The sequence below is a fragment of the Prunus avium genome, chromosome 5, assembly GCF_965620075.1.
Source record: "Prunus avium chromosome 5, drPruAviu1.hap1.1, whole genome shotgun sequence".
NCBI classification, from domain to species: domain Eukaryota; kingdom Viridiplantae; phylum Streptophyta; class Magnoliopsida; order Rosales; family Rosaceae; genus Prunus; species Prunus avium.
Genome location: NC_142288.1, coordinates 10331609 through 10403697, shown reverse-complemented (window position 1 = coordinate 10403697; position 72089 = coordinate 10331609). Strand labels below are relative to the sequence as shown.

The window sequence follows — 72089 nt, the reverse complement described above, 5'->3', positions numbered from 1 at the left end:
TCGAATTTTATCCCCTTTGAAAAGGGACATCAGGCTCGACAGGATAATTAGCATGGGCTCGTAGAGCTAGTGCATTTTATAGGCTCATCTCAATTCTTAGCGTGACGGATTATTTATTTGGCATGACACATGGATTGTGGCTCGTGCGAGCGTGTATGACGAACTCTTGCGTGCTCCAAACCGAGTCTTTTCTTAATAAGGTGTTGTACTGGGCTGGGAATTTATTCGGGCCCAACTGTGGATTTTTTGGGCCTCAACATTGGGTATGGAGCTGCATATGACTCGAAGATTCTCCTTCACATACAAAATTTGCATTTATTTTTGTTAATTACATCATGAATTGGTGCCTGATGTTTTTATTGGTTTCTGTTGATATGTTTTTATCCATCCCAATGGCCACCTGAGCTAAATTGGTTGTTGCTCTGTGAGGTTTTTATAAATTGGTGCCTGTTGTGGTATATGCATGTGAAGCAAAAGCTTTATCTTGAGGTTTATTTTGATTTTTGTTAATTCTTTGTCATTATTGTTCGGATTGTGTTTGTAATTTTGTAAGCCATAAGGCATAATTATCACTTATTTCGGTTTGTAAGCTATAAGGCATGAGTTTTAACTATTTGGATTTGGTTGATTTGGATATTGAATATGTTGAGGGATATTGATTTGGTGGATTTGGATATTGATTTGGTTGATTAGGATTTGGATATTGAATTTGTTGAATATTTGAATCTGTAACTTAGGCATCACATATTTTGGTGAATGAATAGGTCGTTGAATATTGAATTGGTTCATTTTTGAGTTGTGTTATTTTGCTACCAAAATGGTACCGTACTATACCGATATCGATACCGATTTGGTATGGTATGGTACGGTACCAATTTTGGCAAACTATAATTCCATACTGAACCATACCGGTTTTAATTTCCGGTATCGGTAGCGGTACGAGTCCAATACCGTACCATGCCCACCCCTAATTTGGAGTGAATTTTAGGGTTGGATATGAATTTTGAGATGGCCTAAGCCAAATAACTCCATGACCCACAGTTGTGCCACGTATGCAGCCAAAGGTCAGAAATGATGCATTTGCCCTGCCATGTAAGCACACTTGACGATTCTTTGAATGGAGTTTGAAAAAACAAAAAAGGTAACGTGAGACACAAAACGAAGTGTTGGATGGTTAAGTGAGAAATTTTGAATTACTAGCAGTAATTTAAGAGCGAGCAAAGGGTCCAGGGTTAAAACAGGAATTAAGCCTAAATTATAATTGAACAAAATCACAGAAAGATAATGCAAATGACGCTAGCCTAGGGGCATAAACATAACAGAACAGAAGGCCCTCTCTCTGGGACATTTCAGCGAACAATTGGTGGGCACTCCAGGGTGGCCCACCAACCCTCCAATGGGTCAAAATCAGAGCTTCCATGGAGGATTTCGGGGGGTTTTCGTGAAAAAAACACACACAGAACCTACAAAGCTTTCAACTTGCCAAAAATCTGTGGAACTGAGCTGAAAACGAAGGAAGCAATGGAATAGCATTATCCAATTCAATGGTCAGTGTCGTATAAACTTACTAAATTGTTTTTTTTTTTAATTGTTGGATAAATATTAAATTCATCAGTTGGTATAGGGTCACAAGAGCATTCGTTTTTACAAGACTTTCTAGGAAAGTGAATCAATGACCTAGGTTGCCTGGTCTCAATAGCTTTCCATTCGTTTAGAAGAAACTTTAACATGAGCATAAACCTGTCACACTCAATATGAGGTTACTTTGCTTCTTTGAGCACGCAACCTATTTGACCAAAAAATAAATAAATAAATAAAGGAAAATAGGAAAGGACTTCTAAAGCTTATTGCTAGCCATCCGATGGCATGCAATAACAAGTCAATTTCTTGGAAAGTTGGATTTCATTGAAGGGGTAGTACATTGTTTTATCAAATACTTTCTAAAAGTTTGACTTGGAAAGAACAATCCAATTACTTTCCCATTGAGAATTTAAAATCCAGTCAGTCACTGTTACTTCTTCAGCGTGGGTGGTAAATTACACAGATGCAACCCTTCAAATTTCTGTGAATATTCCATTTTCAAAACCAACTTGGTATCTAATATAATATATATATGTGTTTGTGTGTGTACCAACTTGGATTGGAACTCAAGATGAAAATCAGTTGAGGAAGAAAGGATAACCACAGATACAATTAGTAGAGAGAGAATTAATGGCTGAGAGTGCAGTAAAGTTTCTGCTAGACAAGCTCACCTCCCTTTTCGAAAATGACTTGCAACTCTTGAGAGGGGTGAGGGAAGAGATTGTGTATCTGAGAGGAGAGTTAGAGCGCATGACAGCTTTTCTGAGAATTGCTGACGCATTTGAAGAGAATGATGAGGAAGTCAAAGTGTGGGTTAAGCAAGTAAGAGACATTGCTCATGACAGTGAAGATGTTCTTGATGAATTTACAATTCTTCAGGCACATGATCATGGGAAGGAGGAGCAGGGATTATTGTACGGTTCAATCCGAAGGCTCTCTTGCTGTATTAAGAACACAAAAGCTCGATACCGCATTGCTTCTCAATTACAAGGCATAAACTTGAGGATCAGAAAAATCTCTGATGTTCATAAGAGACTGAGCCATAAATTCTGTGCAAGTGAAGTAGCAGGTAAACGGTGGGAGACACATGGAGGAGGAGGAGATGCTCTACTTTTGGAGAGAAGTGATATGGTCGGGATCGATGAGCCTATAAAGCAGATGGTTGGGTGGCTTGTCAAGGGTTCTTCTGGACGTGAAGTAGTTTCTGTGGCTGGAATGGGAGGCATGGGGAAGACTACCTTGGCCAAGCAAGTCTATGATGCTGCACAAGTGAAGAAGCATTTCAAAGTTCGTGCTTGGATCACTGTCACTCAGTCTTTCAAACTTGGGGAAATCCTCAAGCAAATGATTGAACAACTCCACCAAGCAATTCGAATACCAGTTCCACAAGGAATCAATAACATGAGCACCAGCCAGCTTAAAACAGTAATCAAGGAGTTCCTGCAGAAAAGGAGGTATCTTGTTGTTCTAGACGACGTATGGCACTTGTGCGGATGGGGTGCCTTGAAATATGCATTGCCTAACAATACTTGTGGCAGCAGGGTCATACTTACCACACGAAATGCAGATGTAGCCTCTACAACCTGCATAGAATCCAGAGGTAAAGTCTATAACTTGGAGCCCTTGCCCCTAACAGAGGCTTGGGAGCTTCTGTGCAAGAAGACATTTCAGGGGAACTCCTGTCCTCCTCACTTAGAGGAAGTCTGCAATTATATTTTAAGAAAGTGTGAGGGACTGCCGCTTGCAATTGTGGCAATCAGTGGCGTTTTGGCTACCAAAGACAAACGCAGGATTGATGAGTGGGATATGGTTGGCCATTGCCTTGGGGGTCAAATTGAAGGCAATGACAAGCTCAAGGACTTGAAAAAAGTTCTCTCACTCAGTTTTAATGATCTGCCATACTATCTCAAGTCTTGTTTCCTGTACCTCAGCATCTTTCCTGAGGATCATCAAATCAAGCATATGAGACTTATTCGATTATGGATAGCGGAGGGATTTATCGAACCAAAGGAAAGCAAGACATTGGAAGATGTTGCAGAGGACTACCTCAATGAACTATTGAATAGAAGCATGATTCAAGCAGCGGAGACAACACCTGATGGAAGGGTCCAAAAGTTTCGTATTCATGACCTTTTGCGTGAAATTATCACCTCCAAGACAAGAGATCAGAACTTTGCCACAATTGCTAAAGAGTACAATATGCCATGGCCAGACAAGGTCCGGCGCCTGTCAATACATAACACGCTACAATATGTACAGCAATACAGGTCTGCTTCTCAACTGCGTTCCCTCTTTATGTTCAGAGTTGCTGAGAAGCCATCACTGCAGAGGTTCTTCCCCACAGGCTTTACACTGCTTAATGTGTTAGATTTGCAAAGTACACCTTTAAATGTTTTCCCAGCTGAAGTTGTCAACCTTTTCTTTCTAAAATATCTGAGCTTGCGAGATACCAGGGTAAAAACTGTTCCGACCTGGATAGGGAAGCTTCAAAACCTAGAGACTTTGGATCTGAAACATTCTCAGGTTACTGAACTTCCAGTTGAAATCCTCAAACTCCAACATCTGCGCCATCTCCTGGTATATCGTTATGAGTTTGTTTCTCATGAAAATTTTCACTCAAAATATGGTTTTAAGGTGCTAGGAAAAATAGGGGCTTTGACATCCCTTCAAAAGCTCTGTTTCATAGAGGTGAACCAAGATGGTGGTGCCATATTAATAGAGCTGGGGAAACTAGTTCAGTTGAGAAGGTTAGGCATTGTTAAGATGAGGAAAGAATATGGTAAGGCTTTCTGTTCATCCATTGAAAAACTGACCAAAATTTGCTCATTGTCCATAACTTCCGTAGAAGAGGAAGAGATCATTGATTTGGAGTACCTTTCTTCTCCTCCTCTACTGCTTCAGCGGCTCTACTTGCGCGGACGACTGGAGACATTACCTCACTGGATACCTTCTCTTCATAGCCTCGTAAAATTATATTTGAAATGGAGTAGGTTGAAGGATGATCCACTTGTATTCCTTCAGTATTTGCCCAATTTAGTACATCTTTCACTATCTGAGGTGTTTGAAGGAGACACACTGTGCTTTGGAGCTGGAGGATTTAAGAAGCTCAAGCATCTAGGTCTCGATAAATCTGATGAACTTAGATGCATACGGGTGGAAGCGGGAACAATGCCTTGTATTGAACAGTTAAGTATCAAGCGCTGTAAATCATTGGAGAAGGTCCCATCAGGCATTGAACATCTCATCACACTTAAGGTGCTGAAATTTTCTGATATGCCAGAAAAATTAATCAGGACACTACTTCCACATGAACAAGGAAATGATTATTGGAAAGTTGAACATATCCCAGAAGTTTATATCACCTATTGGAGAGAGTGGGAGTGGAAGGTCTACTCCTTAGAGGGCTTGAGCGAGGCACAAAACTCCCATTTCTGTTGTAAATAGCCTTCAAACTCTTGTAACTGTAAATAGTGAATAGTCTCCCTTCCCTTGGTTCAAGTGTTTCATAATGCTTTCGACCAAAGAATAAGAAGTGTTTCATAATGGAGAAAGCTGGTTTGTACACAAGTCTCTAGCATTGGTTGGTGATGCCTTGGGTCATTATTGTGTAAATCTTATGCTGTCAATTTATACTACTTAATTTCTGTAAGATTCGATTATTAGAATTTCAGGTGTTTTATTTTTTTTGTTCAATATGTGTCTTTGTTGGGTAAAAACTTATTTATAGATCTGTTCTTCATTCTGCTTCTGCTTGAATCTTTTAGCTTAGCCCTTTCATTTCTGTTTATACCATAATCAACCAAGCGTATTTAGCATCAAACACACAAGCAAGCCCTTAGAAGACGAGCGATATCATCTCCTTCTTAGCCTACCGAAGGAAGGCCCCCCTTCCGAAGCGATAAAATACATGCCGAAGCTCTCAATTACAGAACCTAGAGCCATGACATGTGTCACCTCCACAGTAGTTTGCACAAAGTCCCACATTGAAACTTTGTGCAAAACTTCTATTCTCACTTCCCTATAAATATGGAACAATGCCCGAGTAAAAATGGTAATTATTTTCTCACTTTTACTGTTACTCTGCCAAAATTACTACATATAGCTGACTTAAGTATCGGAGAGCCTTCGGCAGGCACCACACCGGTGTCCGAAGCTTGACGACTGCCTCTTCCTCTTTGTCTCCTGCAGAACTTCCAAATACCGAAGGTCCTCATCTTCTCCCCTGTTGAAGATCCAATACCCCCTACCTAAGTTGATTCTCCCAAAAAGTGCATCAACAATTTCTATCCATTTTTCAGCTTAAAAGAAAGAAATGTTGGTCGTTAATTTCCTAGCTAGAACCATCTTATTGAGCCATTATCCTCTCCATTCTTCGCATGTCTGATATCTTGTACTTTGAAAATTTTCATGTCACGTTTTATTTGTACTTTTTTCTTCTACAAGTGTAAATTCCTCAAGTGCATGCTTTAAGAAAACGTTTTCAAATAAAATTTTGGTGAGAAAAAGATAGCCAAGAGATGGCAATGTATGAAACTTGTACCCAGCAAGATCTTGGCTGGCAGGTAAAAAATGATTTAAGGGAGATGCAGCAAAAGTCCTATGATCTATATTCTATATCATAAGAGAAGGCTGATTAGACTTTTGTTTTAGTTCCGTTCATCCTACAATTTAAGCATAAACATATAATCTTATAAATAGCTTTGATAACCATTTCATTTTTACTTTTTTTGAAAACTAAAAACATATTTGGTAACAATTTTCAAAAAAGTGAAAATTAATTTTCAAAATCACCATTATTTTTTAAAAGAACTTGGAAGTATTTTCAATTTTCGTTTTCATTTTTACCTCTCCTTGCTCATTCACCAATTTTACATCACCACACACATACATTGCACTTAATTACCAAAACTTGAAATTTATGACCTCCCGACTTGGACCCAACTGCTCAACTCGGTGCGCAAATATATATGCCGGAACATGATTTTTGGCAACCAACCATCCTTTCAGTTATTTCTGCATCTCCCTAAGGCCATTTAATTGACTTAGACATCGGAGGGCCTTTGACCAACACCCCTGAAGTGTGCTCCACTGACCGAATCTATTTTGTAGGGGTCGAGGAAGAAGAGTTTCGAGTTCAAAAAAAGGAATCATCTGTGAATATTCTCCCGTGAGATTATTTACACCAACAATATAATCTTATAAATATTTAAATTTGTCTGCTAATTAAGTCGACCTTTCCCGTTCACAATACACAACTAGGTTTTAAAATACATTTTAGTCATTATATGCTTACCGGTGCATTTGTTTTCATAGCACTTTCAAGGAAAGCCAATGCTGTAAGCATCCAATACGATAATACTCTACGAAAGTTAGATGCTTTGACTCGGTGTAAGTTCCATCCATGCTCTGAACAGTTGCTTCCATCTGCTTTAAAAAATGAAATTATCCAGTAGTTTCTTTATTTAGCACTACGCACAAACCTGTCACCCTCAGATGATGGTTACTTTTGGCACAAACCTGTCACCCTCAAATTATTGTGAAACTTCAATAAAATTGGTGTAGCCGGACTTGCAAGTTAACTAAATTTCTCGGCAAGTATAGACAGATTGTAGTGAGATGTGGATTTTTAACTTGATACTCTATAGCAACTAGGTTTTATAATTCTACAACAGATTTGATACTGGAGCAATTCTCCTCCAGAAAAGACTCGTGAAACCTAAAAATCCACATCTTTCTAAGGAATTTTAAGGACGACGTTGTAGTGAGAAAGTTCAAAAAAATAGAACTTAAATTTAAAAGATGAGATATTTATACTGACACACCTTGAGGTTTTAAATGTTTTCACAAAACCCCTTAAGATTTTAGAAATTACACTAGTACTCTTGAGGTATATCTTTTTGTTTTCATAAAATCTCTTTCATTAATTTTCCGTCCAAAAGCAGTTAGATGTAATATAAAAACTTCTTCAAATGACAAAACAATCCTCAATAATTAGGCCTTATGGGTGTATATGCAATTTAATCTTTGAGGTTAACTTTGTCGTTCATAAAATAAAAAATTACATCAACAATTTTTGGAGGAAAAATTAATATAAGTTTTGTGAAAACAATTTGAAACTTCGATCTGGGTGTGTTTGTTAGTGTAATTTTCAAAACCTCCAAGAGTTTTGTGAAAACAACAATGGCGATTTCAATGTAAATACTTTTTAAAGTTCTAGAGTTTGTGGATTTTATTGTTTGACTAACTTATTAAGTAAAATGCTACGTCTTGACAATATATAATTGAATAACAATCTAAAATAATTGAAATATTACCAATATGTTATAAATATATAGAATGTGGATGACCACTATAACATCGACTACCTCTAGGTTTTAATGGTTTATAACCTATTGTATTACTATTGTAATACGTACCTTTAACCTATAATTTTTGGGTTAATTTTCTATGATTGTAAGCCTATAAATAGGTGATTATCAAGGATGAATGATACAAGTTCATAAAACAAATTCTATGTCTTTCTCTTCCTCTTATTTCTCTCTACAATTTCTCTCTAGTTTTATAACACGTTATCAACACGACATTGCTCTTGGTATGTTTTATTTCTCTAATTTTTCTTTTTTCTTATAGAGCTAGAGTCATCACATGGTATAAAGTTTCTTTGTACTCACCATCAGACTTCATCATGCTTGTTTAAGAGAAAAAAAAGTTTCTTACACATGAATATAATGCCATGTTTTTATTTATTTGTTTGTTTATTTAATTTTAAGAATGATCTTAATTAATTACATATTGTGAAATTACTGGTAGGATGACTAATAATGCCTAATCAATAAATAAAAATAAACTTCGGTAGCAGGATTGATATGGCTTATCAATCCGGAAATGCGCATAGCATTAAATAAAGGAGCACAGAGAATTATTTTACGTGATAAAACCCCACCTCTAGGGAAAATCCATGGAACTCCTTAGTCCAAAACAAATCCACTATAGAATGATGATTACAAGAACTACTCACACACTTATCCTATACCCATTCTAGATAATGTTTACCGACTTCTTCGTAACTCAACTTCTATCACGGGATGATCTTTTGACACTCCTTATGTTGAACGCAATACTGGTCATGATTTCTTCAAGCTCATCGGTGTTCTTCCAACTCTCCTTATGTTAAATCTAATACTGGTCATGATCGATTCAAGCTCACCGAAGAAAAACCGCCACCACAGTCTTGGTGCCCACAACCGTATGAGTCACCAAACTATGCAAATTTATAAATGCATTATGAATGACAAAAGTGTTTGATAAATCACCAAGTAAACATGGAGCACTTGATGATTTATCTCAAATAAAAAAGCAGCTTTCTTAAACATTTAAGCACACAAAAGTAATGTTGAAAAGCTATACTAGACCAAAAAAAAAATCAAGCCTTATTTTATATAACTTTTTCTTCTCTAGGAAGAAAAGCCCACGTCCAAAACAAAATCAATTTCATTGAACGCTAACCAAATAAACAAAGATATGTTTCTTATTCCAAACCAAAATCACAAGTAAACCACCATATAGATATGAACCAAAGCAAGAAGGTTTTTTTTTCACAATACTAATCTTTAAAGATCCTTGATATTCTTGAAGCAATTTTCAAGAATATCACAATTAATTTTTAATAGAGTATTTGATAGTAAACGTGATTTGCAAGCAATCACAACTTGACCTAAAAGTAAGGGGCTTGTTAGGATGTGAAGAGCAGGAAAGCAAATCAATTTGAAACAAACATGCTTAAATAAGATGAACTCCTAAAGGGATTTTAATTGCTTTAAAAATCAATGAAATTAAATCATATCAGACTTTAAAAAACGTTCCCAACATGAATGCAAAAAAAATGACATGTCTTACCCTTCAGATCAAATGTCTCATACGTGTTAAGTCACAATTCCAGTATTTGGGGATTACTGAACTGTTTCAATCTTGGTGTTTTTGGAAATCATAGACATCAATTTTGCTTCAACCCTACAGCTAAATGACACTTCCAAACCTATACTAAGATCTAGGAAATTCCAACACAATTTCATACTAACAATCTTCCCCTTTGGCATTTCCTAGACAAAACACCAATTACAGCTTAAAAGGAATTACGTAGGATCGAACAAAAGAAATTCTACTCTAAACTCAATGCTCACAATCCCTGCACATTATGAAACAACAAAACAGGTGAAGCATGTGGGAGAAGAAATGTAATGCAAAGCAAAATACCACTCCTCCCTTAATTCCACAACTGAAAGGACCCGATCCAAATTCCACTTTGGAATCCATGTCGAACACCGTGCATGTCCAACACCTGACAGGTGTCAGGCATGAAAGACCAAAATACCCTTCTTGTCCTAATTCGAAAATAGCTTTAAGGTTTGACTTCTACTAAAAAACTGACAGAGTCTCACTTGAAAAAGGCTCAAAACCCAAAAATCTACCTGCACAGCAAACTCAATTACTCCCAAGCATTCAACAAATTCAACTTACAAAACTGAACATAACAAACAAATCATAAACTTGCGGCTGCACCTAGGTTAGCCTAGGTTGCCTACATACCCTTACTAAGAGATCAAGCCACACGTAGTTCTTTCTACTTAAAAAAAAAAAAAACACAATTCAGATAAGTTAATATTGTTTAAGGTAAAACCAACAATTAAATTCTAGAATAATTCTTTACTTTATTTTCAATAAGCTATATAATTGAATGACATGCTCTGAAATCATGTACCTAACTATTCAGTCAATTTATCATTGTACATCCAAACACTTACATAACTAAACCTTTTATTTGAAGGCCATACCTGCAACCGTCCGTATAATGCATATGTCATGCAATCACCCACCAAAGGGTATATGAGAAATATCATTAAATTCGAAGTCAATCGGGGAAGGGGAAAACTAGCCAACCACCTATGTAGACAAGTCGGACAGGTGGCTGGGGATCCTAGGCAACCCTGTGTAGATAATATGAGCAGAGTGGCAAAGAATATCCTATTAACTGTATAAACATATCAGTACTGCACTATTCTCCATTTAGGTGTACCCCATACATAATCCGTCAATTCCATAGATAATCTGTCAATTCCAAGTACTACACATGTGGAACAGTCCACTCCACATGTGCGGCATATCCTAGCAGAATTGGGGGACACGAAGTCAGCTCGAGACGCAAATCCCAGCAAAATCGGGGGACATGAAGTCAGCTTGAGATGCAAATACTGGCACCACACAGTTTGGGCGTCCCCGAGATTTGTGGGGCAATGTCATACATGTGTAGACAATTCCGAAGGGCAACAAGGGTGTCCGAAGACAATCTGAAGGCAACCATATGTCCATAGACATTCCGAGGGCAACTATATGTTCGAAGACATCAATATTTTCGAAGGCATACAGGATGTCCGAAGCCACCAATATTTCCGAAGGCATCAATATTTTCGAAGGCAACCAGGATGTCCGAAGACATCAATATTTCCAAAGGTAATCGGGATGTCAGAAGACATCAATATCTCAAAGGCAACACAATCCAATTATTAATCCATTTAGCACTTATATAAAAATAAACATAGATATATCATGCTTACAAAGTAAAAGCAATAGAACTATAATTCATAAACAATTAATAAAATTCTTATAGGAAAATACCGTTTAAAAATCAAACAACCAAACCACAAACACCTCCCAACCAATTGGTCCCGATCGGGCCAGCGAGGGCCACCATTTAGGTCAATTAGGCTTGTGGGACCCACAACCTCTGATTTATGATCAGAAATTTCCTATAGGTCCAACAAAGTTTACTAAACAAGTCTCGAAAATTTGGTCCCAATCGAGCGGTCAGATCTAAGCCAATCGCACGATCGGACGACGATCATTTGCCTAAACTTAGAATCTTTGACTCGGAGTATTTGGGATTCTGATTCTCGATCAACAAGTTCCTACAAGATCCTAGAGGTACATAGAATAACATATTTGAAAATGGGACCGATCGAACGGTCCGAACCTATTGAACCGTAATATCGCATAATTGGCGCAATATCCGTTGGATAGTTAAACGGTAATCAAATTCAAATATGAACATATCGTCTTACTTTGGATGACGTGGGGAGTATTTTAAAACCTAATGGGTTGCCATAAGGTGGCCCACTCGCCGCCGGCAGAGGTGGGTGGCTTGAGAGATTTTCCGGCGACAGAAAACTCTCAAAACTCCAGTCAAGCCCTATACCAACACAATCAGACTAACAAGAGGAGCAACTTTCATACCTGCGCCGACCTCCAATTTGGCCGGGAAGCGGCCGGAATCCATGGTTTTCTGTTGGAAAACCTTAACTTTCCTCCATCATCTATATGAACAATCTGACATATAATTAGGCTAGGTCTTGGATGGGAAATACAAAGGAGAGGCCGGTGGTCATTTTGGGACCACATCTTGGCCGATGGTGGCCGGAGTTGGAAAAGCTCTAGAATTGGCTGCTTCGAAGGGGTTGGTTTCAGTTTCGCTTTCATTTAATTTTTTGTACTAATCTCATGGAATTAAGGCTGGAAATGGGTATAGACGTGAAGAGGAGGAAGAGGCGAGCAAATCCTGACCAACATTGCCGACAATCGTGGCCAAACGGCGAAGATCTCTTGTTGGGAAGTCAAAGAGTCGCTATGCGCTGTCCACTGGGAGAGAGAGATCGCGCGAGAGAGCGAGAGGGAGAGGGAGAGAGAAGCTATCCAGCTTTTTAAAATTTCGACTTCCCAAAAATTACGATTGTGCCACTGCACTTCTGTAGATCGTAACTCCTCTATTTCAACTCCGATTTGGGCCCATCACGTGTCTACGAACTCGTGAGCTCGACCACTACGCAAAGGAACTAAGAAATTTTCCAAAATGAGCCCCGAGCAAAAAGTCAACTCTAAACCACCAAGAAACCCAAAGGTTAAAGTCATCCTTTCACTTTAGAATTTTGAAAATTAAATTAAATTTCGGGACGGGATGTTACAACAACACAATCTCTCCCCCTTTTAATCATAATTTCACACAATCATCTCTCTCCCTTTTTTGTCAGAAAATCCAAAGGGCAAGGAAAATACACAAGGGAGCATATATGAGAGGAAGCTCCAACCACTGTAATCCTCAAAATCAGTTTATGAGGCGTCCTCTTCAAACTACGTCTTGGAGGAGCAAGAGTAGATGCTTTGCAAAGAGAGAGAGAGAGAGAGAGAGGAGCAAGGTGAATCAAAAGCTAGCACACTTAAACAAGAGACATCAAACAATACTGTGCTTAAAAAAAAATAGTTTTTTCTCGAATATATATATATATATATATATATATATATATATATATTATTATTATTATTATTTATAACTAATAACTAAAAAAAAGTAGAACTAAAAGATAACACAACAAGGAAAACACAGCATTGAGAATCAATATGAGAACATTACCTTGTGCAATTGAAAATAACTATCCCCCCTAAAGATATGCCAAGGGTAAAGACGGTTATAGCACCCAAGAAAAAGAAGATGAAAAATAAGGGGAATAAAATGAAAAAATAAAATAAAATAAATATTATTAAACACCAATGACTATGCCAATATTATACCAAGACTTCTCCTTCACACATGTCAAAAAAATATTCATGAGTACATGCCACACTACGCTTAAAGATAGACAAGCAGAGCCAATACCAATTCCCATCTAGAAGCACTTGAAGCAAAGCCTATCAAGATCTAAGAGACATCAAATCACAAAGGTTTAATCAAACATAAGGTTTATAAAATGGGGAATCAAAAGTATTTGTGAGAAATAAAGTCCATCAAATGAACAAATATCAAAGCCCAATCTTGTGTTATGTGACTAAACTTGCTTAGTAACAAATAAAAAGTCCAACCAAGAACAAGCCAAGAACATAGGATAAACACACATACAAAATGCATATAGAGCTCACCACCTTCACCCTTATTTTTTTAATATTAACTTTATAAAGTTTCCCACAAGACCCATGTAATGGGTGTTAAATCAATGAGCTCAAGTCAATTGACTTTAAGACAATGGTTGTTAAAGCACCCGTAGGATGTACTAATGTGAGTCATATAGGCTACAAAGAGGAGCAATGTGTAGAAGATCAAAGCTTTTTGATGCGAACCTCGACATGGGTTAGACAACAGGCCCGGTTACTTTGCAAGGATAAAACACTTATTTTACTTTACATTTAATCAAATAGATATTATGAATTTGTGAGCTCAATAGCAAAAAGTACAATGCAAATCTAGTATCCAGACAAGGGCAAGGTGAGCATTCATTCATAATTATTAAGCAAGATTATAGTGTATGTGCTATATGTGAGACATGAGATTTAATATAAAGAGCATTCAATTGACCTTATAAAAAACAAAGACAATCGAGAACCATTCACATAAACCCAATATTGATCTGCCCAAGGTGATCCAACGCCAAAATCCAATCTAAGATCAGCAAAAACTCCTAGACGTCAACAGGATTGATATCTCTTAGAAATCCCTGCACATGCTGGACAAAGTACTTAGAACATAAACAAAAGCATATTTGAACACAAAAACACAAACTATGAGGATAAGAACACAAGCAATTATTCAAGGGGGCAAATACCAAAAGTTTTTCTAAGAGTGTCAAATTGAAGATTATCTAAAGGTTTTGTGACAAGACATTTAACATCCAAATTTTCTGAAGCAGCGGGTCCATGTACAACATTACTGGAGGCAAACATTCAATTATGATTTTCCTTTTTTCTCCAAACTAACTTTGTCTTAGCTGACGGCAAAGAATGAAAAGAAGTTAGTTTGGATAAACGTTTTACCTCTTTCATAAGATTTGTAATCTTATGTTCAATACTTAAGTTTCCTCCCATGACATGCGAATTTGAACTTACAAATTCGTTTCGAACCTTGTTGCATCGTGGTCCTATGTGGCCATGAGTGCCACAAAAATGACAAATTGGAATGAATTTCTTGACTTCATGAGTAGATGCAGGTTTAGCATGTTCAACTAGTAGAGAGGATTTGACAAACTTCGTTTCAGAAACAACAGAAGACTTATTACTTGGTTCAAATCCCAAGCCTCGTTTCTCACCATCTCTTCTTCCCATGCTAATCATCTTATCAATTTTTTCTACACCAATGGTTAAAGAAACAATCATTTCCTTTGAATTTTTAAGTTCAAGTTCAAGGGCTTTGTTGTCATAACTTAGAGATGCAATTAATTGTTTTCTGACCAGTCAACTTTTTCTGCAAAAAACATCAATTTTTTGTTCATACCTACACTTACCTTTTCGGAATCTGCGTCAGGGGATTGAAACTCGTTTGCGATCCTGCAAATTTTCAAATTTAGTACCTCAATGGATTTGATGAGCTCTTCATTTTGTTTGCTGAGTTTCTTAGAAGCAGCCAACAAATCATCATATTTTTTATTTATGATAAACTCAATATTCATATCTTCAAAATCATCATCCTTCTCTGTTAGTTCATCAAATCTTACTGTCGTGATAAGTGCAATGGCATTATCATCAATTTCGGAGTCAGAATCGCTGTCACTCCATGTAGTATTCAGTGCCTTATTCGCTCCATCCTTTTGTTTCTTTACGGTGTTGGTGCATCACATTCGAAGCATTAGACATTTTCTTTTCGGTTCTTTCATTCATTTGACCTGTGAGATTTTGACAAGACCCGCTCCGAATTCCTCGGAATCCGTGATGAACCCTGTGATTATTCCGACATCCACCGGATGTCGGGCCCACTTCTCAAAAAACAAAGGAATAGAGGGTCGAGACCTTCTTCCGAAATTTCGGTAGAGTCTCCCCTGAAAAATGGACTTTTCCTAAAAATTTCAACCTGTCAAAACACAATAACAAACCCAACCAGCAACATGCACAAAACAAAAGCACACAGTTTATAGAATAGGCCTCCAACCTTACATCCAACCCTAACATGGGTGATAACAGAGCAATTCTAAAGAAATTTAGTTTACAACTGAAAACAAAGTTCAACTGAAATAAAGACAAATAAAGATTGCCCTACAGAAGTTTAGGGCTCGGAAATTCAAGTCTCGGCTCGGCCACTCGGCTTAGATCAAGCTACTGCTTGGGGGGAACAAAACAGAAAATTGTTAGTGGACAAAAACAAAGTTTTATCATAATTGAAAACAACATACAAACCCCACAATTTGGAAAGCAATGTTAAAAGCATGCAATTGAAACCATTCATACGTAATCAATATTAAACTGAAGTGCTCTCACTCTCCCTATATAATATAGTACTATCCAAGCTCAAATCTTTTGACTCTAACCAAAACCCTTTCCGAAATATAGGTTTACAAAACGTAGTATGTAAGGAAAGCTTTTAAAGTAGTTAAGCATATATACATATATATAGTTATATACATATAGACCACAAAAACTTTCATGATTATATAGATATACGCCCCAAAATTCATAAATATACGTATAATAATTATATACGACAACCTCACACCATCACGAGTACCGGGGGAAAACAATCCAACACGGGGATTGTTTGACTAGCCCGCAGGGTTTCAACTTTCTACCCTGCGTCTAGGGATGAGCTGTCCAACCTGGGGACTACCACTCTACAGCACACACGCCGAAAAATCCAACGCCACGTGTGGCCCAACCAAACCAAACTATGTCCTACGAGCGCAGATTGCTTTATCACACGCTGGAAAATCCAACACCACGTACGATAAAGTACTAACATAACCAAGTGAGCCCACACGTCGGAAAGTCCAATGCCACATGTGGGTAAAGTAACCAGGGGAGGGTACTTAGCATGGTGCAAATACAAAACTCACATAACAATCAACAAAGTACCCACTCTCATAAACCACTTGCCCAGTTATTTAATCATAATGTAAATAACAACTTCTCAAAGCATATAAACCATATCCAAAATAATCATAAACGTTAAATATCAAAATGACCGCTAATTCCATAATTAAAACAATATATCAACTCCATAATCAAAATAATCCAATCTAGATGCATGGTAATCTAATCTTTGAAAATAATGCTTATTTAAAACCAACTCCTAGCTTTCCTGGGACTCAACTCTGTGTACAATGAACGGGGAGTTTCTAAGGTCCAACCACGTGTTTCAAAAGGTAGAACAACCTCAGAAGACTCACGGTCAACCGAGTAGTCAAACTTCCCAAACTTGGTCAATCGGGCCCGCGGGGCCCATGACCTCCGATTTCCAATCCGAAAGTTCCTATGGGCTCAACCAAGTCTACAAAACACGTTCTGCAAGTTTGGTCTCGATCAAGCGGTTGGATCAATCTCGTTCGCACGATCGGACGGTCACTATTTTACATAATCTTTGAATCATTGATTCGTAGTATCCGAGACTCTGATTTTCAATCCGTGAGTTCCTACATGATCCTAGAGGTACAGAGAACAACATACTTGAAAATGGAGTCGATCCAACGGTCCGAACATATCGAACCTGGATATCGCCCAGTATGCGTAAATCCGTTCAACCGTCAAATGATAACCAAATTCGAATCCGAGCATACCGTTGTGCTCGGGATGACATGGGGAACATTTTAGAACAAAATGGGCCACCACACCATGACCCACGCTCTAGCAGTGCGTGGGTGTCTTGAGAAAATTCCAGCGACCGAAAAATTCTCAAACACCCGACAATACTTATACTTACGTGATCGAGGCAACGAGGGGAGCAAATTTTGGTCTTGGGCCCACCCCCAATTTGGTCGGGAAATGGCCGAAAAACGCATTCAAAAATTGAAAAAAACTTAGGTTCTAGATTGAGCTTCAAAACTTCAAAATCGATCCTAACCAACCGAACCATCATCTAGATCACGTTGAGTAGGTGGAGAAGCATAACTAGATCGACAAAAATGGTGGCCGGAATCGTCGGAAATGATGACGAAATTTTCAAAGAAAACCTGAGCTTTCTCGAGCTCTCGTCGGCGCCGGAGCGGCTGGGGTCGTTGGAGAAGGGGAGGAAAGGAGAGAGGGGGCTGGGCCGGTTCAAATGGAGGCGGTATCGTGGCTAGAGGTGGTCAGAGGAGGAAGTTCTCACCGGTCAAAGGTGCTGGCGCTGTTTCGTTGCGATGGAGGAGAGAGAATTGAGGGAGGAGGAGAGAGAAAGTCGCGTGGGGGAGAGAGAGAATAGGCCTAGTTTTTAAAAATCTGACTTTGAAATATTTACAATTGTTCCACTACACTTCCGTTGACTGTAACTTCTAACTCCGATTTGGGCCCACTACATGTCTACGAACTCGTATTGATGAGCTCTACACAACGGTGCCATTCAAATCCCAAAAATCCTTACGGATCGAAAAGTGACTAATGTGATCTTATTCCAAGTTCAAAATTGTAATTTCACAATTAAATAAATTAAATAAACGGTTAAAATTGGGTCGGGGTGTCACAGATTTAGACACACCATGAATATGGTCGACAAACTTATTTTTTGAATTTACACCTGAATTATTCTTTGAATCTCAATTCCTTGAGTCTTGATTCTTGAGAAAGTTCATGAACCGTTTTGTGAGAAGCGTCAATTCCTCATCATTGCAATTGTGGGAGCAAATAGTTCGGCTTCCAATCACGAGATGCCACATGGACAAGAAGAACATCTCCTAGGTCAAATAATTAAACCCATTTATTTGGCAATTAATTGATACTAAAAATAGGAATATTATCTTTATTTAAAAAGATAATATCACCAATTAAGATATTATCCTAATTTGGAGATATCATCATCAAATTAGGAGATTTGATTTCAATCAAATCCACAATGGACTCAATCTCTACAAATTAGGGAAAGAATAAACTCTTATTAGGAGTTTATTCTTTGCAAAACCCTAGCACACAAGGAGCCTATAAATACACGACTACACCAAACATTCAAGGTACTTCTAAAACCCTAGAAAAATACCTGGAGCTCCACTCTCTCTCCCTCCTAGCCAACGGCATAACGTTTGCCACTGACCTCATCGCTCTCCTCTCTCCATATTTTCATACACGTATAAGTGCCACCACATACGGCTCCAGCCACTCAGTTCTCACCCTAGAGAAATCTCTGTACCCTTTTTTTATCTATTGTTTCACCTAGATTCAATCGAACTAACTTAGGCATCGGAGGCCCTTAGCCAACACCCCTAGAGTGTGGTCTATTTACTCAGGTCTCTTTTACAGAAACCGAGGAAGAGAGAGAAGGAAGATCAAAGGTTGAAGAATCCACAAGAGAATATACTCCCATGAGAATATTTGCACAAACAACAATCCTCATTTGAATGCCCGTTATCTTCTTCATTCACAACTTTGAAAGCAACACTTTTGCTCTTTTTAGGAGCTAGATGTTTCATCTCATAAGTTTGTAGGGACCTTATGAGTTCCTGAACTTTGAAGGTGTTCAAGTCACGAATCTCTTCAATGGTCGTGATCTTTGATTGAAACCAATGAGGCAAGGATTTTAAAATCTTTTTCACGACCCTATGTTCTGGAATTTTTTCACCTAAGCTTGAACATGCATTCACAGTGACACAAAGTTTAGCATAAAATTCAGAAAAAGTTTCATTCTCATCCATCATAAGTGTCTCAAACTAATAGGTGTGCATTTGGAGCTTGACGCACTTTACCGTATCTGTTCCTTCATGAGTTACCTGCAAAATGTCCCAAGCTTCCTTTGAAGTATCACAACCAGATATATATTCAAATTGATCAGAAGAGACAGCAGTAAATAAAGCATTTAACCCCTTTTGGTTAATAGTACTGTGTGTGACTTTTGCAGTGGTCCATTCTCCTCTACTTTGGAGGACTGTGCTTTCTTCATCTACTTTTCCAATTTTCTTTGTATGTTCAAAAAATCCATGAACCACTGTATGCCATACACGTTCATCTAGAGACCAAAGGAATGCCTTCATTTTAGCCTTCCAAGCACCATAGTTGTTGTCATCGAAATATGGTAGATGTACAACTGAGCCAGCGACACAATCCATCCTTAGGTACATCAAATCTTGCTTAGTGTATTCAGTAACCTGGTCTAATTCCAATTGAAATTATATGTAGGATGATTAATAATGCATAGAGGGGGGTGAATAGGCCAATTTAAAATTATAATCAATAAATAAAAATAAACTTCGATAGAAGGATTGATGTGGCTTATCAATACTGAAATGTGCATAGCAAAAAATAAAGGAACACATAAAGAATTATTTTACGTGGTAAAACCCTACCTCTGGGGAAAATCCACGGAACTCCTCAGTCCAAAACAAATCTACTATAGAATGATGATTACAAGAAGTACTCACACAATTATCCTAGACACATTCAAGATAATGTTTACCGGCTTCTTCGTAACTCAACTTCTGTCATAGGATGATCTTTTGGCAGTCCTTATGTTGAACGCAATACTGGTCTTGATTGCTTCAAGCTTGCCAGAGTTCTTCCAACTCTCCTTATGTTGAATTTGATACTGGTCTCGATCAATTCAAGCTCACTGGAGCAAAACCATCACCACGGTCTTGGTGCCCTCAACCGTATGAGTCACCAAACTCTGCAAATGAATGCAGTATGAATGAAAAAAGTGTTTGATAAAACACCATAAGCGACCCTTGTGAAAAGCTCATCAACCAAACTTGAAAACGTCTGGTTATATTGAACAATTTCAGAGGCATTTCCTCCGCTGCATGCACAAAGCCCTAGTTCATGATTTTCCTAGGAGAAAATATTATGGTCTGAATATCTTACCATACAATTCTCATTCCACACCAGAGCTTGCCTGTGGCTGCTGCATGTTTGGTTGAGAAACTGGGTTGATGAGGCAACACAATTTTGGCACACATTTTGTGCGACGTGCCCTCGACAGAGGTAGAGAGCGTAGATTGTTGGAGCGCCTAGAAAATTTGTGGCATTGTAGAAGGCGCGGTCAGCAGCCTCGAAAGAGAGATTCAAGAGAAGAAGATTAAAGTTGGCTTGAAACACCATGTTGTTTTGTGTTTCATTTCCAAAACAGTAGTGGTCCACGTAGCCGGTGGGCGTGCCAAGAGATTCTGGGCTGGTCTGGATAATTAGTAAAATGGTTTTAGAGTGGGTAAGTTGTGGCTCCATATGTGACCTCAATTGAAGCATTCACATACGAATTGCAAACATTCAACTTTTCTATGAATATTTCAACAAAATAAACATTAAATTTAATACATTTCAACAAATTAAAACCTTTATTCAGTTGGGTTGTTTTTTTTTTTTTTTTTAATGTTGTTATTTGAATACAATAGTAGGTATAATTGAGAGATCAATGTTAGCTACAAGCCTGCAATCCATTGGCAAATCGGAATACATTCTAGGTCAACAACTTGGTGTATAGAGAATTTCAACATGTCAAACTTAATATTTAAAGTGTTCATTAGTTTTTTCACTTTTAAAATGTACACAAGTGATAAAATAATAATGTTGGCTTTTGAGCTTAATCACAAGCTAAGTAGGCTATTTATGATACAATAATACTTCAATCATACCGTCTATCAACATAAGAGAAAATTTATGTATATGCATATTATATGTAACCCCTGTAATATATCGCTTGTAGCCTAGTTTGTTAAGGGTATTTATTCATGCATCCAAGGTCCTAAATTCGATTCCCCCTCCGATGTCCTTTCATATACTATAGGGACAGATGAGCTTGTCACATTAAACTAGTACCCACTGGTGAAAATGTAATTGCTATATTTAGTAGAAAATAGCATATAAATATTGATTTAGAGTAGACTAACACTTGCTCTTCAACTAAAAAGTTTATTAATAGTTTCAGGTTCTTTAATTATATATAATATTTGTATTTAAGAAATCTAAATTTGTGTTAAATATTTACATGAGTTTGCATACTAACCATTGAGGTCCTTCAAGCCATACAACTTCATCACAAATGGATTAAGAAATTGAGCAATTGCTTTTGTTTTAAAAGTTGAAAAATAAAAGCAAGCGAAATACGACTCAAGTGGCCAACAACAGCTACCCCAGCACCTAAGGTCTAGTGTTTGTATCCCCTTTCTAAACATTTTCGTCAAAAAAAAGAAGGTAATTTACTAAATTGGACTAATAAAATGTGTCTTTTTTGGAAAAGAAATAGGAAGCTGTTGGGTAGCTCTTAGAAAGTAAACTTTCAAATAACGTATAGAACGTATTAACCATTTCTTAAATGGGAGATTCTCCAATAAGTATTTAAGTTAAGAATTGGTTACATATCTAATCTCAGCCGTTGGATTGCTTTCATTAGATGTGTTGGTAGATTTAATATGCAACATACATGCAATCCAACGGTGGAGATTATAAATATGTAACCAATCCTTAACATAAAATACTAATCGGAGAATCTCTCCATGTCTAATACAAACTTATGAAGATATTTGTTAACACAACCTTTTGTGAATTCACACACGCAGATAATAAATATAATGCTTATTTTTTTTCCTCAGTCAATCTTCTCAATTACTTGTGAAGAGGGTCGTGATGTAAGACATTAATGTGTATGTATATATATTATATGTATTGATGTTGGCATTCATTTGAAGTAATATATGTCAGCTTGGATAAGATCACTAGTATTCCAGCTCACACATATGTTGTCTGCCCTATCTACTAGTCATCAATGGACCACAAAAGAAAAGAGCTAAAAATCTTATTCCCACAAATTTGGGATATGTAAACTGGGTTTCGTGGAAATTGCCCACCAGCTGTTTGAAATTAAGCTTCACTGGAACTTGGTAAATTTAGGTAATTATCAAGAAGTTTATTTCCCTTTATCAAATCAATTAGTCGCTTTTACTTTTTGGAGTCTGCTTAACCGTTAATGCTAGGCTTTGTAACAAAGAATATTATATTAGCACAAATTCTAGTATAAAACTGCAGGGATTGAATTCAATGGACTTACTTGGATGCAGTGCAGCAGCTAGCCAAGTCACTTGGATATGCAGCCAATGTCTTGCTGCAATACAATTTCAGAGTGACAAGTTAGACTATTGCAATGAAGTGAAAAACAATCCATATTGATGGCTGAGAGTTCTGTTAACTTTCTTCTGGAGAAGCTTGCAACCCTATTCGAAAAGGATGTGCACTTGTTTGGAGGAGTTCGAGAAGAAGCTGTGTATCTGAGAGGAGAATTGGAAAGGATGAAGGCCTTCCTAAGGATCGCGGACGCACTGCAGGAAAGTGATGAGGAACTGAAAGTCTGGGTGAAGCAACTAAGAGATATTTCTCATGAAACTGAAGACATTCTAGATGAATACACTCTTCTCCAGGGCCATGATCATGATCACGATCACGGTCGAGGAATATTTGGCTCTCTATGCAGGTTGGGTTGCTGTATTAAGAATGCCAAAGCTTGTTACCGTATTGGTTCCAAGTTGCAAGCCATCAACTCAAGAATCAAAGAGATTTGTGAGGTTCACAAGAGACTTCGTCACAAATTCAGAAAGGCTGAACAAGGTCCTGGATCCGACGACAGTGCAGGAAATACATGGCAAGACTGTCGAGGAGATGCCCTTCTTTTAGATAAATCTGATCTTGTTGGCCTTGATGAGCCTAAAAATCAGCTGGTGGGGTGGCTATTTAATGGCAGTTCTGGCCGCGAAGTAGTTTCGTTGGCTGGAATGGGAGGAATGGGGAAGACCACCTTGGCCAAGCAAGTCTATGATGACCCAGAAGTGAAGAAGCATTTTGAAGTCCGTGCATGGATCACTGTTAATCGGTCCTTCAAATTTGGCGACCTACTCAAAGACATGGTTCAACAACTCTTTAAAGCAATCAGAAGACGAATTCCACAAATCGTGGCAAACATGAATAACTATCAGCTGAAGACAACAATAAAGGAATTGCTGGAAAACCGGAGGTACCTGGTTGTTCTGGATGATGTATGGCATCTATATGAATGGGATGCTATAAAATATGCACTGCCTAGCAATGGTTGTGGCAGCCGAATTATGCTCACTACAAGAAATGCAGATGTAGCCTCCACCACGGGTGTACTGTCTGAAGGTAAGGCCTATAACTTAAAGCCCTTACCTCCTCCCGAGTCTTGGGATCTTTTTTGCAGAAAGGCATTTCAGTGGAACAAATGCCCTCCTCATTTGGAGGAAATTTGTAAGTACATCTTAAGAAAATGTGAGGGACTTCCCCTTGCAATTGTTGCAATCAGTGGTGTGTTGGCAACAAAAGATACACGTAGAATTGATGAGTGGGATATGGTTCGCCGCAGCCTTGGGGCTGAAATTGAGGGAAATGACAAGCTCAAGGATTTGAAAAAGGTTCTTTCACTCAGCTTTAATGATTTGCCATACTACCTCAAATCCTGCTTCTTGTACCTGAGCATCTTTCCTGAGGATCATCTGATTGAACGAATGAGACTAATCCGGTTATGGGTAGCAGAGGGATTCATCGAAGCAAAGGAGGGAAAAACACTGGAAGAAGTAGCAGATGACTATCTCCATGAACTCTTGAATAGAAGCCTAATGCAAGTGGCTACTACTACACCTGATGGAAGGGTCAAAACATGTCGGATCCATGACCTTTTGCGTGAGATCATCATCTCCAAGTCAAGAGATCAGAATTTCACCACAATTGTGAAAGAACAAAGCTTGCAATGGTTTGAAAGAGCTAGACGCCTATCAATACATAGCACGCTACAAATTGGTCAGCCTAACAGGTCAGTTTCCCAGTTGCGTTCCCTGTTTATGTTTGGTGCCTCTGAAAAGCCATCCATCTCTAAATTATTCCCAAGCGGTCTTAGGCTGCTAAATGTGTTAGACTTGCAAAACTCAACTTTGGAAAAATTTCCAGTTGAAGTTGTGGACTTGTATTATTTGAAATACCTGAGCTTGAGGGAAACAAAGGTAAAAACTGTTCCCAGATCTATTGGGAGGCTTCAGAATCTAGAAACTCTAGATCTTAAGCATTCCAATGTCAACCAACTTCCGGTTGAGATCCTGAAGCTCCAGCGTTTACGCCATCTTCTGGTATATCAACATGAATTTGTATCTTATGAACATTTTCATTCAAAAAAGGGTTTTAAAGTCATGCCAAACATAGGAGTTTTGCAAGCATTACAGAAGCTTTGTTTCATAGAAGTAAACCAAGATGGGGGCACCATAATAAGAGAGCTTGGGAAGCTAAATCAACTGAGGAGGTTAGGCCTCTTAAAATTGAGAAAAGAAGATGGGAAGGCTCTATGTTCATCAATTGAAAAGCTGACGAATCTTCGCGCCCTGTCTATAGCTTCAGTCGAAGAAGACGAGATCATTGATCTTCAACATCTACCTTCTCCTCCTTTGTTGCTTCAGCGGCTGTATATGAGAGGACGTTTGGATGCATTACCCCATTGGATTCCTTCTCTTCCCAGCCTAGTCAGATTGTCTTTGAAATGGAGTCAGTTGAAGGATGATCCACTCATATATCTGCGATACATTCCAAATCTTGTTCAACTTGAATTATGTCAAGTATTCCTTGGCGACAGATTGTGTTTCAGGGCTGATGGGTTTAGAAAGTTGAAGATTTTAAGCATGGACAAGTTTGATGAACTGAGATGCATAGAAGTGGAGATGGGTGCAATGGCATCTCTTGAGAAGCTAAGCATCCAACGCTGCAAGCTTCTAGAGAATGTGCCATCAGGGATTGAACATTTAACGAAGCTGAAAGTTCTCGAGTTTTCTGATATGCCGGTGGATTTGATGAAGACGATTAGAACAGATGGAAAAGATAACTGGAAAGTCTCCCACATTCCAGAAGTTTATTCAACTTACTGGAGAGAAGGTGGCTGGGAAGTCTACTCCATAGAGAGCATGACGGATGGGGAGTACTGTCCCCTGCCCAGCAATCCCTTTAGCAATGAACTTAAAACTCGTTGGAAGTCCTGGAAATGATACTTGTGCTGCGACTGGGAATTGGAATGGGGTTATACATATCCTTGTAAATACGCCATAAATACGATTATGTATACTTGTATCTGTAAATACTTGTAAATTAATACGTAATGTAGTTGGGTCCAGGATCAGAGAGATTACCTGTGGCTGCTAGCTATAAACTGGTAGGTCTGTATAGCATACGGCCCAACTTGTACAAATTAAGATGGGTGTGAAGCTGCAGTGATCTGTAAATAGTATTAGTATCTGATTGACCCCTAATTCTGTTGTTGCAATTATAGCAATGTTCAGAGGAACTCATCGTTCAGAGGAAGCTCTCAAAAACTATAGCAATGTTCTGCAATAACGGTAGTACAAGTAGAGCTCATTTTAAATAATGCTTTTTTTCTCTTCTTATTTTTCTTCTCTTTTCTATTGCACATGTTCTCTCTTTTGCTGCTTTGGGTGATCTCTCTGGGGGTTGACAATGAGCTTGGAGATTTACTGAGGTGTTGCTTGGCTACTGAGCTTGGAGAATTACTAAGGTGTTGCTTGGCTAGAGGAGACCTAGTCTACACTATCCAAAGCCGGCGGCTGTATGGATTCGACGCCTCAACCTCCTAGCAACAACTTGCCTGCCTGAGCAAGATGACTGCTTATCACTTGAGAATAGTTTCTTTTTCAGTCTTTCAATCGCACCTTTAAATTACAAGCACTGGTCAGTTTTAAGTTTCTACCAGTAATACTTGGATTTGGGACGCTCTTACTAAACATGCCAAAATATACATTACCTACAATACCGTACCAAATCTCTCTCAACTTGAGGTTGAGGCTGTTGTATAGTTCATATCCAATAGTACCAAAATAACCAGTAGAAGCTACATTGCTTTTTCTTTAAGGAGGAATTTGATCATTACAAAGGTAATATGGAATCGTATCTATTATCCACCGATACCTATCAAAATTTTCCAACTGAGTAACCAGTGCCCGTGTATCAAAAAATTTCCAGCTGAGGGGCTAATCGTCAAAAGAATGACCGTACCTAACTCTGCCACCAGACTTTGCACTCTACAGCTGATGACAACTGTTTGCATGTCTACTGTTGATACATACAAATATACAAAAAATTTAACCAAACGGGCACAAGACCTTTTATGATAGGTTATCTCCTAAATATGTGAACACCCTTTTCTTAAACACTCGAGCTAGGTCTACAATTTCAGACTCCCGCATCTGCCTTGCAATGCCATCAAACTTGTCACATATCTGGTCTTTCCTGGACAACCTGTTTGCAACATCGATGGTCAAGCTGGCCATGTCTCTGCTCTTTGTTAATAAACGCAAGACAGTAGCTGAATACGTCGGGTTTGATACCAGCCTGTTAAGTAGTATTAGAGCCTCCCGCATCAGCAAAGTCCTACACAACAATGCCCTCACAATATAAGCAACAATTAAGAGATAGATAGGCCATTTTTGTCATGTAGATATACAGATATTGAACGTACTCCACAGAGACACATGACATGTATTCCTTGCAAGATGCAGAAAGAAGCCCTCATAAATTATGTGGGATAGCCTTTATTCAACTGTTACAATGTACTAGAATGTGGGTACAATTGTTCATATGGTTAGTAAATGGCATTTGAATTTGTACAAGCATTCCGATAAATAATAAAAAGTAGTAACCATTTGCTTTTTGAGTAATGCTATTTGTACACACTAAATTGACCACATTAAGTGGCAGCTTAAGTGTTTATGCCATGTCAACTAAAATGAAAACTGTTTTTTTATTTTTTTATTGTGTTTTATTAGGATTCTAATTAATTCTTTTTTGTTTTTAACCTTCTCCTCTCTTCAAATCTCCCCGACTTTGCCCCTCCCCCTTTCTCCTCCATTCACTGATCCCATCCACGGCTATTGCAAGGACCAATAAAATCAAATTGTTTTCATTGGAGAAAACGATCCAACAGAAGAAAGACAATTAACAAGCATCCTTTCATGCCAACCGAGTAACCTCTTGCCTCTTTGATGACTCGTAGCAATTAAACTAGAATGATTTTTCAGTTGTATGGATCTACTATATCAACAACTCAACCCAGCCCACTTGTCTATCTACATCATTGATTCCTGTAAGCATAGCCTTTGGTGCCTGATGCAGAAAGAAAGACCCGTGCCAAAGAGTAATACGAACAAACAAAATACCATAAACCATGGATGAGATAAGAGCAGGGAGATGAAAATTCGAAGATATCATAGGAGAGAGGAGTGAGGGTCAGAGAGGAAAAGGTGAAAAACCCTAAATTAATAAAAGACAATTAAAGAAAAAAGTACAGTTGTCCATTTTAATTGACATGACATGACATGAACACATAAGCTGCCACATAAGGTGGTCTGTTAAATGTGGTCAAAGGTGTGTACTAAGCATTATTCTTTGCCTTTTGTTTTTTAGCACACAAATTGAACTACAATGAAGTCAACACCAATAATAACAATACAACAAGTAATTATGAACTCATTCCAATGTCAGTAGAAGGGAAAAAGGGAAATCAGGAACAGAGAAGACAGAAGGGGTAGGTGAAACTGCATTACCAGAACCATGATATCACCAAATAACTGAGATATTTAGTGGCACTTACAATGAAAGGAGAACACAGAAAAATAGAACTCAACAAAGTAATGCCCAAGAAAAGAATGTTTGATTCTTGCATCTAAGTAAAAATATGAGAATATAATTCAAGGGCATCCAGAAACCTCTTACTCATCAATTACCTCTCTTTGAAAACCTGTGCATGATCAGCATTGACTGCTACTTCTATATCTACCTCTGATATCAAAACTTGTAAAATCAACATTAGAAAGTTTGCATCTTGATAGAGCTTGTAAGCTACAAGTATTTCGAAGCCAGATTTTTCAGATGAGGATAGGAAAGCCAGCAAAAGAATAGAATTTCTGCGAAGTTTCAGTTCCTGAAAATACAATAACAAGAAAGGAGTTGATATATTGAAATACATATTACTAAACATAAACCTTTAACTCAGGTTTGAGGGTTTATGAGATGGGACAGAGGCACCTCCACCTTCTCTTGTGTAACTCAAAGGCCCAGAAGCCCTCCAGTGAATCAAAAATACATAAACTGGGAACTGAAGATAGAATGATATAAGATTGGGAAAACAAAAAGTTAAATATAGACGGCGATCCCACTGTACGGTATACCACACATGACGGTGGTGGGAAACAAAGTTTTTAATGCCATTCAGACAGAGGTGAGGCCAAAATATGGTTATTGATGAAGTAGATGCAATGCAACTAATTTTTTTTACTTTAACAAGCAGAGATTTTAATCAAAGATCCTTTCAAAAGACTTTTCAAATCTCTCAGATTATAAAGATACCTTTCTCTTGACTTTGACAGCAAAACAGACATTTTGAATTGACAATCAGGCAACAATAAAAAATCCCAGCTCAACTTTCAACACGAAATGCAGTTAATCTACAAAGAAATAACACAAATAGAAGGCCTAAATGCATGATGATTCACGTTTTAATTTACATTACCATCCTATTCCATATAGGACTGAATAAAGTTTGTTGTCTATGATAAGGTTTAAAGTCTGTAGAAGAGGCTTCTATTCTCTTTTGAACAAAAGCTACAACGACAATTTGCAAATAACATGAATGGCAAGTAGCATGAATGGGTGGGGGCCATTTCAGGAATAGGTGCACAATTAGAAGTGCACGATTAGAAATTCGAACAGAGACTACCTGGAAATACTTTAGTGCATATACAACCAATGTAACATAAGTTCTGTGAAACCAAAAGCAATTAGTATGGCAACTAAAAGATAACACCTTACCCAGTCCCATCTCTAGTGACTCCACATAGATTAGTATGGCAAGTCATTTTCTAATACAAGTTTATGTCGGCATGCATAAGTGTGGTCTCTTGCGACCCTACACATATAAATATGGCAGGTCATTTTCTACTACAGTTTTCTACCATAGGAGAACAGGTCAATCTACACACTAATATATCTACAAGCAGAGCAAAAAAATAAATAACTTCAAGAAAAGTGTACAACCGAAAAGGAGAGAAAAGCAGGGGGGATGCCTACCTGTAAACCATTTCCACAGCAAGCTATACAATCTGCCAATCCTTGAAGGATCATACTATATTTCTGATAAGCTGAAGCATCTCCTACATCACCATCCATAGCACCAGCACCCTTCCCATCTTTATAATATGAACAGAACTTGACCAGTATTTTAGGACCTTCAAATCAGCAAAGAAACATAAGTTGTTCAGGGTTTAAGACAGGCAAGGAAGCTGAGTTGTGTAGAGTGGTAGGCTGCTCAAGGTTAGCTCTAATAAAATAAGATCTTCAGGCTTCACACAACCAAAATAAACAAGCAGTAGAAGGCTACCAGTTAGAGGGGAAAAAATAGCTTAAAAAGCAACGTTTTAACAATGGACGGAACCTAAAACAGAACAGTACCAGCAAACAGAAAGGTTCAAGGTCATAGAATGTTATGAACGCATATAATGTGCACTGTACAGTGAGAACGTTAAATTCTTGGTGTGCTCTCTTGCTTCACTCATCGTCATCTTGGCACAATTTCTTTTTATGTTTCCATCAGTTTTGTCATGATGACGGGGACTAATTTTCTAATACAAGTTTATGTCGGCATGCATAAGTGTGGTCTCTTGTGACCCTATATATATAAATATGGCCGGTCATTTTCTACTACAGTTTTATTCCACATGGTACATGCATCCATTGTTTGTGGATGGTGGTCAGCATGCATTTTCTGTATGTGCATGGTTCATGGAATTTGGTGCATTGATTTGTGATGTACATGGATGGTGCAATGCATCTAGAGGCTTCTTCCATGGCTATATAAAGGGAGGTTTGTTCTCATCTAGAGAATTCTTGTACTTGTATTTCTCTCATATAGTGAAGGTGGTAACACTCCGTGGGCATAGGCAGGTTTTTGCCAAACCACGTTAAATTCTTGGTGTACTCTCTCGTTTCACTCATTGTCATCTTGGTGCAGTTTCTTTTTATCTTTCCATTGGTTTTGTCATGATGAGGACTAATTTTCCCAACAATTTGTACATTGACAGAAACAGAAAAATTGTGCATGGAACACTTAATTTAAGATGAAATGTATGAAACTCTAAAATCGAAAAATTACAAAATTTTTTGGAATATATAAGGATTTTTTAAAGCCATAGTGGAGAGGGATGGACGGATGGACGGATGGAGGTATTATAGGACAAACTCTACAATGTAATAATCGAGTTTGGTTGTTTGGTTGCTTTTCTTTTTCTTTTTTTCTTTCATTGATTCTTTGTTACATTATGAGGTGGATATCTTGTCCACTTTGATAGTACTCTGTTTCGCTATCAATAAATTTATGTTTCTTAAAAAAATAAACTAAACTACACGTAGTTCCACTATAAGCTCCACCTCCATGCAATTATTATAAAAACAAAACAAAATACAAAATACAAAATGAATAAACTAAACTGATGTGAACTTACAATTCAGTAGCATATATAGAAGTTGCACGGCTTGTATTCGCACCTCAAAACCAGCTGCTTTTGTAAGCAAATGTGAAAGAAGTTCAAACACCAGTGTCTGGCCAAACCTGCCTCCAACGGGACTCCATCAGAAAATGAGGAAAAGTAGCAGTATAGAAATCTCAACAAAAAAGGAAATTTTGATTCTTACTTTTCCCTCTCAATAAAGGGATTACTTCTCATTATAATCATATTCATAATAGAGACTGCTTCTAGCCTTACACCTGGTTTTGAATTCTTCATGGCAGTTTGTAGGATCACCTCAAAGAGAGAAACCCAGTCTATATGAGAAAACAAAGTTGCAATGCCATTATTCCAAATTCCATTCTTGCTTTGAGTTTCAGAATACGAAAATTTCATTCCAAGTGAGCATGCATAAGACATCTGATCCATGTTCACACAAAACAAGGCTCCTTTATTTGCACCTTCAGATCCATGAGGATTTACAATCTTGTTTCTACAGTGAAGTCCTTCAACCAAGACATTGACCCTGAGTAGAGTGCACTGGAAAAATCAAATCAAAGTTGATAAGCATGCGAACACACAAAAAGAGCACATAGACAAAAAATATATACATTCTACGTTTCATTCCATTGCCAAGGGGCAGATAGGAAAACTTAACTTAGTTGCTTCATTTACAAAACACACAAATATACATTTACATGAACCCACATCTCTTCAAATCTCCAACCCATTACGGTGGTGGCAGGGATGGCGCATTAGCAATCACATCTGTTCATCTCTTCTTTTTATCCTTTTTTCAGGAAATAATTGTTTATTTACGCGTTAAACGCTTTTTATGTACTTCTTTCTGTAAAAGGGCTACGGCACCCTACATATTTTTATATTAGTTCCTTGTAGACATATATGATAAACACTAAATGATGATACTCTAAAGTAGAATCATTCTTTAAAAAAGCACAGTCAAAGGGGATCACTCAATCAGCATATACAATCACATAGGTTTCTCACCCCTGCAAAATCAAACTGGAATACAGAAAGAGCAAATGAGACAGAGTATGTTATATACCTTCCCTCGAATTGCCTTTCCAGACTAATCAGGTGCTTCAGATACACATGCAGTATATGTAGAGACGCCTGAACAATGATAACCTATGCCAAAAATAACTGATTCACCAAAACAAAAACAAAAAGAACCAAACTGAAAGAGTTTAAGGAAATAACTACCATGCTGAACTTATGAAACGTCATTCAATGGTGACATACAATAGTGGACTTACAAAACGATATGAAAAATTAGAGGGCCTTGCAAGCAGGAATATTCTGACAAACAAAACTTATCATGTTATAATACTGTCTTGTACATGCGACGACAAAATTAGAGCAAGGCAATGGGGTTCCAAATGCAATTATGAGAACATAAAGTATTAAATAATTTAAGTAACAAAACAAAAATATGCAAAGAAAAAGTTATCAATCTTAAAATTTGTATCAACAGTTGAAGATGTAAAGATGTCAATGGTGCCAAAATTGATGGCAGCTACCCATTTGTCTCTAAAAATATATGGAATTAGCAGTACGATATTAAATTTTTAAGATAGCTCTTAGAAACACTTCAAGTTTCTAAGATCACACGCATGACAAGTATAAAATCCATATGGACCTAAACTACACACCAACAACAATTGCTTCTGGAACAAGGCTTAGCTGAGTTGAGCTTAATATGGAGGCAAAAGTATATGTGAGACCATATTGGTGGCACCTGCCTCCATGGTGGAGGGTAAGGGCTAGGCACTAAAGTTAAAAGACAAACAACGCATGGAAAGAAAGTAGCCCTCGCCCTAGCCATAAAACCTTTGAAGTAATTAGTAAAATTGTTATAAAAAAAAAGTTTTAAGGGTTAAGAAAACTAAGAAATTGAAACAAAAAAGGAAAATAATTACAGAAATAGAGGACTTGTGTGGTCCAGCCTTTGGTTAAAGTTTGCATGTCTGTGTCACTCCTTAACCAATGAAAACAACATTAGAAAACTTCCACCAGTCAAATTTCATTTCAATGTTACCTCACCCTGTGCAATAAACATACACGAGTCATAGCAATTGTCAAGTTTAAAATCTATTGTGTTGGTTTCTCATAGAGAAGACGGGATTTGGAGTTTGGAGCCTTCAGGATTTTTTTCATGTAAATCATTCTCAAAGCACCTTCTGGACAATCCCTCTATTCCTTCTATCTTCACACCTTCCCATGTGATTTGGAGAAGTTCTGGGAAGATGAGCTATGTGGCAGATTTTTGGTTAGTGTGGGTGGAAAGAAATAGGAGAGTTTTTGATAATGTTAAGGTTGATGAGATAGATCAGTTATGGGATCGGATTCTGTTTTGGGCATCCTTGTGGGCATCTACATCATCAGAGTTTAGGGAGTTTACCCTTCATTTTATCTATTTGTATTGGAAAGCAGTAGTACTGTAGAGATATTTATTTCAAGTGAAATGTGGTAGAGCGGTGTCTTAGTTTAAAAGTTCTGATTGCTGTATTTTTGGTGGATTTGTTGTTCACCGATTGTACATGTTGGTTTTTAAATAAAATTGTTGTTTCCTATAAATAAATAAAACAATGACATTAATACCAATACATTTAAAATCCCCAACACCAATATCTTTAAAACCATGGACCTATCACATCCTAACAGACAACTACAGACTTTCAATTTTAGTAAGTCAATATCAGTAATCAACATCCCCAAATGTATCAGGTGGAATTGAACTCAATTTAATTTTCTATTAATTAATTTGATCGTCCAACTTGATGAAGTTCCATGCCAATCTAATCCAAAACTACAGGCTAGCTTAAATAAAAGAGACTAATGAGTATCCTTGAAGAGTACATCCTCTAGGAAGTAAAACCATAATTATATTACCCAGCGTATCAAAAGTTTCTTAAATCAAACATACCGAAAATGCATCTTATTGAACAGTATGTGGTCCCAACTCCCAATCCATAGAGTAAACTGAATCTAGAGTAATGTCAATTTACTCAAACTACATGTTGGTGGATAACAAAAATAAAAGTAGAACATCTATGAAATTGTTGCAAGAAGTCAAAGCATATCAATTCACCAACTTACATTTTCAAGACTACAGAGGTTGACTAATGGTTGAAACAAATCCTCCAACTTTACCATCCCACTTTTTGCCTGCAACAAGAACAATCAACATATACAAAATACTCATATCCAATTAGAAAAAAAAAGGAATAACATCTCCGCAACACTATATGAATGGATTTTCTAATTCTTTTTCCTTGTTTTTTCTTTAAGCTCCACTGCACATGTATGGCGTAAAGATTAAAGAAATCAAAGGTTAAATAAAGTAGCATAATAAGACTTGGCCTGTATAAGAGAACTTAGCTCAATCACCATAAGCAGTTCTACCACCGAAGAAAAAGAACAAAAAAAAAAAAAAAAAATCTGTACTGTTACAGACAACTTGATACGATAAGACATGGTGTCCCTTATAAAACTGACCCTTAAATATAAGTTTAACAATGATACACAGATTTTACTATTTACTTGGTTATGAAACAAAAACAGTGTGAGAAGAACCCTCATGTATTGTGCATCAACCCAAGCCCACGAAATACATATAAAGATGAAATAAACAAAGTCCAACAGAATGTATGATGACCAGATAGATTGGCCTGTTCAATACTTCACTTGACAATTAGTGCACAAGGTGATATAACACTAGGATGTAATGTGACTAACACCCTTTTTTAAATAGAAGAGGCTAACACCACCTTTAAATCTACAACTTCCTTGTTTCTAGCCATATATTCTTTCTGAAATAGTCAAACAATCGAATGAAGATGTATCCCCATGTCCAAACTAAAAGAAAAATTATTACAACACAGAAGCAAACACCATTCATCCTCCCTCCTAATCCCTTCCCAACCATATAACAAATAATGATCTTTTTGAGTTTGTCATGAAAATTTTGGAGCAAATTCTGATCATTATCAGCACATCTAAGTTTCACCAGAAGTTTCAAGTTATATTTTTGGCACTTGCCTTGTAATCTAGGGTAGTAAATTAATAAATTATAGAGTCTCAAGATTTGTCCTGTTTAAAGAGTTATATGAAATTACATAATCAAAGAATACCTTGGTCAGGACAGAATAAAGATGAGACACCATTTCAGCTTCTGGAGTATGAGTATGAGACATTTGTGAATAGTACTTTGAAGCTGCACTAGAAGAGCTATCATCTCCCAGCTTGTCCATTGTTAATTTGGACGGCATTTTCATACCAATGCACCCAAAAAGAAAATGGAAATCTGTTTGGCAAGCCATAAGCAAATTGCAAATTAGATTTCTTCCCAATTCTTGCTCATTTGGAGAGCCCCAGATAGCTAGTAATTTCATGGAGAGGTCATCATATGTCTGCAGATCATCATTTGAGATTGCTTGGGGAACAGCACCAATTTCATCAATTTGAACGCCTGGGGCATTAGAGGTTGGCACATCTAGCACAAATCACCATAAATAAAGACAGATGTCAGAAAATACAGCAAAAATAAATTGAAGATGATCTCCAACTTATCTCACCAGTATTAATACGAGAGCCAGGCTGATCACTTGAACATATTGCAGATTGAAACTGTCGAGAAACCTCATGATTGACCAAGACATCTCCAGATTTCCTGCTGCCATGGGACCTTATGATAATAATGGAACATAAGATAATGTAAAGCACCCCTTCAGCATGATTAGCTTAATATACAACAGGCAGCAGATTGAAAATATCACTGGTTTATACTTGCACCATATAAGTCCAATGCCATGCGACATAGAAAGAGAAAGATTTTCTACTTACAAATTTGTACTCTCAGAGTTCCTAGCAGCTGCATCTTTCTTTTCATTCATTGAAGTTACAAGTCTAAGCTGTTTATCTTTTTTGTCATTTTCCTTCCTTAGTTCAGAGGACTCTTTTTCCTGCAAGTATAGGACAATTCATTGCATATAGATACTTTCATAAGAAATAATCCCAAAGACTGAAATGCCATGATGGAAAATAAAGAGAAAAATCAATGGATTGAGAAACTGGACACTATCAGAAATAGAAACTGAATGCTCTTCATATGCACTCATATAAAGTTGTAAAATATAGCATCTAGTGTGACGGCATAAAAAATATAAATAAAAGCTACACAGAGCACCTCATTCTCCCCATATCAACATCAAATTTTCTGAAACTAAAATAAAATAGATTGTGGTATAATAAAGTCCACAATATGAGACCGCATTAAGTTTGCATTGCTTCCCATTATAGAACTCAGCCAAAGACAACATGCACATCACTCTAAGTATACATCCTGAAAACACAAATGCAAACACACACGCACACAAACGAAAAGGAGAAGCATGTAGATCTGTTAGGATTTTGGCTCGTCAAATATGTCCTAGTTAGTTTAGGATTGCTTTAGGAAAATTAGATGTATTCTTGTCCTAGAAGGATTAGGAAAGAATTTCAGTTTTCCTTATCCAATTCAGGTTTGGATTTCTAGAAGCCTATTTGGTTTTGGATAAGTGTAATTTCCTAATCCACTTAGGAATAGGAATTCAATCAGCCTTGGGACATGTAAGCCAACTCTATATCTATAAATAGGGTGTGGCAAGGCTTATTTTGAGAGAGGAAAAATAGCCAGAGACAGCCAAGCGTTTTGAGATTAGTTCTAGGGTTTGCAAAAGTTCTATAATCTCTATTATTAATCAAAGGAGCGGTGATTTCTCTACCTAGAGAAATCACAACTGGACGTAGGCAAAAGTTCTGCCGAACCAGTATAATTCTTGTGTGTCTAAGTTTCCTAATATTTGCTAGTTTAGTCTATTGCCGTTGGTTACATTAAAGAACAAGATCCAGCAGCAAGTTATTTAACAAGATCATCTGTTATTGCCAATTTTTAAACCATAAAAAGCTCACTTAGGTATGAACATGTAATTCCAACTGTTAAGTACAGAAAACTATATAATGACATTATTTTTCTTTTCAAAACCAATGAACAAGACTAAAATGCATAACATTATAGAAAAATTTCACCTATATGAAGACTTCTACCAAAACTACATTATAGTATGACTTGGAATAACTACAGCACAAGCAAACCAACGACAAAAGCACTAATCTTGTGGCAGCAATAGTGAAATTGCCATGACAAACAAACGTACCAAATGCAAAAGCTTCTCCGAGACATGTCCTAGCTCCCTCTGCAATTAAGATTCATCAAACTTTGATTAAAAAACAAAGACAATAAAACTTCAACTTATTCTTCGAACCCAGGTTAGAAATCAAAGTATAAGCCGAAAATCCAGACATAACATACAATTCAAACGAAAATTAAGGAGTTTAAGATGCAGAACGATTCTAGAGAAGAAGAAAAACTGTTTCCTTGACATCTATTTTCCTTCATTTTAGGGACCATTTGAGTTAAAAACCCTTTTGTTAGCAACCAAACAAAACATAAATCTCTTGATCAACTATGGCCAATGCCACATAAATATTAACACTAACACACCCAATTTGTTACATATTAATAAACCATCGATTTAAAAAAAAAAAAATTAACAAAAAACGGTATGTACTTTTCATGTATACATATAAATATATACAGCTACGCAATGAATCCCTAACCTTCAAGCGGGCAATTTCGAGTTCTTTCTCGAGCTCAGGGCAGCTACTGGAAGAAGAAGAGGGAGGGGGAGGAGGAGGAGCAGAATGGGAAATGCCATTAGAAGAAGACCTCTGAGTGAGCTCTCGCGGAGGGGAGTAGGTAACGGCCCTAATGGTATTGGAGTGAGAAGAAGACGGCAGCAAATGCAGGGGTTGAGGAGGTTTGGGAGGTTTGGGGTGCTGAGAAGAGAGGGCTTGCTCTTCTACTTGGATCAATTGCTCCAAGAAATCTGTGTCCCAGTCTTCTTCTAATCGCTCTTCGCTCATCGTCTTCACTCTTCTGCACACAATCAATTTTCAAACCACTCACAAACTCACACTTTATGCGTCGATGATCGTTTGAGTTGGAGCAACTACAAGCAAGAGACTTCGCAAAAGGCAAAGCGACCCCCATAAAGGGTTTTTTGTTTCATCTTTTTTGCTGCTTGGTTGAGCTGTTTTCTTTTTTCTTTTCTTTTTTTCCTTTTTTTCGGTTTTACCTCTTCTTCTCTTTTCTTCCTATTTTTACCTCCTCACCAAGAAAAATTAACCTGACTTAAGAAAATAAAAAAAATTAAATTAAATTACTTACAAAATCAATAATGATATAGCAAGGGCAAATACGATGTCATAACCCAAAAGGATGAATTAAAATAACTTAGTCAATAAAATTGCATTTAACCTAATTAGATAAACGATTCATTAAATAAGAAAAGGGTTTCAAATAAAGAACTAGTCACTCTCTCCTTATGTGAATCCCAAAGAAAAACTTCATAGATGGGGGAGGAGGAAGAAGCATCATTGCCCCTCCTCCCCTCCTCTCTCTTTGCCTTTTTCTATTGGGTTAGTGAATAAGAAGTCCTTTGTTGTGATTTTTTCTAAGCCGTGTTGAGATTGAAGTTCATCACCCCTTTTAGACGTTCGCAAACAAATCATTCTCTCAAACCCCGCTCTCTAACACTGCTTATGTTCTCTAAACTTGGGGCTCCATCGTCTTCAACAGAGGTTGCTGCAAATCACTCAATGTTCTTTACCAAGGTAGTTGTTTTCATTTATTTGTTTGCTCTTATGCACAAGTGGATCGCTGGAAACCATGTTTTTCTCAGATCTATTAGGCCATCTCCAATGCAAGGACCCAAACCCAAAATATTGCCCCAAATCTCCCCCAACCCAACAAAATGAAGGACCCAAAATTTGGGAAAACCCAAATTTGGACCCAAATATGGGTCCAAGTATTGCCTGGACCCAAATGCTTTCGTGGAGCCCACTTGCAACTCAAAATAGCCCCCATGTGCAATGATGCTAACCTGGGCCCCACCTCCTTTTTTGCAGCTGCCTTTTCCCTTCTCTTTCCGCCACTTGTCAGCGCCCCATGAAGTCCAACGGCACCATTTGAATAATTGATGTTTGTTTTTTTTTTTTTTTATGATTATTTAAATATACATATAAAATAATATTTTAAATTAATCCAAATCAGATCCAACCCCAAAACTCACTCCAAACTCTATAAATACTCACCCATTTCTCAATTAATCTACCAAAAATATTTTTTCTATTTCTCAATTTATTTTTCCTTTGTCAATTTCATCAATCTCTTTCATTCTCATACTTTTGATATCATTTCAAGCACATCATCTTCTTCATTCTCATACTTTTCATATCATTTGAAGCTTTCAATGGATAATCGTGGCAAGGCCATCTTTTCCTTTATGTTTGATGATGATTCAGATGATGAAGAACATCATCAGAGAGTGATAGAAGCCATTGTCCACCATACTTCACTGGAGAATGAAGCCACCAAACATGGTGGGTCAGTAGTCGGTCGTGTGTACAAGAACCGTGAGAGGGAAGATCGCCATCGCAATCTCATGTTCGACTACTTCGTTGAAATTCCACATTTTAATACTACGGACTTTCGTAGGTGGTTCCGAATGCGGAAAGAGTTGTTTACCGCATCTTGAATGATGTTGTCAACCATGAGCCATACTTTGCCAAAAAAAAGACGGGCTTGGCCGACAAGGGCTATCCCCTGAGCAAAAGTTAACCGCTGTCTTTCGTATGCTTGCATGAGGATGCTCAGCTGATGCGACCGATGAGTACTGTAGATTGGGTGAAAGCACAGCTCTTGAGTCACTCCATAAGTTTTGTAGCGCTGTTGAAACCGTGTATGGCCAATGGTACCTCAGGTCTCCAAATCCAGCTGACCTTTACAAGCTATTGAACAAGGCAAGCAGTCGAGGCTTCCCAGGCATGTTAGGAAGTCTTGACTGCATGCACTGGGAATGGAAGAATAGCCCATCTTCTTGGGCAGGCCAGTTTACTGGTCACACAAAAAAACCCACTGTTGTGCTAGAGGCTGTGGCCTCATACAACACATGGATATGGCATGCCTTTTTTGGAGCCGCTGGATCCAACAACGATATCAACATTTTAGCTCATTCTCCATTGTTCAATGATGTGGTACATGGAGTGGCTCCTCATGTTGAATATATTGTCAATGGAAATCAATACCATTTGGGCTACTATTTGGCAGATGGGATCTACCCCCGTTGGGCTACTTTGGTGAAGACCATCTCTTCTCCTGATAACCCAAAGAAGAGGCTTTTTGCACAAATGCAAGAAGCGTATAGGAAGGATGTTGAAAGAGCATTTGGAATACTACAGGCTCAATGGGCTATTGTTCGGGGCCCTACACGTATGTGGTGCAAGGATAACCTCCACTCAATCATGATGACGTGTATAATTTTGCACAACATGATTGTGGAGGATGAGTACGAATATGTTGAAGAGGAATTTGATGATGAGGATATGTGTCCACAACGATCCAGGAGAGCCAGAGCAAGACAATATGAGCTGGAGCCAAGCATTACATATGAGTACCACCAAGATAGGCAGACTCTCTCTGATTACATGATTCGTCATAATAGAGTTCGATCTCCACATGTGCATCAGAGTCACCGACATGATTTGATCAATCACCTTTGGAGGAGCTTTGGAGATGGTGAATGAGGTCGACAATTGTTTCAATCCTCATTTTGTGTTTCAATTATGTTGTGTGTTTTTTTTATGTTGTGTGTTTACTTTTGGAATAAAATTAAATTTATGGAATTTCAATTTTTTTTAGGTTAAATTGTTCAAAAAATTAAATTATGATGTTATTTAAAAAGATTGAATGAAGAAAAGTTATCCATAAAATAAAATAAAAATTAGACTTAAACCATTCTTAAACAATTTAATAAAGTTGCGGACTTAAAATTTGGGTCCAGAGGGTTGGGAGAAAAAACGATTTGAGTCCGGGCAAAACCCAAATAATCACTTTTTGGAGGGGGGAAATTTGGGTTTAGCCCCTCATGGGTTGGAGATGGTCTTATGGATGCAGTGGTGGGTGTTGCTGCGACATCGCTTCTCCAAGTGATGGTTGTAGTGTTCGTTTAGGCTCATGGATTGCATTAAGGGTTCGATTATGTTGGGTATACGGGCTTTGTTTGGACTTATGGTTAATTGTGGTGATGTGATCTAAGAGTTTTAGTGTGGCTTTTGTCTGCTTTAGTTTTGTTTTTAACATGTTAGTTTGTTGCCATCTTGGGATTTGTACTTTAGATGTCATGTTGACATCTTTGATATTATACTGTTGAAGTTTATCTAATGAAAGTTTATATTTTGATAATATAAAAAAATAAAAATAAACAATTCATTGATTTGATTAAAGAAAACTTAGATTGCAAGAGTTAAAAAACAAACAAAACACACGGTAATGATGGGATTAAAGATTAAGTTATGATGACCTAAGGTTATGAATCTACCTATGATAATCATATTTCCTTTTTCTAGAGCTAATTCATATCCAATTATGATGCCAATGTTAAAGGTTGTTCTTTCTAAGGTATGAATTAATGTCGAGATCATAAATTGTGTAACCCTATATGCAATTATACCATTTCAAGGTTTTAAAATTAATAGAGGAATTGGGCCAATACATGGCTTGGGCCCGTGGTGTCGGGTAAATAATAATATCCTAGGCCAGTATTGAATGGTTCTAAATTGAAAATTATCTATTAGTTGATAATCAGTCCAAATCAAAGATAAATCCTAGATTGCTTACATGTAAAGGCAAATTGGTTGCATAATTTATCTTAATTGATCCTGATTTATTTGCTTGCTTTCTTGAATCTTGAGCCTTCTTTGGCTTAAATCATGGAGATATAGTGCTAGTTGTGTCAGTTCTACCACTAGTATCGATTGTCAATTGATCTATATCAATTGAAGGTGTTGTTCTTATTTACAATACAGGTTCTAACCCCTTATTCGACTACTACCAGATTTCCCAAGCTGGTCCAGAGATTCATAGGCAACTCAAGGTGGTAGCAGTCTCAGTCCTAACCAGATCTCTCAGATATGACACTATGTTTACTCATTTTCTGTTCCTTTATTTACTTAGCTTTGTAGTAGAGAAATAATAAAGTCCTTTTGTCTTGAGGCATATAAAAGAACTCATACGGAACCAGTTCCCCATTCAATACATAGTTGTTTGGTTGTCAGTTTTCTTGATGTGCAAGATATTTGATTTCATTCAAGTCTATTAAAGTTTTATATTGCTAATAGTGGCACGCTTGCAATTTAGCACAATCTCTCACCTATTTATGAGGCTAGGACATTTAGGGTAAACAATGGGTCATCAAATAGGTGGGCTCAACTCATTGAGAAAACATTCGTATGGAAATGGAATAGGAAATGGCAAGAACAAGTAAGCATTTGGAGGTTACTTGAAGACGAAGGCTAGATTATTTCGTTTTGATTCTCCTACCATAAATGGGATATGACTAAGTCTTAAGGTATTTTTTCCATATAAAAACATGTGAAACATCAAATGTAGGACATCGCGAGCCCCAAGACTTGAAATAAGAATAGGAAGTGCGAGAATTAAACTCTCAATCTCTAGCATAGCTGACAAATATCACAAAGAGGGGTCTCAACCACTACCAATAAGAGAGAAAATCGGTTCATGGATCAATTTCTAGTATGTCGATGTGTAGAGATATCATGAATTTGGGAAACTCCTAATCAAACCAGGAGAGGCAAGGATACAAAGGAAAGCATGGAGAAAATAAAAAGGGAAGTAAATCTAGAGTGGCCTTTGTAATGTAGAGGATGGTTTCCTATTCCATATTGTTTCCCTTTTTTGGGCCAAGGTGGTTGATGGAAGGAACTTTTGGTCTTTCTTCTCTTGAGTTGTGTAGGCATGCCACCACCAAGCCACCGAATGGCTTGAATGGAAAGAATTGGATGGATATGTTGCGCTTCTAACTTCTGATCAAATGATTGATTGGCCAAGCAAGGAACCTCCTCTTGGCCTAGGTTCTTTCATTTCTTCAACTCGAGGATGATTAGGTTTCGTATGGATTTTTTGTGATTTTTAGGCTTTTTAGTGAGAATTACAATTAAATTAAAGATGTGATTAAACTTGTAGGCAAGAATTAAAGTGCAAGAAAAATAGATCAAAATAATCAATAAGCATAAAATAAAACAAGAATGTAATAGAACGACAAGAACGATAAACTGACTTAAACTTGAAATTAAACTTAATAAAAATGCGACAACAATTAAAAGTAAAGCAATTGAAATAAACTTGAATTTAAAAGCAAGATAATGTAAATTGCAAGAAATTAAACTTAAACTAAGAAGTGGAAGAACAAGTCTAGTCCACGTGCTTGAAAAGTAAAATCCTAAGTCTAGGAAAAAAAAAAAAGAGTGCAGGATAAAAAATAGGTTTGTGTGTTTGATGATGTGTGTCCTGTCCCTTCGTAACCCATTTCAGTCCAAAGACATAAAAACAACAACAAAAAACATTCTTGACAACACTACAATGTCAAATGGAAAAATAGTGAAACAAACACTTAGAGCTAGAGTTGGCATTTTTTTTTACATCATCCTAATAACATCATTTCAAAGAGTACATATTTACAGTTCAAGTGAAAACAAACCCTACACAAATGTATAAGAATCTGATGTCTCGTTAAACAAAAATCTAAACAAGTAATCTAGGTCTAGCAAACTGTAATGAGAATCAGAAAAAATATTGCAAAATTTGTGCTTGTAAAGAATGAATGGTGAATATTAAGAGTGATTCAAAAGGAAAATTAGACCCATAATTGTTCACGAATGAATGCAATCTTCTCAGTTTTTGCCATATAGCACCAAATATTTTCTTGTAGTGCTTTAGAATGTTTTCGCCTTTTTGCTTTTTCTTTTTTGTTTGAGGGCGGAGTTGGCAGAGGGGTTTCCAAAGATGGTAATGTTCATCAAGTATATAAACTATACTATACCTTAATTCCTAGACCTGCAATCATCTAAACTATAGCTTCAAATCAACTTGAAGATGCATTGGCATCTAAGATCCATAACTATTTCCACTTGAACTTAATTTTTTTCCCCTTTCTTTCAAATTGGGTACATCTCACTTCCAGCCCATGATATATGAATAAAAAGTACTGAAGATCCCACTGTCTTAGTCCAGCTATTGCTTCAACAATTAAAAACAAATGGTGTTTTGAAAAATAACCCAGTTAAATATAAGTTATAACAGTTTTAGAACGGAGACTAATGACAACAAACTAATTTGACTACTAGGACCCTGTATTTGAAAGGAACTTCCTCTTCCTCACAAGTCCGTATTAAATATATGCGAACAAATAAATGCACAAAAACTTATTTGTAAGGAAACACTGCAAGTGGACCGAATTTTTTCACACTTTCCTCATTAATGAACAAAAGTTGAAGTAAAATAGAGCTTGCATAAAGAAGGAAAGAATGAGATTGGTCTTCAAATATATGGATATCAATTGGAAGAATGCCTCATATTGACAAGCACATATACCTGCACTCACTTGTCTGCCGCGCAAATCTCACGGCCTGGAGTTCCGGGCCGAGGGGATGTGCGTTGACACGCGGTGTCCTGCTTTTGGGTGCGGTGCGTTTGTGCGCGGGCGTGCCAGCACGGTCTACCGTGCGTCGAGATGGTTGATGTGTATGGGAATGGTTAAGTGGTGCGCCTGTTTGAACTCGTCTTCTAATCAAACGATTGTAGCCGAGAGAGGAACTAGTCTCGGCTGTTAGGTTCACGGCCTGAACTACAAGGCCGTTGAGTGATGGTGTTGGTGGTGGGTTTTGGGCAGTGCTCCGGCGCGCTGCTCAGCGAGCGACGGTCGTATGATATATGGGGTGAGTGAAGGAACAACAAGGATGGTGCTCTGGCGCCTTGAAAATCAAGGGTCGTATGATATATTGATGAATGAATTTTCCTTACAAACTATCACTACTCCTAGGAAAGCAAGTAAAGATATTGAAAGTGCATTACAGGAAAAAATAAGTTGCTCCATGGGAGGCTTTTGTTTGGTGTTGAACCCTTTGAATGTAGCTTGAGCTTTGTATTTATAGGAAGAGTTCCTGGAGGAGTAATCGAGGCTGAAAATCTGCATGGTGGAGCCTGATTAGAGCAAGTGGGTGTTCGGTTCATTTTTACACATGATTTTTCATGTTATTCACCCACTATTTTGAGTTAGTTCTTGACATTTTATAGCTTTTTACTTCCTTTTTGTGTTTTCTTAGATTTTACCTTGGTTGGGATGAAAATGAGCTAAAAGTGCATTATTAGTTATAAATTCTGTTTTTGTTCATTTTCGTAGGTCAACTTCTTGGCCTGGGATCAACATGCTCTGGTGCTCGGATGAGGTCATGATCTTCATGAGACTTGTTCCAATGGATGTTAACTACAACATATCCAAATTTGAGCTCCATTGGACAAGTATTGCCTATCCAACCAATCCAGCATGTTACCACAGATCTGGAAATCCGGATTTGGCCAGCTTTTACCTCCTTTGTGTTATCTTGATTTTCTTGTTACCATAACTCTTGGTAACAAGGAGTTACCTTAGCTTTGAGATATTTCTGAAGCAATTGGCATCTTATTGAGGACAAAGCCTCATCATGACAAGGGGACAATGGGCTAAGGCTTTATCAAAGGTGGTAGTTTAATATTAAAAGGTAAAAGCTGGAAAGGAGGAGAGAGGGAAGCCAAAGGAAATTGCAATCTGAAGTTGGGGAGCCTTTTGAACGTGGAAAAGGAAGGATTCTAGCATTCTACACAATTGAGAGCAGATTTTGGAGAGCTTGGAGCTAGGAGAAAGCCAAGGTGCAGCCAAGAAAAGTGGAGAAGAAGACTTCCACCATTGATGATCTTGAAGCTCTCATCATTTTCTGAAAATCTGTAAACTCTTTCTAATTTCATTTTGAGTTTGTATTTGGAATAAGTATGAGCAACTAAACTCCATAGCTAGGGCTTAGGTTGAATCCCTAAACATGATTACCTTATTGTTTTGATGCTTGAGTGTATGAATTTCTAGATATTGTTGATGAATTCCAATTCACCAAATTAATCTATCCTTGATGTGTGTTTTTCCTTGGTTGGCCATCTTTGAAAGCATGCTTCTTGAGATTGTTGGGATTATGTGTATCTTCATGTTCTCCTAAGCAATAAATGGATGAAGTAAGAATCATCCATGTGAATTGGTTTCTTGAATACCTAATGTAAACACCATGCTATTAGGATTCTTGTGATGTTCATATTCTCTTTGAACTTAATGGGTTCTCCTTGTAATTGAATCGAAGTACGAACCATACCTAGGTTCGGTTATGGGGAGGGCACAAGTATTGTAGCACGAACCATGCACTTTACGTATATTAGAGAGGATCAATGCGTCTTGAGCCATGACCCATGGTCTTGATTGCGAACATTTTCATCAACATGTTTAGAGTTCATCATTTGAGTATTCATGAACATGGGTAGAATTGTTTAGGGTGGATTCCGAAACCCTAGTGTTTGTTACATTTTAATTTCACAATTTGATAATTCATCTCTGCTATTCTCATTTAAATTCAAAGTCCATTTACTTTCATGCAATAGAAATAGGTCACTTGAACCAAATCAAACCCCCCCCCCCCCCCAATGTGTGTGTGAGTTGTGTGTTTCATACGTTGTGTGTTTTGTTTACTGAATTCTGTTTATTTTCGTAACTGTTTTGGACTTTTGGTCTGCGTTGTGTTCTTCGTTTTTGTGTGCTGAATCCAACCGTATAAAGAACGTGAAATTTGGATAAACGGTTGGAAAGTTATAGGCAAAACACTGGACAGAGGTCGAAACTGAAAAACAGAGAAAACGAATCTGCCCAAAAACGACCGGTCGCTTTTACCTGACGACCGGTCGCTTTTAACGTCAAAATTTGAGTTTCGACTCTGCCCAAAAACGACCGGTCGCTTCTGCCTCACGACCGGTCGCTTTAGCACTGTTCATAGGTGATAAAAGGGTGATAAAAAGTGCTGTTTGTGTTTTTCTTTAGTTTTCTTGTGTTGTTTCATTTCTTTTACACTTCTTTACTCATTTCTAGTTTCCCTCTTTCATTTGTGCATTTGTGGTGTGTTAATTAAGTGTTCTTTACGTACTCAAATTAGAACTTATAGGAAGCCGACAAGTTCTTCGTGGGATCGACCCCGTACTTACATAATCTATACTTCGATAGATTCGTGCACTTGCGGGTATTTTTAATTGTTTGTTTGCACATTAAATTGTGTCCTTTTAGGAATGCAACAATTTTTGGCGCCGTTGCCGGGGAACTGGCACGGTTGCTTATCTGTTTTGTTTGAGTATGTTTAGAGTACTTAGTTTTATTTTTGTTTATTGATTGTTGTTTCATTTTATCTTGATTTGTTTTTGTTTTGTTTTTTTTTTTTTTTCTTATAGGAACATCCGACGAGTCATCTCCACCATCACCAATGGCAGCCGCAACTGAAATTGTGGAACTTACTATGCAAGAATACTCCAATAAATTTGTGATGGAGGAAGCAAATGCATTTGGCTCATTTCAGAATGAGTTGACTATGAATGAATATTTCCCACAAACATACAATCCGGAGTGGAGAAATCATTCAAACTTCTGGTGGACCGACAATCCAAATTTTCAACAAGGGCCATATCAACCATATCAAGGCCAACATAATACTTGTCCACCTCATGATCAACCTCAACATTACACTCCACCACAATCTTACCAACAACCTCAAGGACCGACTTTGGAAGAAATTGTTGCTTCAATGGTTAGAAACACAGATAATTTCATCATGCAGAGGAATGACACTCACATGCAGAGGAATGATACCCACATGCAGAAAATGAATAAGGCCATTGCCAATCTAGAAAATCAAGTGGGGCAAATTGCTATAGCTTTGAGTCAAAGGGAAGTTGGGATGATGCCTAACCAAACAGTGATACCAACCGGGCATGAGCATGTTCAAGCAGTTACCTTGAGAACTGGTAAGGTAATTGGTGAAATTGATGGTTCTAAAAATTTGATTCACAATGTTGATGACATGCAGGTTGAACAAGTGACTGAGCCTAAAGAAAAGGATAAAAGCAACAAAGAGAAAGATAAACAAGCAGCTTCTTCATCCGAATGGATCCCAAAGCATGAACTTGCAAGAAGGGCAAGAAAGGAGAAGGTAAGTCGTGAACCTACTGATGAAGAAATCTTACGTGCTCCTTTTCCTCACAGGTTGATGAGTTCTAGGAAAAATCAACATGCCAAGGACATATTGGAAACTTGTAGGAAGGTGCAAGTCAACATTCCTCTCTTGGAGGATCTTTGTACCAACAAGAGGAACTTCAAAGATGATGAAACAGTTGCACTAACGGAAGAGGTTTCTGTTGTTTTGCAAAGGAAGCTTCCTCCCAAGTTGGAAGATCTAGGAAGTTTCACAATTCCATGTGTAATTGGTGATAAATTGTTTGAGAAATCTTTAATTGATTTAGGTGCTTCAATTAATCTAATGCCTTATTCTGTTTTTGAAGTACTAGAGGAAGACAAGCTGAACATCCATGTTCCAAGTACCAACCATATGTTCAATGTCATTCATTCTACTCAAATGAGAAGGCCACCCAATCCTAAATATGTGCCTCATCCATCTAATCCACATATTGAAGAGCGCTTAAAATTACTTTTGAAATCTACTCACGCGCATAAAAAGAAAAGAATACGAAATGGGTTGATTAGATGGCAAAGAGATTTGAAGAAACTTCATGTTCGGCACAAGGAGGCGATTGAGCCAAAGCCCCCCAAGTGACCACAGTATGTTGGAAGTCCGGCAAAAGACTTTAAACTTAGCGCTTCTTGGGAGGCAACCCAAGGTGAATAGAAGAAGTTTGTTGTCGTCCTAATCGCTTCAAAGTGGAGTTTCTCTAGACCCAAACTTGCTTTTATTTTATTTTATTTATTTTTTTATTCTTTTGAGTTAGGGTTACAATTTTCCAACCAAGGTAATTAGGATTTTCTTGTTGTTTCTCTTTGTTTTTCTTACTTTTGCTTTCCTTTACTTGTTTGTGTTTCTAACTTTTTTTTCTTTGTTTTTCTTCTTTATTGAAGTTTGTGGTTGTTTATTTTCTTTTTGTCCATCCCAATTTTTCTATATGACATTGTTTAATCTTCAATCTCCTTTTTTTTTAAACAGTGTTTCATATAACTTTGGGAAGTGTTTTCAATTCATTAATGCACAATCAGAATTGGGCGTGAATGCTTATTTTATTTCATAACATGTGATTACAAACACATTAATGAAAAGCGTACATAAAATTCCTAATCACATGTTCTTTGTTGCATTCTACGCCACCTGAGGCCTCTGCTAATTGCCTCTGTCTGTTCTTGCTTGTAGAATCTGCAGCAGCTCTACATGATCTTCATTCCTTTTTTGCAGCATCTCTACATGCTGATTGGCACTGTAGAGCCGCTTCTGCAGGTCCGCCACCAGAGCTTTCAGGGCCGCCACCTCCTCACTCAGTGCCCCGCACTCTCGTGTTCTCGACAGCAGGCGCATGCCCAAATTTGTGGCCGAGACCGCGTTGAGCACGGTTAGATTGTGGGACTCGTCCACTGCCATCTGGTCAGACCTCTGCGCCACATGCAGATGATCTGCAACTGTAAGTCTGTTGACAGTCATGCTCTCCGGCATTACTGCCCTACGCGGCACCACCTCAGAGAAGTTTGAGGCTGAGCCATGGTGGTATGAGGAGTTTGGGAAGATAGGGTTTGGAGGAGCCCGTGTCTGGGCATTTGGTGGTGCAAGGGACAACTCAAGGTTAAGGTCATCAACAAGCATATCTGGGGATGCCATTGATTTTTCTGTCTGGGCTTTTTGATGGTTTTTCTTGAGTTTGCAGGTTGAAATGCAGGATGCTCCTTCTTTCAACCGAGAAGTGGTTTAAATAGCCATATGCTCATAAGGGAGCCGACACCACTTTGCATTTCCTGCGCAATTTGCGGTTGCGTCCGGTTAAAAGGGGAAGCATTTCTACTTTCGCTTTGCTTTCTTTTCCTCCCTGTTTTCTGGTGCATTATGTTTTGATTTCTTTTTAGTTTGTCGTTTTTGTTTTATTTCAGTTGGGGAAGTGTGATTTGTGTCTTTTTCGTTTGTCGCATTCCTTTTATTCCGGTTTGGGGAAGTGCGTTTTGTTTTTCTTCTTTGTCTTTTGCAACTTTCTTTTCTTTTATTTCCGGAAACGAGAAATTTAAAATTTAAAAAAAAAAAAAAAAAAAAAATACACGGAAAGGGCAAAGACAACCAGGCACACCACTAATACATTAGAAATTATTCTTTCACAGTGCTCGGTGTCTCGACCATTGGACCTTTGAGTTTAGCCCTATGGCTATCCTCTTCCGGGGCTTCATGCACAGCCTCTTGGGGCTCATCACTCGAGCTCCCAAAGATCGCACTCTTAGCTTGAGCGTACCTACTCTCGCGATCTGTTTTCTTGCGTTTACCCGGTTGGTCCAGGTCCTCCAGCTGCTTTCTCATGTCATGGGCGTAAACGCTTACCATCTTTGAGAGATTTTTGTTCTCTTCCCGCAACGCCTCTAGCTGGTGTCGATTCACCTCCACTATCCTTGCCCTTTCCCTTTTTAAACTTTTAATAATACTTTGGCACTCCTCCACCATACTTCGCTCCGCCGCCAACTGACCTCTTAACACCTCCACCTCATGGGACTTCGCAATTAGGCGATGACCCACACTTGCGACTGTTGCCGAGCTTTGCACGCTTAGTGCCAGAGCATCGCTCACGACCCGGTTGTCATCCCTTGATCCCAGCACCCGTATATCCTTGGGAGTTACTAGATTTCTAGCAACTCCAAGGGCAACATCGTTGTCCAGCAGTATCGAGTCATTCACTGTCACGTGCCCCCGTGCAGAGGCAAAGTAGGGCATCCACACTGGTGCCACTGCTTGGCCCCGAGTCTGAGTCGGTGGAGCTAGGTTGAGATCCAGCGAGAATGGGTAGGAAGACGCCATTTCAACTCTTACTTTCTTTTGTCTTACTTTTCTCTTTTGTGTGTTTCTGAGTTTGTGTGTTCTTCCCCAATTCTTTCTCTTCTTCTTTTATAGAGTTAGTTTTTACGTAACCCTAGCCACTGCGCTTCAGCGTTTTGCGCGGCCCTTACGGCCTATCCCCTTAGGTCACCTCACCTGGTCCCCAACCCCTTTAATTACAGTTCCGCCTTTCAGCGCTTTTGAGAAACGAAAGTCGTCACGCCTTCCTATGAAGCCAATAATTCTGGCTTTGGGACATGAGAGAGACCTCTGCTTGTCGACACGTCTCTCACTTTGTATCCCGTGACTCACAGGTGTCGAGACTTCAGGGCCCACTTTTTCTATTTTACTGAGTCCTCGCTCTTTGTGCTTCTGACTTGGTTTCTTTGTTTTATTTACTTTCTTCGCTTTTGGGCTTTCGTTTGGGTTGGGCTTTCATTTTGGTTTGTGCGTTTCTTTGGGTTGGATTTCTGCATGCGTAGGGCTATTGTTAGGGCTTACTGTTTGGTTTTGTTTGGTGTTATTTTGTTTTGTTTTGTTTTGCAATTGTGTTGTAATTGTTTTTCTTGTTTGTTCTTGTATTTACTTGATTTATTCCCTTTATTTCTTGTTATAACATTGTTGATGCCTAAATTCTTTAACATTGATGACAATGTTTATTTCTAAGTTTGGGAAGGGATAGTAAGTCTTTTTCGTTTCACTTAAATTCTTACTTTCTTTTATTTTGTCTTCTTTTCTGTTTTGAGTCTTTTTCTTCTTAAGTCACTTTCCGGACATATATGATGAGATTGTGATGAATGTTTAAATGACTTGATTGAAAATGCTTTAAAAAAAATAAAATAATAATAATTTATTATTCACTAAATGGCATCGTTCTAGCATGATATGTTTGAAACCCTCTACGCACTTGCCATTTGTTTCATAATTCTCTAGTTGAGGGACTTGCATGATCCAAAGAATTGTATCAAGCATGAATTAGACTTGTATAACCATATAATGTGAGCTTTGAGCCTTGTGCTTCAATTCATGAGTGTTATACACATATTCTTACTTTTCTTGTCATCTGAGTTGTTGTTTGATCTCATTATTCATTGATTTGGTTGAGCACTTAAAAGTTACTCATTCTTGTGCAATTTGATTACATGACATTTGAGAAATGATATTAAGGCCCTCTTTGGACCGTTTGTGCCTTTCAAGCTAACCTTATGCATGCTTAAGCATGATTTTCCATTGTAACCACTTTGAGCCTACATGTATGCCTTTTCTTTCAAGTAACCAATTATTACTTCTAGCCTTAGCCTGAAAAACAAGAATTTACCTTTCTAAGGAACTCGTGAGCTTTAATTTAGATGTGTTTTTCATGCTAAGTTTGGGAAGGGTTATTACACCTAATTGAAAAAAAAAAAAAAAAAAAAAAAAAGAGTACTTCACTAAAAGGGTGAAAGAAAAGAGAAAAGTTGTGGTTAAGTGGCAATGGTTTCAAATTCAATTCCATGTTTCTTGGTTGTTCGAATGGAAGGAAGGAGTGTGAATCAAATTTTTGTGGAGGTATAAGGCTTTGTGGTCTAATTGATCACACAAAAAAAAATGAATGAAAATCTCAAGCATGATGTTTCAAAGTCTTTTAGTCAACGATTATATGCTCTTACATTGTGAGTTCCTTGGACTTTGTTGTATCCTTATCCTTCATTTCTTACTCACCTTACACCCTTAGCCCCATTACAACCTATAATAAAGACCTAAATTGATCCTAAATGTCATGTGGTTGAATTGTACACATTCTGCTTTTAAGTGTTTGGCATCCTTCTTGAGATCATATTCATGCATGTTTTTCATCTTGCCAATTGTGAGTTAAGTCCCGTATGGTTTAACTCTATTCTCATATTTACTATTGAGTGATGCATTGTACCCTTCTTCCGAGTGATTCATTTGTGAGAGGACAACTTTTGTGAGATTTGAAGTTACATTTGTGCTTGGTATGATTTTTGAAGTTGTGTGAAAACTGAAATTGGAGAATGAGTTCCATTTGGCCATCACACTACTACACTTTGAACATGTTGTGTTCTGAACTTTGCTGCCTTGTGAATAATGTCTAAACTGAGTTTTTCTTGTGAAAACTTTTGAGTCGTTTGCATGAGTCGCTCTCTCTTTGGAAAGTGTTCGGAAAGTTTGTTTCGAGTCTTGTTTTAGTTTCTGTTTTGCTCGAGGACTAGCAAAAGATAAGTTTGGGAAGTTTGTTCGGTTCATTTTTACACATGATTTTTCATGTTATTCACCCACTATTTTGAGTTAGTTCTTGAGATTTTATAGCTTTTTACTTCCTTTTTGTGTTTTCTTAGATTTTACCTTGGTTGGGATGAAAATGAGCTAAAAGTGCATTATTAGTTATAAATTCTGTTTTTGTTCATTTTCGTAGGTCAACTTCTTGGCCTGGGATCAACATGCTCTGGTGCTCGGATGAGGTCATGATCTTCATGAGACTTGTTCCAATGGATGTTAACTACAACATATCCAAATTGGAGCTCCATTGGACAAGTATTGCCTATCCAACCAATCCAGCATGTTACCACAGCTCTGGAAATCCGGATTTGGCCAGCTTTTACCTCCTTTGTGTTATCTTGATTTTCTTGTTACCATAACTCTTGGTAACAAAGAGTTACCTTAGCTTTGAGATATTTCTGAAGCAATTGGCATCTTATTGAGGACAAAGCCTCATCATGACAAGGGGACAATGGGCTAAGGCTTTATCAAAGGTGGTAGTTTAATATTAAAAGGTAAAAGCTGGAAAGGAGGAGAGAGGGAAGCCAAAGGAAATTGCAATCTGAAGTTGGGGAGCCTTTTGAACGTGGAAAAGGAAGGATTCTAGCATTCTACACAATTGAGAGCAGATTTTGGAGAGCTTGGAGCTAGGAGAAAGCCAAGGTGCAGCCAAGAAAAGTGGAGAAGAAGACTTCCACCATTGATGATCTTGAAGCTCTCATCATTTTCTGAAAATCTGTAAACTCTTTCTAATTTCATTTTGAGTTTGTATTTGGAATAAGTATGAGCAACTAAACTCCATAGCTAGGGCTTAGGTTGAAGCCCTAAACATGATTACCTTATTGTTTTGATGCTTGAGTGTATGAATTTCTAGATATTGTTGATGAATTCCAATTCACCAAATTAATCTATCCTTGATGTGTGTTTTTCCTTGGTTGGCCATCTTTGAAAGCATGCTTCTTGAGATTGTTGGGATTATGTGTATCTTCATGTTCTCCTAAGCAATAAATGGATGAAGTAAGAATCATCCATGTGAATTGGTTTCTTGAATACCTAATGTAAACACCATGCTATTAGGATTCTTGTGATGTTCATATTCTCTTTGAACTTAATGGGTTCTCCTTGTAATTGAATCGAAGTACGAACCATACCTAGGTTCGGTTATGGGGAGGGCACAAGTATTGTAGCACGAACCATGCACTTTACGTATATTAGAGAGGATCAATGCGTCTTGAGCCACGACCCATGGTCTTGATTGCGAACATTTTCATCAACATGTTTAGAGTTCATCATTTGAGTATTCATGAACATGGGTAGAATTGTTTAGGGTGGATTCCGAAACCCTAGTGTTTGTTACATTTTAATTTCACAATTTGATAATTCATCTCTGCTATTCTCATTTAAATTCAAAGTCCATTTACTTTCATGCAATAGAAATAGGTCACTTGAACCAAATCAAACCCCCCCCCCCCCCCCAATGTGTGTGTGAGTTGTGTGTTTCATACGTTGTGTGTTTTGTTTACTGAATTCTGTTTATTTTCGTAACTGTTTTGGACTTTTGGTTCGCGCTGTGTTCTTCGTTTTTGTGTGCTGAATCCAACCGTATAAAGAACGTGAAATTTGGATAAACGGTTGGAAAGTTATAGGCAAAACACTGGACAGAGGTCGAAACTGAAAAACAGAGAAAACGAATCTGCCCAAAAACGACCGGTCGCTTTTACCTGACGACCGGTCGCTTTTAACGTCAAAATTTGAGTTTCGACTCTGCCCAAAAACGACCGGTCGCTTCTGCCTCACGACCGGTCGCTTTAGCACTGTTCATAGGTGATAAAAGGGTGATAAAAAGTGCTGTTTGTGTTTTTCTTTAGTTTTCTTGTGTTGTTTCATTTCTTTTACACTTCTTTACTCATTTCTAGTTTCCCTCTTTCATTTGTGCATTTGTGGTGTGTTAATTAAGTGTTCTTTACGTACTCAAATTAGAACTTATAGGAAGCCGACAAGTTCTTCGTGGGATCGACCCCGTACTTACATAATCTATACTTCGATAGATTCGTGCACTTGCGGGTATTTTTAATTCGTTGTTTGCACATTCAATTGTGTCCTTTTAGGAATGCAACAGTGGGTAGTCCAATCGACATTTGGGATCGTGAAGCATGGTGGTGTGACCCCATAAATCCTGGTGAATCTCGGCCGCCGCCCTGATCGTGGATTCTGAGCTTCTGGCCGTGGAGACACATTTATTGCTCTGATAGCTGGTGACCTAATATCTCAAGCTGCCAGAATTCTTGTGAGAATGTCTACGTCTAATCACTCTGATCCTCATCACCAAATCCTGACTTCAATCACTTCCCACCTTCCCTCGTGCATTAAATGCTTATTCGTGGTCAGTGGGTTTGCTGCAATAAAAAGAGGCACTACTTCATTAAATGAAGCCTGGGACCCTGTTGTCACGTGATGATTCGCATTTAATGTTCTTGGCCGTGATTTTGCTCGGCCTCGGCCTCGGCCTGCACTTGAGGCCGAGATGATCATGCCTTAGCATTTTTCTCTTGTTCTTAGGAAGGCAAAGCACTTGTTGAAACGCTGCGTTTCAGTGTTACGAGCAAGTGCCAGGGCCGAGAAAGGGAGCTCCTTCGGCCAGCTCATGACCGTGATTTATTAGGCACAAACATCACTCACTTACCCACCCACAAACTTCGTAGCGACATAGAAATTGACTCATAAATGCCAAGAAAATTTTGGGGGATATGGTAGACATTCAATATTCACAACTAGCAGATACTCCTTGAAGGCAAGCCAAACTCGGTCTTAGCCTGACCCATCACATGAGGGGGTGAGACTCAAACCAATGGTTTGTGTTCATATAGATGAGTTGAATATCACCAAAGTCGCCAATTGGGTGGTTAGCTCAATATACACATGATATATCTATATGAATCGAAAAGTACAGTCTTGCACTTAGATTCCACATAATAACATGCATTTCAAGCTAAAATAATTACAATCATATTCACTCAGAAAAACCACCATAATTATGTAGACAAACCACTTAGTCATGATGAAATCGTTCTGGCCCATATACATCTGATCTCTAATCATGCATTGAACTCACAGATAATTACTAGAGGGGAACCAAATGCACCAAGAAGGAAATCAAGCAATTGTTAACAAAACTCCTACAAAATAAAGTTGGCATTTGACAGTTTTTTACATACACCTAACATAACAAAATCCCTTAAAAACACTTTTGTTTTGGAAGGTTCAGCAACCGAGTTTTCAAACTCAATAACAATAAAATCTTAAAATCTAGATTTTCATCCCACTTTTGGAAGACCAATTTTCATATCATGAAAATATTTTCCAAGGAAATGTATTTCAGTTTGATAAACCAAAACTCAAAGCCTCACATTAAATATTCCAAACAATCTAGCCAAGCATGCATGATCTTCGATCAATAGAACATCATAATAGCTCACAATGAGAAATTTACATTCCGATTCTACAAATACAGCATCTAAAATTACAGCAGAAATCATCCACCCACAACCTAGCTCAACACACCAAGGTGCGGCGTCAAAATGGATGGATAGAAGAATACTTGCCACTTGCCAATACAATTATAAATGCTTTAAACTTAATAAATTCCATCAAATATGTAATCGAATATATAGCTTCAATTATACATATAATTACCACACTACTGAACCTTAATAATCAGTAAAGAACAATATGTAGATACATAATGACACCTCCATATTACCTTGAGTTCTTCCAAAATGTTCTCTGGTTCTCAATAAGCCCTCAATGGTCTTAATTAACTCAAATAACATGTCAAATCACAAAATCGAGACCTAATTAGTTCATGCATCCAAATTTTTGAAACTTGTGTAACCAGTTCAAAGCCCAGAATAATTTACCTTACCTCTTAGAGCTTGACTCGCTGGTCATGTAGGTTAAAAGGATTTGGAATTCAGTGTTGTTTATCTATTTTGATGTAGTTCCTATGGTGGTAGGGTAAAGTTCCCCATTGACTCGAAAACCATTGATGGTCAACAAGTCAACTTTCTTTTGTGTGCGAGCATGTCACTGTTAACGATTAAAAACTCTAACAAACTATGAAATATAATAACTTGTGATAGGACTCGACCCAAATTCCACTTTGGAACCCGAGCCGAACCCTGTGTGTGTCCGACACTTGGCGGGTGCCGGGTACAAATGACCAAATTGCTCTTCTAACTAAAATCCAAGCTTATTTCAAGTTTGACTTCTGCTGAAAATTCGGCAGAGTCTCCCCTGTAAATTGCTCAATTCCCAAAAAATTTACCTATCAATAAACATATATATATATATCCCAACTGCCAGCATGCATTCAATTTTCATCCAGACAAACCAACTACAATTAAACGGCCTCAGGTCTCAAACAAATAAAATGTCCTGCCAACAGCAACAGATTCAAAGATATAACACGAATACATTCATAGGTTTCAAAATAACTTAACTGAACCACTTTTCACTCACTTGGTCTCGTGGCTGTACCTGGTAACTCTAGGTTGCCTACATACCCTCAACAAGGGATCAAGCCACACATAGTTTTTTCTCTTTAACAATGTATTTGAATATCTTTTTCATTCATCTTATTGCCATGTGTTTTGCCAATCAAACCGAGTTTTCATGTGCATGATGTACTCAATCATATTCACAACTCTAAAACAATTCTTTGCACTTCTCAATACTCATAACAATCATATACTGAATATAAATAAGCCATACACTGAACTCCCTCTATTTTATTTTTATTATCGTTATTGTTATTCTTACTTTTATTTTTATTTCTATTATTATTATCTTATATATATGTATATATATATATATATATATATATATATGTATATGTATTGTTTATACCAAAATGAACAGCCTATAAGAACAAGACACGTGGACAAGATAGGGCATAGGTATGGTAGCCTTCGGCACCTTGCCTACCGATCCTGCGATTAGGGCAACTCCCTTATCCGGGACACGTGGCATGCTCACAGCCAATGTCTACAATCCCACATTGAAATTCTAAACAATATGCACACCTCCCAAGGCCTATAAAGGAGGGCAACAGTCCCAAAATGGAGGTAAGGAGAACTTACAGCATACTGCCTATTGATCTGTCAGTTTCATTTACTAAATCCGTACTTACTTAAGCATCAGAGAGCCTTCGGCTTGTACCACATCGGTGAACTAGGGTCTTACCGAGCGTTTCTCGTCTTGTAGATCATACGCTCTACCGAGGCCCAAAGCATTCCGAAGGCCCAACATCACTAAGTTGAGCCCAAAAGTGCCAAACCACTTTTTCACATCAACAGTTTGGCTCCGTCTGTGGGAACCGATAAACATTGACCCTTTATCCCTAAAACATATGGGGACCACGTTAGTACCTATGTTCCTACCGCAGGAGGGATTACTGTTCGGTAGGCAAGGTGGACCTAGCCTAGCGCTACCCCCATGTACACCAACGTGTAATTCCTCTATAATCCAAACCATCGCCGAAGCCAAGCTCCTAGCTCAAATCACGGCTCTTCGGTAGGACATGGCTAAACTACAGGAACACAACAATCTTCTCTCGTACAAAGTAGACGAAACACAACAATTGCTTAATCACCAGTAGACACAAAACATTCAGACCAATCAATCCTCTCAGAGTCTACAGACTCCCCGTCGGCGGAAGAAGGGTAAATAGGGGGCGAAGGCAACGCCTGCACCCTCCAAACACTTGGTGGTCCTGGCCCCCAAAGGTAAGCCCCACGTACCGAAGAAGGTCTATTTTGACTGTCGTCACCGACTGCTAGATCGGGAAGCCGAACGGCAGAGGTCACCCATCAGGATTGATGCACGCCTAAACGATTCCCGATTGAGGGTTCTGGGGAATAAATCCCCCATACGTAGGGTACAAGGTTTGGAATCAACGGCAGAATCTGACCAAGAGTATGTCCCCTCCACGAACCAATCATTTACCTACAGTTCAGCACACCAACTAAGTACTCTGAAGCTAATCCAGTCTGGTCCCAATGACGTTTAGAGAACTACGCAACCGAGGAGATCCCAAGTAGGGACCCTGTCATCCGCCTCCTCCTTTATAGGGTATAAAAGATGGAGGAGGTTGGAGAAAGCTTCGACCAGGACTGTTCACTGAGCGCATTAAATGCTCACAGCAGGACAGAGACGTACAACCTTTACACATTCCATTCTGCGTGGGTGTAGAGGACCCCTTGACGCACCTCCACTCTTTTCAATCTGCTGTAGGGTGCAAGGGGCTCAGCGACGAAGGGCAGTGTCCGCTGTTCCCGTCCTTGCTCACAGAAGCAGCCCTGAATTGGTTTTACAAGTTGGAACCAGGAACAGTAGACTCCTTCGACGAATTGAAGCAAATCTTTCTCAACCATTTTATGATCCTGACCGATTGCTTGTATTTTGCCAACAACTTGTACACCATTCTGTAGCGGAAAGACAAGCCCATTCGGGAGTATACCACTCGGTTCAGTCATGAGTATTCAAGGTGCCCAGAAACTGATGACAGGGCAGCCTTCGGCGCCTTCAAGAGTGGCCTTCGGTCCTCACACTTTCGGTACCTGGTGCACAGTAGCAACTAGCGTACCTATGACGAGTTGATGAAACAAGCAAAGATCCACGCTAAGGCTGAATACTTCAACTCAAAAATCAAGCCTTTGGCTCGGCAGGAGGGAACAGTGCCACAGAAGTATTCAGCGCAAGAGAAGCCGTACGGCACAATCAAGAAACATAGGGGGTGATCAGGCAGGGCACAAACGGAAGGACTCAAACGGCAACGTTCGGCACGAACACTCTAAGAAAGGGAAGGGGAGGTTCGGCCGCAACGGCCACCGGGCGCCACTACCGAACCATGGCCAAGGGTAAGAAGTCCACACTCTGCTCAACGCCTCCTACGAGGCTATTCTCATGAACGAGCACAAGATTATACTGAAGCATGTCAACCGAAAACCCAATCGGCAGGACAAACGAGACATGGGCAAGTTCTGCCGATACCACCAACACAACAGTCACCACATAGAGGACTGCATAAGCCTAAGAAAAATCATCGAGCGATTGATCCGAGAGGGAAAGTTGGATCAGTACATCGCCAGGCCGCAGCAGAAACCTGCCCAAATGCAAATCGGCAGATTAATATGATAAGCACTATCAGCGGAGGACCAACCTTGGCCGGAACATCCAATCGCTCAATGAAACAGCATGCTAGGGCAGCTCAATACCCCCAAGTCTTCGGCATTGAGAGCAACCGGCATACAAAAATGCCTAAGGTACGGTGGGAACCAATAACCTTCCGCAATGAGGAGGAAGAAGGGATTCTGTATCCCCATGACGATCCAATGATTATTCGAGCCGAGATTGTCGACTTTGACGTCGGAAGGATCTTGCTCGATACAGGCAGCTCGGTAAATGTCATCTTCACCGACGCATTTGGGGAGCTAGGGATAAATGACAGCCAGATCAATCGACAGTTGGCGCCCCTCCTTAGTTTTTCGGGAGATCTGGTGCAACCGATCAGTAGCGTCAACTTACCCATCGCCTTCGGCGTTGCTCCCCGAAAGACCATGTTGTACGATCAATTCCTCATTGTTGACTGCCCGATGGCGTACAACGTCATAATCGGCCGAACAGCACTCACCGGAATTAAGGTGCACCTCTCCCCTCACATGCTGCTAATGAAATTCCCCACTTGCTATGGCACAGGGGTAATTAGGGGAGATCAACTCAGGTCTCGGAACTGCTACGCAACAGCAGTAAAATTAGTAGCGACAAAAAACAACAGGGAAACATTAACGATCGAGTGCTTGCCGAACGATAACGATCTAATTGATGACCCAAGATGAGAAGCTCCGACTCCACAGGCTCAGCCTGCTGAAGATTTGGAGACTGTGGCTCTGGACAAGAGTCAGCCTGACCGATGCGTAAAGATCGCACCACTCTGACTGTCACCCTCCGAACCGAGTTCATACAGTTCCTGCTACAACATTCGGAGGTGTTCGCCTGGTCCTACAGCGACATGTCGGGCATCTCCCCCGAAATCATCAGCCACAAACTCAGCATCTCTCCCACCTACAAACCCGTTAGACAAAAGAGACGATCCTATGATGCCAAACGATACGCAGCCATGAAGGCCGAAGTTGACAAACTGTTGAGCATTGGCTTCATTCGGGAGGCTATGTACCCAGTATCGCTGGCAAACTCTGTCATGGTTTGGAAGGCAAAAGGCGGATGGCGAATGTGCCAAGACTACACCGATTTGAACAAGGCATGCCCGAAGGATAGCTTCCGTTGCCAAGAATCGACCAGTTGGTCGACGCCACCGCTGGCCATGAACTACTGAGCTTCATAGATGCCTACTCAAGGTACAACCAGATCTTCATGCATCCTGTCGACAGCGAGCATACGACCTTCATTACAGACAAAGGCCTATACTGCTACGATGTCATGCCGTTTGTCCTGAAGAATGCGGGGGCAACGTATCAGAGACTTGTCAACCGAATCTAGGCAAAGAGTAGGACGGCATGAGAACACCTAGGCAACCTATCTCTCATGTTCGGCATCCTGAAGGAGTACCAAATGTGGTTAAATCCAACGAAGTGTGCCTTCGGCGTGTCTTCTGGAAAGTTCCTCGGCTTCATGATTAATGAAAGGGGAATTGAGGCAAACCCAAAAAAGATAAAAGCACTCATAGACATGGAAAGGCCAAAGACGCAAAAGGACATTCAGAGCCTTACCGGACGAGTCGCAGCTCTAACGCGATTCATCTCCAAGGTGACTGAAAGGTGTGTGCTGATCTTCAAAGCCTTGAAAGGGGACAAACATAGTATCACATGGACTGCTGAATGTGACAGGGCATTTCAAGACCTGAAGAACTATATGAGCACATAGATCGCTATTATCAAAACCCCTTCCTGGAGAGATCCTGTTCATATATCTCTCGGTATCACACATTGACGTCAGCTCCATGTTGATACGGAAATCAGAGAAGGTAGAACTACTAATCTTCTATGTCAGGAAAGCCTTGCAGAGCGCAGAACTTCGGCATACAAGCAACGCGTCTCTCCGTACTACGACTCAAGGGTCAAACCCCGTTCCTTCAGAATCTAAGACTGGGTCATGCACAAGGTCTCGCTTGCGACCAAGAATCCAACGGAGGGAACCCTCGAACACTCCTGGGAAGGACCCTATTGTCTGCCGCGCAAATCTCACGGCCTGGAGTTCCGGGCCGAGGGGATGTGCGTTAACACGGGGTTTTCTGCTTTTGGGTGCGGTGCGGTTGTGTGCGGGCGTGCCAGCACGGTTTACCGTGCGTTGATGTGTTGATGAGTGTTGGATGGATAAGTGGTGCGCCTGTTTGATCTGTCTTCCTAGTCAAACGATTGTAGCCGAGAGAGGAACTGGTCTCGGCTGTTAGGTTCATGGCCTGAACTACAAGGCCGTTGAGTGATGGTGTTGCTGGTGGGTTTTGGGCGGTGCTCCGGCGCGCTGCTCAGGGAGCGACGGTCGTGTGATATATGGGGTGAGTGAACGAACAACAAGGATGGTGCTCCGGCGCCTTGAAAATCAAGGGTCGTATGATATATTGATGAATGGATTTGGTTTACAATCTACCACTACTCCTAGGAAAGCAAGTAAAGATATTGAAAGTGCATTACAGGAAAAAATAAGTTGCTCCGTGGGAGGCTTGTTTGGTGTTGAACCCTTTGAATGTAGCTCGAGTCTTGTATTTATAGGAAGAGTCCCTGGATGAGTAATCGAGGCTGAATTTACACATAGTGGAGTCTGATTAGCGCAAGTGGGCAGTCCAATCGACATTTGGGATCGTGAAGTATGGTGGTGAGACCCCAGAAATCCCGGTGAATCTCGGCCGCCGCTCTTGATCGTGGGTTCTGAACCTCTGGCCGTGGAGACGCATTTATGGCCTGGATAGCTGGTGAACCAACATCTCAGGCTGTCAGAATCCTTGTGAGAATGTCCACGTCTAATCACTCTGATCTCAATCACCAAATCCTGACTTCAGTCACTTCCCACCTTCCCTCATGCATTAAATGCCCCCTTGTGGCCAATGGGTTCGCTGCATTAAACAGGCACTACTTCATTAAATGAAGCCTGGGACCCTGCTGTCACGTGATGATTTGCCTTTAATGCCTTGGCCGCAATTTTTGTTCGGCCTCGGCCTCGGCCTGCGCTTGAGGCCGAGATGATAATGCCTTAGCATTTCTTCTTTTATCTTTGGGAAGGCAAAGTACCCTGGCAAAACGCTACGTCTCAGCTTCTGCGAACAAGTGCCAGGGCCGAGAGAAAAGGCTCCTTCGGCCAGCTCATGGCCGTGGTTTATCAGGCACAAACATTGCCCCCACATCCCTGGATTCTTCGGCCTCGGCATGGGTAGGGGCCGAATGGATTCCAAGGGATGGACCCTTTGCATTCCTTTCTGAAGTGATTGACAACTGGGGCATTAAATGCGCAGGCCAGTCGGCGCATTCTGCGCATTTAATGCCTCAAGCACGTCGCGCAGGCCATCATTGCCCAGGGCGTCGCTTCGCTTTGTCAGAGGAAGCGACGGCCTCTGGGCTTTTGACACGTCGTTGCGCCTGTTGAGCGTGCTGACAGAACGTTACGTCTCTCGAGAGAGACATACCCTTTCGTTTCGAATTCTAGCGCCAATATAAAAACCCAGACTTCCTTGCTTTCTCTTTACGCTTTCAAAATCCTCAGACGCCCAAGCTTTGTCAAAGACCCATTTCTCCAAACTCAAAACCCATCAAAACCTTCGCACCTCCAAGGTTGCCAGAGAACCCCTCGTGAGCTCGCGATTTTTTAGAAACTACAGACCCTATTTCCCCCTTCAAACACTCATCTTGAACCTGCTCCAATGGCCTCCAATACCCCCACATCTGTTGAGGTTTGGTCCCAAACCTTCCAAACTGAATTCGAGGCTATTTGCTGAGATATTCAGGGCTCAATCCTCCCTGACATCATCGCGCCCTGGGCCGACGACGATGGCGCCCCCACTGATTCCTGTGTTCTCGGCCCCTCCATTAATGGCGGAATGCCAGAGAGGCTTGTGGCCCATCTAAAGAACAACCTGGTGGATCACTCGGCCTTTGACGGGGGAGACTTCCAGGACTGGAATGTCCTCAGGCCGCAGAAACAGTGGCCAACCGTGACCCAAGACTGGGAAAAATGGCTGCCGAGGATGGAGCATTTCTTCGGTCAACAATGGAAGGATCAAGGCATCTACCACTTGATCAAGCTATTCGATCGGCCGCTCGTCATGGATCGGTCGCTCTTGGCCGCGGCCCTGTGCTTCTGGTCGTCGGCCACCAACACCATGAACTTTCGGTTCGGCATGATGACGCCGACCGTCCTAGACATGGCTGCCCTATTCGGCCTATCCCCCCTCGGCGTGGAAGTAAACGCCGCCCTGGTTGCTCCCGAGGTGGAAGGGAGCTTTAAGGCTACGTGGCCTACTCTTGCGAGAGTCGCTGGGGGCAAGGCGAAGAACATGCTCAACTACTCCAGCTTCTACAGCAACTTCGGCGTAGAAGACAGTGATGAAGACGACGCCGTTGCCCCTCTCGGCGAGGTTGAACACACCGCGTTCTTGCTGTACTGGTTGTGCAAGTTCGTGTTTTGCACCCAGGCGAACAAGGTCACCCTGGAGTTCGCCCACCTGGCCGATTACCTAGCGCAGGGCGGTAGGTTAGCGCTCGGCCCGTTCCTACTCGGCCACATCTACCTCACGCTTCATGACATCGTTACCGATGGGATGAAGCCGAAGCACGGTGGTCCACTGTGGGCCTTCCAGTTCTGGCTGCAGGCCTACTTCCCATAGCTGAGGGGGGTGGCCGCCCCCCAAGACAACGAGCCGCTGGCCAACGCATTTGCTCGCGCCCCCAAGAAGCATAACGCCACGGCCTTCTGCTACAAATTCTTCTATAGCTTGGCCGAGAGAACTGGTACGCAATTCCGAGTCTGCCTTGCTCGGCCATTCCCTCTGTTCCTGACCCACGACCTCTCCGTCGTTCCTGATGTTGAGACGGAGAACGATCTGAAGGAGATCTGGGGCTCCTTCCTGGTTTCACGCGACCTCCATTGCGGCCTGTCCAAAGCCGGGGCCGAGGTGTATCTGCCAAACCTCGTGGCACGGCAGTTTGGCCTAATCCAGACGGCCCCACTCCTTCCTCTGTCAACCAACTGGCTATCGTCCTGGAGGGCCGACGTCTCTCAGCAGCACGGCGTGGCTGAGATCACCTTCCAGCTCCAGAAGGGAATGACCTTCCTGACTCTGACGCCTTGGTCGCGCCTCAATACGTATGACGAGGATGGAAGGGTCTGGTATGAGGAGTGCATCTCGGCCAGATTTATTCGGCCTGTTGAAGAGGCCGTGAGGGCAGCCCTGACGAATGCAGATTGGGACCCTCTCACTCCCAAGGGCAGCAAAATGAAGAAGGTATCAGCTGGGCCGCCTCGGTCAAGTGCCCCGGCCGTGGTCGCCCCCAGGGTACCGGCCCTTCCCTTGGCTAGATCAGCGGCCATGGCTTCCACCGTGGCCCCATCATCAACCGTGGCCCCAGCTCCCAGGGCGACGCCTGTGGTGGGGGGTCGCAAGACGCTAGCGCATAGGACCGTGCCGGCCTCCCCAACATCTCGACCGTCCACTGCTGCTGGTAGGCCTTGCTTATTTTTTTTTCTTCTTATCATTTATTCTTCACCGGCCTCTCTAAACCACTTCTGTCTCTGGTCATCTCACTCTTGTCCGTTTTCTTGTATACGCAGCCTCGGGTCGCAAAAGGAGCCGAGAGGCGTCGGGTACTGAGGCCGCACCGGCCCAGAGTGCCGCGGCCGAGGAAGAGGACCCTCTTTACCTCCTCGGAGGGCAGAGGTGAAGAGGAGGCTCTTTCCGCGACTGTGAGTGAGGCCCCTCCTGTGAATGTAAGTATTACTCCCTGGCATCCTTTTTCCTCTCTTGTGCATTCTGGTAATCTGGTTCTTTCCTTAGGTCGTGGTAATAGTCGAGGAGGAGGCTACGGTCGAAGTGCCGTCCACAACGGAAACGGCTGCTGCCCACATGGTGGTCGGGGAAGTGGGAGCCGCAGGGGCAATGGTTGAGGAGGCGGTCGCTGCCGACGAAGGGGCTGAGGCGCAAGATGCTGAGATGGCGCCCGCAGAGGTGCCGTCCGCCGAGGAGGCTGCAGAGGGGGCGATCGAAGAGATCGCCGAGGAAGTCGCCGAAGAGGCCGCTGAGGGAGCTGTCGAAGAGGCTGCTGACGAGGGCGGCGAGGAGGCCAATGAAGAGGCCGCTGAGGAAGTAACCGACGAGGCCGCCGAAGAACCTGCTGTGGACGTGCCAAGTGGGCCTTTGACGTCCACCCCTCGTCGCCCAAGCAGCATCTCCTTTCGCTCGGTAAGAATCCACTTTCAAAATACTTGGCTTTATTGTTTTCTTTTGATCTGTTCTACACTTCTGACCGAACTATTTGTCTCTAGCCTCCCCAATCGTCGCCGCCGCTGGCCATGGTTGCTGCGACCATGCCTCCTACGCCGTCGTCCCAAGACTCAACGGTTGTTGCCGAGCCAGTGATGACTAGTGCCACGGTCGTGAGTGTGCCGAGCCTCTTGCGGACTACCTCGGCGGTAATGAACGACCTTTCGCTCCCCGTGAGTATTCGACCTCCTTCTTTGTTTATCCCTTTATGTCCTAGTTAACCATCTCTTACCCTTACTCCCTCTTATGTTCAGGAAGCCACCTCCTCCGACGATCTTGATGAGTTATACGCCAGCCTCCATCAGGAAGGGGGAAGCTCGGCCTCGGCTCCTTTGGATGAGGATTCCAAGACCGTCATTGAACGGCTCCGGGAGTTCCTTCTCCTTGACGTTCGGCAGATGACAGCTGCTGGGGCGATTTCGGAGTTTAGGTCCTGCTTGGATACGGCCATGGCACTCGGTCTGCTCGACTCGGCTCAACTGGATGAACTGCAAGCCCGCCTGGCCGAGGGCGAGGAGATGATGGGCCGGTATGCTGAAGCCGTCACGCGGATGGCCGAGGGGAGCTCGCTCGAACAGGATCTGGAGGTGATTAAAGAACAAGTTCATCCTGCAATGGCTCGATTGAAAGAAAACGACCTCGTCGTCCAACGAGAGAATGAAGAGCTTGCGCAGGTTGAGGCCCAGATTACCGAGCTCCAGGCTCGCCGAGATCTCATCCTCCAACGCCGAGATGGCGCGGTCGCGGCCGGGAGCGAGCTGAAATCCTCGGCCAAGCGAATCCTCAAAGCAGCGACCGAGACGAAGAAGGCCCTGGCCGAGCGGAAGCTGATTCGAGCGAGATGGCAAGCGGACATCAATGGTGGGGACATCGCTTGGAGAAGGATCACCTGCCTGATCTGGGGGATGTTCAGCGAAGGGGTCTAAGCGGGCGAAGAGCGGCCACCTCAACAATTTTTCTTTTCTCTTTTTGGGATGTAAATAAAGAACCACATACAATTTTAAATTATTTACACACAAAGTTTATCTTTTGTTTTATTTCGGCCGTGGTTGGCCGTTTTCTGTTTGTAAGTAATGCCCCCTTTTTTTGTTTAAATACAAGGGCCTTCTTTTCTGAAAAGCTAGATGTATATTGTTGTTTTATTTTGACAGCGCCGTTCGCTTACCTTGGTCGCCTACCTTCCTCTTTTCTTCTTTTTGACTTTTTTATCGTAGGTCCTCGGCGCCATCTTTTTTTGAATTTGCGCCGAGTTGTAGGCGTCGAGTTCCGACTGTTCTGAATTCTCTGAACTCCTGGGCCTCATCTGCGAGTGGCCCTTCTTCTCTTGGCCACGATGCCCGATACTTTGAGGAAATAGAACCCTCTACTTTGGTATTTTATCGGGGTCATGGCCGTTGGCCAAGACATAAGGGGTTATACCCACGGCCGAAATTTCTGAGATACGGCGTGCCCAAAAAACCTTAGGAAATAAATCGTGCGCATTGCTAAGTTCCTTGGACATATGCGGCCTTGGGTAATCTGGTGCCCCCAGCTCTCCCTTTATTAAATCGTCTTTCATAATAGGCCGGATGTCCTTAAACCGAAACCCTTGACACGGCCTGCTTCGCTGCGCATTGTTTCGCGGCCAATCTTGCCGGGCCGTCTGAGCAACGGTCTCGGCCGTTATGACCGAGCCGGGTAGTTTCAGTGGAACGTCGCGGGTTTGGCCGAGATAACCTCGGTCGGTTAGCCATCGAGGTATGGTCACTTGATCCTGCTGATCTGTATCATAAAGGAGACCTAGGCGCGTTTGCATTGTCATCTGAATGGCTGAATCGTGTATTTGCAATGATAGTGCAACAGTCGTGCCTTTTCGCTCGCACCGTTGTGATAACACTTCGGTCATACTGCTTTGGCCGGACCGTGCTTGATCGGCCAGAATATGAGCTAGGCCGAACTTCTCGGCCGCTGGTACCGTAGGACTCCTTCCGAACGCTTTGGCTAGAGCGTGGAGCGGGCTACATACTTTCTTTGCCGGTTGGTTTGGTTCGGGACTCTCCCTTGAGGCCTGGGACTGCCCCCAGCCGTTGGTCGGCATCAAAGAATGCTGACCGTAGCCTAACGCCGGGGTACGGGAAAAGACGCCAAGGTTGCCGCTTTCGCCGTAAGGCTCAATCCTTTCACGTTCCTAGCTTCTATATCCGGCTCCAGGGAGTGTTGCGGGCGAAGTCACCGGCATTCTCTCCTGGAAAAGCGTTCGTAGCTCTGAAGAAAATCTGTCCATCGTGGCCATGAAAGATGTTTCCATCCTGCAAGCCTGCCTGGACATCAAATCCTCGATTCCTGCTTGTTCCTGTATGGACTCGGCCATTCGATCCGTCATTACCGGAACGCTGGCCGAGATCCCGACCGTACGTTCGGTCTCGATATTTATGATTGGTGAGGTGGACTCAGGAGTCTCGGAAGTCATTTCGACTGCTTTGTTTTTGAGCTTTGCCTGTGCCCTAGTTTCCACCATAAGTTTTTGACAGTAATCCCACCGTGCGTTGATGTGTTGATGAGTGTTGGATGGATAAGTGGTGCGCCTGTTTGATCTGTCTTCCTAGTCAAACGATTGTAGCCGAGAGAGGAACTGGTCTCGGCTGTTAGGTTCACGGCCTGAACTACAAGGCCGTTGAGTGATGGTGTTGGTGGTGGGTTTTGGGCGGTGCTCCGGCACGCTGCTCAGGGAGCGACGGTCGTGTGATATATGGGGTGAGTGAACGAACAACAAGGATGGTGCTCCGGCGCCTTGAAAATCAAGGGTCGTATGATATATTGATGAATGAATTTGGTTTACAATCTACCACTACTCCTAGGAAAGCAAGTAAAGATATTGAAAGTGCATTACAGGAAAAAATAAGTTGCTCCGTGGGAGGCTTGTTTGGTGTTGAACCCTTTGAATGTAGCTCGAGTCTTGTATTTATAGGAAGAGTCCCTGGATGAGTAATCGAGGCTGAATTTACGCATAGTGGAGTCTGATTAGCGCAAGTGGGCAGTCCAATCGACATTTGGGATCGTGAAGTATGGTGGTGTGACCCCAGAAATCCCGGTGAATCTCGGCCGCCGCTCTTGATCGTGGGTTCTGAACCTCTGGCCGTGGAGAAGCATTTATGGCCTGGATAGCTGGTGAACCAACATCTCAGGCTGTCAGAATCCTTGTGAGAATGTCCACCTCTAATCACTCTGATCTCAATCACCAAATCCTGACTTCAGTCACTTCCCACCTTCCCTCATGCATTAAATGCCCCCTTGTGGCCAATGGGTTCGCTGCATTAAACAGGCACTACTTCATTAAATGAAGCCTGGGACCCTGCTGTCACGTGATGATTTGCCTTTAATGCCTTGGCCGCAATTTTTGTTCGGCCTCGGCCTCGACCTGCGCTTGAGGCCGAGATGATAATGCCTTAGCATTTCTTCTTTTATCTTTGAGAAGGCGAAGTACCCTGGCAAAACGCTGCGTTTCAGCTTCTGCGAACAAGTGCCAGGGCCGAGAGAAAGGGCTCCTTCGGCCAGCTCATGGCCGTGGTTTATCAGGCACAAACACCTATGAGATCATCGGCATCCTTAGATCCAGAATGTACAGACTTCGAGATACAAATGGCAAGACCCTCGGTCAGCCATGGAATGTCGAACACTTAAAAGTTATTTTAAGTAAGCTCCCTAGCCAACGACAGGGTAAAATATTGTAACTTTTCCTACGGCATTATTAAATGAAAAACTTATTACAACCACTTGACACTTATTTCAAGTATTCATTCAACCTTCAGTGAATATTTAAGTTGGATACCGATAGAAATGCCACTTGGAAGCTTTATATTTACATTAGCCATCGATGCGTATTATATTTGATTAAGCCCTCGACAAATCCTATAGTTGATTAAGCCATCGACGAATCCTATACATGATTATCCATCGGCAATCTTATATGTTGATGCTCTTTTTGGAGAGGGTCAACTTAGAGAGAAGGGGATTGTCTTCAGCAGGGAAAATGGCTAGGAACTTCGATAGCTAGGTACCCTGTAGAAGACAAAGTGGAAGAAGCAGTTGTTAAGCTTCAGACACTGGTGTGGTGCCGGCCGAAGGCTCTCCAATGCTTAAGTCAGTTAAGAATGGTAATTTTGGCAGAGTAACTGTAAAGGTGAGAAATTAGTTACCCCTTTCGTCTTGGGTACTGTTCCCTATTTATAGGGAGGTAGAAATGGGAGGTTTGTGCAAAGTTCCGATGTGGGACTTTGTGCCAGTCGTTGTGGTGGTGACATGTGTCCTTGGAGGCTAGGTTCGGCAGTTGGGAGCTTCAGCAGGTGTTGGTCGCCTTGGAAGGTGTCTTCCTTCGGCAGGGAAGAAGGCGTGTCTGCCTTGGTGCTAGGTATGCTCAGTTGATTATGGAGTAAATAGTAGTCCCCCAAGTTCGCGGTCAAGAAGTAACTTCTGGGTTGGGAACTTGTAAAGGCCAAATTTTTTTTTTTTTTTTGAGACAACTAAATTTCTACTCCCTACATTCCTTCTGCATGGTGCCTGCCGTTCGACAGGTCTCCCTCTTTTGTTTTTGTTTTTGTTTTTTTTTAAGTAGCCTTGGTCAGCAAGTGGACAGGTCTTCCCTCACCTTTTGCATGGTCCTTGCCGTTCGGCAAGGCCAAATTTTTTTTTTGTAGCCTATCGTGCTTCGGCAAGCATGGGGGTTTGTGTTGGGTACCGAAAGGCAGGGCCAACTGGTGCATTCCTAAAAGGACACAAATTAATGTGCAAACAACCAATTAAAAATACCCGCAAGTGCGCGAATCTAATGAAGTATAGATTATGTAAGTACGGGGTCGATCCCACGAAGAACTTGTCGGCTTCCTATAAGTTCTAATTTGAGTACGTAAAGAACACTTATTTAACACACCACAAATGCACAAATGCAAATTGGAAACTAAAAAAGAGTAAAGAAATGTAAAAGAAATGAAACAACACAAGAACAGTGACGACCGGTCATGAACAGTGCCGTGAACAGTGAAAATGAACAGTGAGACCGGTCATGAACAGTGACGACCGGTCGTTTTTGGACAGATTCATGTGCGACCGGTCTCCTGAACAGTAACGACCGGTCGTTTTTGGACAGATTCATGTGCGACCGG

The 72089-nt window shown here is 40.3% G+C and overlaps 3 protein-coding genes and 1 long non-coding RNA gene across 7 annotated transcripts; 2 read left to right on the top strand and 2 right to left on the bottom strand.

Annotated features, from left to right (window-relative positions):
* Positions 1-1974: 1974 nt before the first annotated feature.
* LOC110769708 (disease resistance protein RPM1-like) lies at positions 1975-5274 on the top strand. The gene has a single exon (XM_021973740.2). It carries the CDS (start codon positions 2212-2214, stop codon positions 5023-5025), a length of 2814 nt encoding a protein of 937 aa, XP_021829432.2. The 5' UTR covers positions 1975-2211; the 3' UTR covers positions 5026-5274.
* A 14502-nt stretch (positions 5275-19776) lies between these two features.
* LOC110769712 (uncharacterized) lies at positions 19777-22661 on the bottom strand. The gene is made up of 3 exons (XR_002528627.2): positions 22541-22661; positions 20362-20673; positions 19777-20167 (listed from the first exon to the last, which is right to left on the bottom strand). It is a non-coding gene; the product is annotated as an uncharacterized LOC110769712 (long non-coding RNA).
* On the top strand, positions 22659-25900 carry LOC110769709 (disease resistance protein RPM1-like). Its single transcript, XM_021973741.2, has one exon. It carries the CDS (start codon positions 22659-22661, stop codon positions 25521-25523), a length of 2865 nt encoding a protein of 954 aa, XP_021829433.1. The 3' UTR covers positions 25524-25900.
* Positions 25901-26356: 456 nt separating this feature from the next.
* Positions 26357-38190, bottom strand: SUV2 (protein dimerization). Of its 4 annotated transcripts, XM_021973744.2 has the most exons (13): positions 37728-38188; positions 37265-37303; positions 35913-36031; positions 35645-35754; positions 35201-35562; positions 34167-34235; positions 32113-32195; positions 31508-31572; positions 31234-31363; positions 31044-31150; positions 29614-29771; positions 28272-28468; positions 26357-26919 (listed from the first exon to the last, which is right to left on the bottom strand). In XM_021973744.2, exons 1-13 carry the CDS (start codon positions 38031-38033, stop codon positions 26655-26657), a joined length of 2010 nt encoding a protein of 669 aa, XP_021829436.1. In that variant the 5' UTR covers positions 38034-38188; the 3' UTR covers positions 26357-26654. The 4 variants fall into 4 exon arrangements, 3 of the variants coding, with proteins under 3 accessions (XP_021829436.1, XP_021829435.1, XP_021829434.1); XM_021973743.2 differs by having other exon boundaries at positions 31234-31572; positions 35645-35742; positions 37728-38189; XM_021973742.2 differs by having other exon boundaries at positions 31234-31572.
* Between the last annotated feature and the right edge of the window lie 33899 nt (positions 38191-72089).

Bases quoted from the DNA above. Each gene is read 5' to 3' on its own strand.
- LOC110769708 (XM_021973740.2), top strand. From the start codon at position 2,212: ATGGCTGAGAGTGCAGTAAAGTTTCTGCTAGACAAGCTCACCTCCCTT.
- LOC110769709 (XM_021973741.2), top strand. From the start codon at position 22,659: ATGGCTGAGAGTTCTGTTAACTTTCTTCTGGAGAAGCTTGCAACCCTA.
- SUV2 (XM_021973742.2), bottom strand. From the start codon at position 38,033: ATGAGCGAAGAGCGATTAGAAGAAGACTGGGACACAGATTTCTTGGAG. The intron at 35,755-35,912 runs GTAAGTAGAAAA...TATTATCATAAG, and splicing joins AACTCTGAGAGTACAAATTT to GTCCCATGGCAGCAGGAAAT. The intron at 31,573-32,112 runs GTATATAACATA...CACTCTACTCAG, and splicing joins GAAAGGCAATTCGAGGGAAG to GGTCAATGTCTTGGTTGAAG.